Source organism: Saccopteryx bilineata, chromosome 6, assembly GCF_036850765.1.
Source record: "Saccopteryx bilineata isolate mSacBil1 chromosome 6, mSacBil1_pri_phased_curated, whole genome shotgun sequence".
Classification (NCBI taxonomy): domain Eukaryota; kingdom Metazoa; phylum Chordata; class Mammalia; order Chiroptera; family Emballonuridae; genus Saccopteryx; species Saccopteryx bilineata.
Genome location: NC_089495.1, coordinates 208,071,173 through 208,132,120, shown reverse-complemented (window position 1 = coordinate 208,132,120; position 60,948 = coordinate 208,071,173). Strand labels below are relative to the sequence as shown.

At 56.9% G+C, this 60,948-nt stretch overlaps 4 protein-coding genes across 5 annotated transcripts; all 4 read left to right on the top strand.

Moving 5' to 3' along the window:
- The first annotated feature begins 2,528 nt into the window (after nucleotides 1–2,528).
- On the top strand, nucleotides 2,529–6,933 carry LZTS3 (leucine zipper tumor suppressor family member 3). Its single transcript, XM_066237094.1, has 3 exons — nucleotides 2,529–3,025; nucleotides 3,330–4,196; nucleotides 4,512–6,933. The coding sequence occupies exons 1-3, from the start codon at nucleotides 2,567–2,569 to the stop codon at nucleotides 5,208–5,210; spliced, it is 2,025 nt and encodes a 674-aa protein (XP_066093191.1). The 5' UTR covers nucleotides 2,529–2,566; the 3' UTR covers nucleotides 5,211–6,933.
- Nucleotides 6,934–9,524: 2,591 nt separating this feature from the next.
- Nucleotides 9,525–20,343, top strand: FASTKD5 (FAST kinase domains 5). Its single transcript, XM_066237091.1, has 2 exons — nucleotides 9,525–9,659; nucleotides 17,635–20,343. The coding sequence occupies exon 2, from the start codon at nucleotides 17,659–17,661 to the stop codon at nucleotides 20,110–20,112; it is 2,454 nt and encodes an 817-aa protein (XP_066093188.1). The 5' UTR covers nucleotides 9,525–9,659; nucleotides 17,635–17,658; the 3' UTR covers nucleotides 20,113–20,343.
- On the top strand, nucleotides 9,530–39,011 carry UBOX5 (U-box domain containing 5). 2 transcript variants are annotated; one of them, XM_066237096.1, is made up of 5 exons: nucleotides 9,530–9,659; nucleotides 33,458–33,552; nucleotides 34,673–35,807; nucleotides 36,739–36,900; nucleotides 38,366–39,011. In XM_066237096.1, exons 2-5 carry the CDS (start codon nucleotides 33,499–33,501, stop codon nucleotides 38,485–38,487), a joined length of 1,473 nt encoding a protein of 490 aa, XP_066093193.1. In that variant the 5' UTR covers nucleotides 9,530–9,659; nucleotides 33,458–33,498; the 3' UTR covers nucleotides 38,488–39,011. The 2 variants fall into 2 exon arrangements, with proteins under 2 accessions (XP_066093193.1, XP_066093192.1); XM_066237095.1 differs by having other exon boundaries at nucleotides 38,361–39,011.
- Nucleotides 39,012–54,094: 15,083 nt separating this feature from the next.
- On the top strand, nucleotides 54,095–55,965 carry AVP (arginine vasopressin). The gene is made up of 3 exons (XM_066237115.1): nucleotides 54,095–54,214; nucleotides 55,473–55,674; nucleotides 55,796–55,965. Exons 1-3 carry the CDS (start codon nucleotides 54,095–54,097, stop codon nucleotides 55,963–55,965), a joined length of 492 nt encoding a protein of 163 aa, XP_066093212.1.
- The last annotated feature ends 4,983 nt before the right edge of the window (nucleotides 55,966–60,948 follow it).

Sequence of the window (60,948 nt, the reverse complement as noted above, 5' to 3'; positions counted from 1 at the left end):
GCTGAGACCACTCATAGACACCGGCCAAATGCAGGGCATACTCTCCGACCCCAGTTCTGCCCAGTTCCTTTCTAAGGCCAGAATGGCGCCCACATTCTTGAAGGCACCCCCTCACAGCTTGGTCTAGGGGGCCTGCCTTCTCCTGGCCTCCTCCCTGCTCCTACACTGTCTCTAGGGCTTCTGGGGCTCGGTTACCCTCGCTAGTTGCCGGGCCCCACCCACACACACTACCCTGGAATGCTGATGATGCCTGTCTCCCTATCCAGTCACCTGTTCCTCCCCCAAACACTCTCCCCCCATGTCGTGTTAAATGTGTCACACCCACCCTGTTGCCCCAGCCCAGACCCTCTCTTGCCCCCAACCACCTGAAACCCATCTGTATGAAGTTTTATCAGTTCTTCTTCCCAAATCCTGCCCTGGTCTACCTACTGGTTCCCAACCTCAGGCTGCTCAGCCTCCATCCTCTTTTGGCCCGTTCTTGACCCTGGAGAAGGGGGTCATGATTAGAATGGGAGGGGGGTTTCTGAGCCGAGGGGTAGCCAGGCGGGCATATGCTGGGAGTGGAGGCAGAGCAGGGACTCGGGTGAGGCCCAAGAGGCAGGTTCCTAAGCCACCACAATAAGAAGGTCCTCGCTCTCTCTGGGTCTCCCCCTGCTGATCCTGCCTGTCTCCTGGGCCCTAGGTGACAGACTGGCTGAGGGAGGTAGGTGGCACAGTGCTGTTCTCCACGCCTAGAGAGCTGGCTCCGAGACAGAGTGGAATTTCACAAAGGCAGCGCAGACTGGCTTGGTGGCGAACTTTCCAACCACCCAGGGCTGTGATTCCGGGTGTGGTGGTCTGAAGGTGGCCGAAGGGGAGTAGTAGTTAGTGCGTCAGGCTCCCCTGGTCTGGGGCCTGGTAGGACGGACACATTAGAAGAGGTCATCGGGGTAGAAGACCGTCTGAGGCGTGTTCAAGGGGCTGTGGGGTGCCACCTGGATGCCTTCACCTCGGTCAAGCAGGCTTCCCCGCCTGGCTTCTGGTGGGAGTAGGGGATCAGTGTCTGAAGGGCGCCTGCTGCCCCTGCCGGGCTGGACTATTTGGATTTGGATCTCTGGGACAGGTGTTCCCCCAGGTGCGGACTTGAGACAAAGGAACCAGGAAGTAGGGCCTCCCTGAGCACAGGTAACCCGAGGCCCTGCTGGCCCTGTTTCTGTGTGCTGACCTTGGGGGGCGGGGGTGCACGCCCACTGAGGGGCGCCGAGGAATTCACGGTGCACTGAGCAGGGTCAAGGTCCACAGGGAGTAGGAGAGGGGAGTAATCCTGGAAGTCTTCCCGGAGGCAGTGAATTTGTAGCGGGGTTCAGCGGCACGGGATCTACGGGGGCGCCCCAGGGAGCGCAGGCCCCGCCTATCCCCGCCCACCTGTGGGAAAGGCAGGCCCCGGGGGAGGCTCGGCGGCTCCGGCCGCTGGCGGCATTGCGTCCTCCGCCCCGGCCACAGCAGGCTGGGGTTCTCTGCCGAGTGCCAGACGCGGGGGCGGGGGCGCTCTGTGTCAAGCTTCGGTGCGGCCCACTTGGGAAGACCTGTGGGAGCGCTCCTTGGCCACGCGCTGCAGCCGCGGTCCCCCGGCCGGCCGCAGGGGCCGGGGCGTGCCTGTAGTGGCCCAGGGGCGCGCTGCAAAGGCAGCTCCTGCTCCCGCCCGTTCCGCGACCCCGATGCTCTCTGGCGCCTGTAGCCTGGGGGTGTTTGGCACGTGGCAGCTCTGCGAGGTAGGTCCCTCGTTCCTCCCATTTCACAGCGAAGAAAACTGCAGGCCAGGATGGCTCTGTTGGCCCGTCCAAAGTCGCGCAGCTGGTTCGGGCCCAGCCCCGACTGCGAGAGTGAGGCGCCTGGCCCCTGCAGACCGGGCCTCGGAGGGCCCCAAGCTTGAGGACCTGTCCACCCTTTCACCCCCTTGGAAAGACCAGGAGAGGAGCCTGCCTGGCAGTGAGCCGCCGCTTCTGCCTTTGACTGCAACACCCTAGGGTAGGGCGCTGGGAAGGACCCCAACCCCCATCTTTGGGTAGGGGTGGGTTTCTCTCTTTGCTCTGACTTCTGAGGTCCCCTCTTAGATTCAGATACTGCCGTCCCCTTCCAATGCCATCTCCCTGCCCGTGAGGTTGGGGTGTAGGGGCCTAGACCCAGGATAAAGAATGCTTAAGTTCTGGAGGTTGCGGTGAAGAGGGGCAGGGGCCACCGAGTCTGGGAGGCTCATGGAGAAGGGGGGGGGGTTGAGGAGTGAGATACAGAGTTGAGTGACGCTGGGGGGGGGGCGATGTGCATGGTGCCCGGGGCTTCGGCTTTGTCAGGTGGGCTACAGGCAGGCCCTGTGATGGAGGGATCATCACCCTTCCCCCAGCCCCGTCCTGTCACCTTGGGTGTTGGGGAATTCTTGTCTCTGTTGTAGGGAAGGCGACAGTGAGAGGCAGGGTGTGGGTGCTGCTGGGGCTGACTTAGCTGGTGTGGTGTGGTGTGGGGGGTCTGGGGGGGTCTGACCAATCTCTGCTTTCCCACCTTGCCCACAGTGCCCCCCCCCGGCTTAGTCATGGCGAAGCTGGAGACCCTGCCTGTGCGCGCTGACTCAGGGCGGGACCCCCTCCTGGCCTTTGCCCCGCGGCCCTCTGAACTCGGACCCCCAGACCCTCGCCTGGCCATGGGCAGTGTGGGCAGTGGGGCGACCCATGCCCAGGAGTTCGCCATGAAGAGCGTGGGCACCCGCACGGGGGGTGGGGGCAGCCAGGGCAGTTTCCCCGGCCCCCGCGCTGGTGGTAGTGGGCCTGGCAGGGAGAGGCCAGGCCGCTACCCTTCCGAGGACAAAGCTCTCGCCAATTCCCTCTACCTCAATGGCGAGCTGCGGGGCAGTGACCACACAGACGTCTGTGGCAATGTGGTGGGCAGCAGCGGCGGCAGCAGCAGTAGCAGCAGCAGTGACAAGGCCCCACCCCAGTATCGTGAGCCCAGCCACCCACCCAAGCTCCTGGCCACCTCTGGCAAACTAGACCAGGTCAGTCTCCTGGGCCTTTTTCTGGGGGTGAGAGGCAGCCCAGAAGGGAAGATGGAGGCTGGGCTTGGAGGGCGGGTCCTTGCGGGCCAAGTCCAGCTGGTGGGTCCAGGGCAAAAACTCGGCTTGGGTGGGCCATGAGGTCGAGGCCCAGCCCTGAGTGACTCCTGGGATGGAGACCAATGGGAGTGGGAGGGAGGGCTGAAAAGTCTCAGGCAAAGGGCAGAGGCTGGGGTCCGGGCAGAGGCTGGGGTCCAGGCGAAGGCCTGGCCCTGATGCCCACGCCCTCTGCCTTGCTTTTACTCAGTGCTCAGAGCCACTAGTCCGGCCTTCAGCCTTCAAGCCGGTTGTACCCAAGAACTTCCACTCCATGCAGAACTTGTGTCCCCCACAGACCAGCGGGACCCCTGAGGGACGACAGGGTCCCGGTGGCCTCAAGGGTGGACTGGACAAGTCTCGGACCATGACCCCAGCAGGTGGGGGCGGAGGCGGCCTCTCCGACTCAGGCCGGAACTCACTGACGAGCCTGCCCACCTACAGCTCTAGCTATAGCCAGCACCTGGCGCCCCTCAGTGCCTCCACCAGCCACATCAATCGCATCGGCACTGCCAGCTACGGCAGCGGGAGCGGCAGTGCCAGCAGCGGTGGTGGGTCGGGCTACCAGGACCTGGCAGCCTCCGACAGTGGGCGGGCCTCCAGCAAGAGCGGGTCGTCCTCCTCCGTGGGGCGGCCTGGCCACCTGGGATCGGGCGAGGGCGGAGGTGGAGGCCTGCCGTTCGCGGCCTGCTCGCCGCCCTCGCCCAGCGCTCTGATCCAGGATCTGGAGGAGCGGCTGTGGGAGAAGGAGCAGGAGGTGGCCGCCCTGCGGCGGAGCCTGGAGCAGAGCGAGGTGGCGGTGGCCCAGGTGCTGGAGGAGCGGCAGAAGGCCTGGGAGCGCGAGCTGGCCGAGCTGCGGCAGGGCTGCAGCGGGAAGCTGCAGCAGGTGGCCCGCCGCGCCCAGCGCGCCCAGCAGGGCCTGCAGCTGCAGGTGCTGCGGCTGCAGCAGGACAAGAAGCAGCTGCAGGAGGAGGCGGCCCGGCTGATGCGGCAGCGGGAAGAGCTCGAGGACAAGGTGGCCGCCTGCCAGAAGGAGCAGGCCGATTTCCTGCCCCGGATGGAGGAGACTAAGTGGGAGGTGCGGGTCAGGGGGCCTGGCCTTCTCCCCGGGCTCCCCTTACTTCTGTCCCTCTGGAGCCACCGGGATCGCCCCGGGGAGGGAGCGCGGTGAGGGGGGCGGGGCACAAGATGGATGAGGACCAGAGCTGGCCCTGGGCGGGCTGGGATTGGCCCTGTGCGCCTGGAGCCCAGAAGGGACCCTGAGTGTCACTTCTGGTCAGTGCAATGCCCTGGGGAAGCTTGGTGCCCCCGGGAGCTGGGACGAGGGGCGGGGTGGGGGGAGCGGAGCTCCGCCTTTACCCCCCCCCCCCGCTTTCCCCCTCCCCCGCCCCAGGTGTGCCAGAAGGCCGGGGAGATCTCCCTCCTCAAGCAGCAGCTGAAGGACTCGCAGGCCGACGTGTCCCAGAAGCTGAGTGAGATCGTGGGGCTGCGCTCGCAGCTGCGCGAGGGCCGGGCCTCGCTGCGGGAGAAGGAGGAGCAACTGCTCAGCCTGAGGGACTCCTTCGGCAGCAAGCAGGCCAGCCTGGAGCTGGCCGAGGCCGAGCTGCCCGCCGCCTGCCTCAAGCCGGCGCTGACCCCCGTGGACGCCCCCGAGCCGCAGGACGCGCTCGCCACCTGCGAGAGCGACGAGGCCAAGATGCGCCGGCAGGCCGGGGTGGCCGCCGCCGCCTCCTCGGTCTCCTTGGATGGGGAGGTGGAGGCGGGCGGGGAGAGCGGGACCAGGGCCCTGCGACGGGAGGTGGGGCGGCTGCAGGCCGAGCTGGCGGCGGAGCGGCGGGCTCGCGAGCGCCAGGGGGCCAGCTTCGCAGAGGAGCGCCGCGTGTGGCTGGAGGAGAAGGAGAAGGTCATCGAGTACCAGAAGCAGCTGCAGCTGAGCTACGTGGAGATGTACCAGCGCAACCAGCAGCTGGAGCGGCGGCTGCGGGAACGCGGGGCTGCGGGGGGTGCCAGCACACCCACCCCCCAGCACGGCGAGGAGAAGAAAGCCTGGACCCCCTCCCGCCTCGAACGCATCGAGTCCACAGAAATCTGACCCCTGACCTGGGCGTGCGGACTTTTGACAAATGCCCTGTCAAAGGCCAGAGTCCCCAGGGTCCCCCCATTACCACCACCACCATCGTGCTTCCCCACCTTCCCTGTGTCCCCAGACCAAAGAGGTTCTCAAAGCAGCTGTGACCAGGTCCCTCCTCCTTTTCCTGCACTGAGTGCTGTCCTAGCTGGACCACTGCCCCTGCAGGCAGCCCACTCAGAGTCTCCTTCCGTGCGGAGGGCACAGACAGGGGGAGGGCAGGGCGAGTGGGGCCCTCCCTCGTTGGAGATGGAGGCGGCAGGCCTGCAGTGCCGTGAGGTGCCCCAGCCCCGAAGGGTGGCCTGCTACTGTGGCCACCCTGTGTCCAGTGATGCTCTCTCTGTGCTCACCCCCGAGGCTGTGGATCCTGAGGGGTCTGCATGGGGTCTGCTGAAGCGGATAGACCTTGGGCTCCTGGCCTCTCTCCTTCCTGCACTGTTCTCCCTCTCCTGGGCAGATTGGCAGGACGAGTGGGAGCAGATGGCCTGCCTGTGGTTGAGAGGGCTACCTGCCCAGCCCCTCCCCCCAAGGTCTCGTGGGCTCAGGCCTCAGAGCCTGGCTTGGTCCTGAGTGTGTGTCCATTTGTGTGTGTTGGGGGAGGGAAGGGCTGGGGCTGGAGGCTTTAGTGCCCAGGAAAGATTTGCCCTCCTGTTCCTGGGAAGGGTCCCCTGGAGGCTTCTAAGCTCTCCCCCCATCCCCACCTGCACCCCCGCCCCACCCCCTTTCTGGCCAGGATCCAAGGGCAATAGCCTCGTCTGCTTGGCTGACCCCACACCCTGGGCCACTGTCTGGTTCTATCTATAGCTATGAAGTGCTGCCTGCCTCTCAGGCACTCCCTGCACCCAGTTCCTGAGGTCACGAGTGTCTGTGATGTCTTCCCGACTCCATTCCCCCAGCCTCCTCTGCTTTCAGCTCTGAATATCATTGTCCCAGGCCACCTCTTCCCTCAAACCTCACCTTTTCTTCCAGTAGAAAATTCTGCTTGATATTTGGTGCACTGCCCACTTCCAAGTTCCACTGGGCCCAAGCCTGAGCCTGAGGCCCTTGTTTTGGGGGGTTGGGGGAGTGGTTGTGATTGCCCTTGAAGAAGGCTGACCTGAGAGGAACACTGACCCTTGGGTTCCCGAGGCCCCGAGGTAGTCCACTGTTTGCCCGGTGTAGGCCTGGCATGGCCCTCAGTAGGGTTGGGACAGCCGATATGGCTTCCTCCTCTGGGGGCCGTCTCAGAGTCCATCTCCCCAAAGTAGGAAGGGAAAGGCAAATTTCTAATTCACCAGCAATAAAAATTGGAGGAGGCTCGGCCTTTGTATTTCTCTCTTTTCAGCCTCTTCCTCCCACCCCCCAAGACAAGGTTTGGGGGCAGGGTAGAGAGAGCTGGCAACTACTGTGAGCAAGTGCCCTAACCCCTGACCAGCCTCCTCCCATGACTGGTGACTGTTGAACCAAGCTGTGCGTCCCCCATGAAAATAGGAGTGCCCCTCTGTTGTGGCCTCTGTCTCTTTGCACAGCCCCTTCCGGTGGCCCTCACCGAGCTCTGAATTGGGTTAGGGGGCCATCCTGGCCGTCACTGCCCTTTTCCACTCACCCCTCAGTGCACCTGGCCCAGAACTTGGGCCTGGGCCACAGGGGCAGGGGGAAGAAGAGAAGGCATTAGTAGGAAAATAAATAAATAAAAAAGAAAGAAAAATTATTAACAGACTCAGCTTTGGGACTTCCAACCACAAAAGAAATTATATATAAATATATATAAATATATATCTCTACCATATGTGATGGAAAGACTTTGTTTTCTTTTCCCAAAGAAATAAAATGGAGAAAGCCTCTTGAGTGGCATTCTTTGGCCTGTTTGTGTCTTTGCAGGTGAAGGGGGTGTGGAGGGCAAAGCGGGAGTAAACAGATTCCCCAGAGGAGGCACGAGACTGGAGGTGCTCACTGGGCCGTGCCGGAGGTTGGCTCAAAGCCCAAGCTCCTCTGTGGTGCCTGGGAGGAGTGATGGCTCCACATTTCTGTCCAGTGGGGCCTTCTTTTAAGAATGCTGCCCAAAAGTAAAAATCTTAAAAAATAATAGTAACAATAAAAGAATGTTGTCCAAGCCCTGGCCAGATAGCTCAGTTGGTTAGAGCATCATCCTAAAGTACACAGGTTGCTGGTTCAATCCCCAGTCAGGACACATACAGGAACAGATCGATGTTCCTATCTCTCTCATTCTGCCTTTCTCTTGCCCTAAAATTAATAAAATAAACATTGGGGGAGGGGGAAGAATGTCGCCAAAAGGGTTTCCAGTTGGTTTCAGCTCAGAATCTGGACACCAGGCTGCTGGCCAGAGGCAGGTGGTGCAGGACAGCTAGCTTGCAGTGGCCTGGGCCGCCTTCCAGCAGTGGGCTGATGTTTGAGAGCCAAATACGTACACAGGAAGGAAGGCTGAGAACCAGTCTGTAATTAGTGGTGAGCCCAAAGCAAGGGCAGCAGGGATGGACCCAAGCATGTGCACGTTGGGGCCATTATTTGTGGGCAAGTGTTGTCCTTTATGATAATTTCACCTGTCGTCCTTACAAAGACCCTTCAATCAAGAACATATTCCACACTACAAGTAGCACACCCTGACTTATAAGTGGGACTGTAAAGAGTGGTTTATTTTTTCTCACCTGACAAGTCTAGTAGGCATCTTTTTTATTTTTATTTTATTTTTTATTATTATTTATTTTTTTTTTGTATTTTTCTGAAGTTCGAAACAGGGAGGCAGACAGACTCCCGCGTGCACCCGACTGGGATCCACCCGGCATGCCCACCAGGGGGCGATGCACTGCCCATCTGGGGCGTCGCTCCGTTGCAACCAGAGCCATTCTAGCACCTGAGGCAGAGGCCACAGAGCCATCCTCAGCACCCGGGCCAACTTTGCTCCAATGGACCCTCGGCTGTGGGAGGGGAAGAGAGAGACAGAGAGGAAGGAGAAGGGGAGGGGTGGAGAAGCAGATGGGCGCTTCTCCTGTGCGCCCTGGCCGGGAATCGAACCTGGTACTCCTGCACACCAGGCCGACGCTCCACCACTGAGCCAACCGGTCAGGGCCCCCTAGTAGGCATCTTAAGTGTCACCGGGGTTGGTGCACCGAGGACCTAGACTGTTCATCCTCTTACCTTCCTATTTTAGCACTTTGTTCCCACCATGCTACAAAGTGGCTGCCGCAGCTCCATGAAGGCCCTGAGGCAGCACTGTTCTACGAGGACAATAAAAGTTACTAGCACGTTTCCCTTTCAACATTGTTGGCCAGAACTGAGTCACACGTTCTCCCCACCTCAAGGGAGACTGAGATACCGAGTCTTTATTTGGCAAAGAAGAACCAAATTGCCATGGCTGCCTAGGAGCAAGGGGGTCTGTGCCCTGGGGATAGGCCTTCTGCTCTCTCTGGATTCTGCCGGCCAAGGCAGAGCCATAACCCAAAGCTGTGTGCCCTGGTCTGGCCACAGTGAGAGATCCCTCCGTGAGCAGCCGTGTCAGTGGCCTGGGGCCCCAAATGTTCCCACCTAGGCTAACAGTGCCCTCCATAGAACTCAGGAGTTTAGATGCTAGGCTTGTTCCCTCTTGGCCTTGCAGTGGAATATCCTGCCTACACATTGGTTTTGCCTTCCCGACAAGACAGCGCCCCAAAGGGAGTACCAATTCTCATGGCTTCTTTATAGCCCTAAGATAGATGGGCCAGCAGCCAAGGCACCGACAACGTGTGGTGACCCTGGCCAGCAGCTCAGCAGCGCCCCCCCTCCCCAGGGGGAGGGGAGGCAGTCTGGGGCCAGGCCCCCCCTGGAAGATCTCAGTGGAGCCTCTTCCTGGTCCTATGCCGACTCAGGTGTGAGCCCCGCTATTTGGGGAGGTGGAGGGTCCCACTGGCCCACCCATCCTAGCACTGGCCTCCTCCAGCTCCAGCTCCTCACCTCCATTTCTCCTAATGGGCTTTCTATTTGTTACTAACTCTTCTCTTGGGAGCACTTTACGATTACATCTCTATTTTAAATGCATGATTACCCTCCCTTACAGAGGAAAACTGCCCTCTCCCTCCCCCTCCAGGCCATGAAACCCTGAATAGCGGTCGGGATTCGAACCCCGCTTCATCAATTTCTTCCAGGGCGGCGTTTCCCCTCGGCTGTCCTAGATTCCCTCTGACTCCTCAGCATCGTCCTCTATCCAGTAGGAAAAAAACGTCCTTGAAAAAAAAAAAAAACGCTGACAGAGTCTTTTGAGCCTCGGCCGCACCCGTCGTCGTTCGAGCGGCAGCCGGAAGTAGCAATCAGTCGGCCGGAAGTGGGGCAGCCGGGCTGGGGTAGACCTGGAGGAGTTGCCGTGGTGGGGACGGGAGTCAGTCCGCGGGACCCCCCACCCCCGCCGTCTGTGGTCGCGGTGCCCGCGGTGGCCGGGCCCAGGTGAGTGGCGGCTGCCGGGGAGAAGGTCGCGCCGGCCGCTCTGGCCCGACCTGGGCCGTATGACCCGCGTCTCCCGGCCGGCACAGGGCCCGTCCGCCCGCGCGCTCCGAGGCCCCGGCTCTGCGCGGCTCTGCGCGTCCATCCAGGTCCGGGTGGCGGGCGTCTCCCGCAGGCCCGGCTCCGGGGAAAAAGAAGAAGTTCGGTGACGCCCCCCCAGCCACGCCGGAGAATTGCGACCTTGGTCGAGCGGCGGCTGTATCCGAACCTTGATTTTTATTTTTTATGATTTTTGTCCAGCTGTTGAGACAGAGCCGGTAGTCATAATAATACCGGCCGCCCCGCGCCGTCGCGAGAATGTAGCGAGAGGCACCTCTCTCTGCTCACACTGGAATATGCATGCGCATCCCTGAGGGAGCGAGAAGATTCCGGTCCTGGAGGTCCGGGGTGGGTGGGTGGGGGGGGTGTCTAAGATCCCTGGTGTTCTAACCAGCGTCCAGGTGCGGCTCACCGCCGTTCCCGGGCCACACCGAGCCGCGAGGCCCTCCAGTGTTTTGCTTAGTCCTGGGATTGTGGGGTGGGGTGGGGTGTGTGAGCCTTCTGTAAATATCAGTACGGTTTTGTGAACAGTTCCTGGTTGCACAAGCTTAACGAATGGTAGTATTGCTGTCTCCGTGTCCCCCCCCCCCCCCGGTTTTTCTCTCCAGGAATGAGATACATTCTTGCCGGTGCACTTTATGTGCACATCATGACACAGCTCCTTCTGCCCTGACTCAGGAAGCTTTTGGGGCGCTTTTGACAGCAGTTAGGTGAACCTATCTCCTGGGGTGATGATGGCTTCGCTGCTCACTCACTGTAGGACCCCCCCCCAACCCCGTTCCTCCAGCACTGCGTCCTGTGGGGCTGGTAGCCAGGTGCTTTAACACCCACATGGCTCACGTTTTGTGCTTCTGTGATTTGTGGCTGCTGTAACCCAAATTCATGTTTTCTGCACGTTGGGCACACTTCCAGTAGTTATAACAACTGCCTTTCAAGACGAACTAGATCCTGCAACTCACCTCTCCAAATGGTTCCGGGCAAGCTTGGGGGTGCGTTCAGAGCTGCCTGAGAGACCAGGGTAAACCCCGAAAACAGCGCCATATAATGACAACTGAGAAAGTGTGGCCTTTGGCCCTGATGCGGGTCTGATCTGTCAGTCTGGCACTCTTCCCCGTTCGTTGGTTTATTTTTTTCTGTCCTTCATCGTGCAGACAAAGTCAACTTTGATGCCAACGAATTTTGAAGTTCCCCCTTCCCTTGTTGGAAACACTATTTGTATGGCTTTGCAAATCTAAGAAGACAGATTTAAATTTTTTGTTTATTTATTTATTTATTTTACAGAGACAGAGAGTCAGAGAGAGGGATAGATAGGGACAGACAGACAGGAACGGAGAGATGAGAAGCATCAATTATTAGGGTTTTTTTGTTGTTGCGACACCTTAGTTGTTCATTGATTGCTTTCTCATAAGTGCCTTGACAGCGGGCCTTCAGCAGACCGAGCAACCCATTGCTTGAGCCAGCAACCTTGGGTCCAAGCTGGTGAGCTTTGCTCAAACCAGACGAGCCTGCGCTCAAGCTGGAGACCTCGGGGTCTCGAACCTGGGTCCTTCCTAATCCCAGTCCGATGCTCTACCCACTGCGCCACCACCTGGTCAGTGTCTAACACCCAGTGTCTAAGAAGACAGATTTAAAACCAAGTGTTGGATGGAGTTAACAGCGATAGGTACTTGGGACTGTTTATATGAGAACTATTTTCCATGTAGCTGTAGGGGTACAGGTACTTCTCTTCACCTGTCTGGATTTTGTCATTCCTCTAGTCGTCCCGCTTAGAGGGGCAGAGAGAACGTGAGATTCTGCTCTTTGTTCTAGTCAGAGCTTTTCTAACGGCAGAATCTTACCCGAGCCTGTAAGAACGACTCTAACAGAGTTGTCTGTGGGGTCTTGTCAGACTGGATATACCCAGGCCCTTCTTGCCGTTCTGAAGGAAGAACGCAGAGTATTGGAAGGGAAAGAGAGGGCCCCGAAAGCTAAAATAAGTTTCACAGGTGATTGTGAAGCATGGGAACTAGAGCGAAGTGGAGGGAATGGACAGTTAGACTTGATTTTGGTGTGACTTGGCCCTTCGGGCAGGACTTACCTTGACCTGGACACCTTTGCAGCAGTGCTTTGCCCTCCTAGCAGTTGTAGACCCCCATCTTGTAGGCCGTGCCCGTGTGGAAATACGCACAGAAGAGTCCAGCCCAGCTGGCATCTGCATTAACAGCTAAGGGTCCATGCTACTGACCTCTAAGCCCTCTGGGGCTTTAAAGCTTTGTAAACTCTCATCGGTAGACTCCAGCACCTCGAGAAAGTTAGTTTTCTTCTTAAGGTTGCCCAATAACTTATTTGCTGAGATAAAAATGGATTTTGAGCCTGACCATGTGGTGGCTCAGTGTCACCTAGAGTGTCAGCCTCGGATGCTTAGGACCTAGGTTTGAAACCTTGAGGTCACCAGCTTGAGCACAGGGTTGCCGGCTTGAGTGTGGGATCATAGACATGACCCCGTGGTCACTGGCTTGACCCATTGCCCCTGGCTTAAGCAGGGAGTCATTGGCTTGGCCAGAGACCCCTGGTCAAGAGACATAGGAGAAAGCAGTCAATGAACAACCAAGGTGCCGCAACTCTGAATTGATGCTTCTCATCTCTCACTAAAATAGAACAAAACAGGGTTTTGAAGTATCCAGTTATTTTATTTATTTACTTATTTTAGAGAGAGAAAAACATCGATTTGTTGTTCCACTTATTTATGCATTGGTTGATTCTTGTATGTCCCCTGGCTGCGGATTGAACCTGCAACTGTGGTGTATCAGGACGATGCTCTAACCAATTGAGCTACCTGGCTAGAGCCTTGAAGTATCCATTTATTTGTGGCAATTTTATCAGGACAGAAGAGGGTTAAACCTTTCCAGCAGAAACTAGAATTAAGAGAGGTCTACCCTTGCTGGATAGCTTGGTTGGCTGGAGCAGCCTTCCAGAACACAGAGGTTGCTGGTTCGATTCCCCGGTCAGGGCACATACAGGAGCAGCTTGATGTTCCTGTCTCTCAAAAAAGAAATAGATAAATAAATAAATACACTCTGTATGTAAGAGATGAAATCTGGGCAATGGCATATTCTGAGGGTGTTAGTACTTAATCTGCGGTCAGCATGGCTGCCGACTTCCTCCTGGCTCTGCTCTAACTTCTGGACTGTAGTTAAGGAAGCTGTTTTCGACCTTACCCACACCTGTACCTAGGAGGTGGAAAGGTAAGAGTCCTCGCTCGTATGAAATCATATGATTCGGTGTGGTTTGGGCAGCCATGCTTCAGGGGTCTGCGAGGCTCCACTCTGGTTCGTAGGGACTCCTGAGGAGGAGGTGGGGAGCAGGGCATACGTGGGCACTTAAACTAGGAAAGGGGCTTTGTGCCATGATGCCACGGCTGTTTGAGCCTTTGTAGAAGGCATCAGGAGTTGCGGGGCATCTCACAGTGTTCTCAGCGGTCTTCTGGATTCCCTGGGGGTCCTCAGTAAGGAGGAACTATCCCTCTTAGCCGTGTTTTCTCTACGCGGGCAACACATCTTACTGCCTTTTCTCTCCACTCCCCCCCTTTGAAAGAATCATTTGCGGGCCTGGCCGGTTGGCTCAGTGGTAGAGCGTCGGCCTGGCGTGTGGAGGGCCCGGGTTCAATTCCCGGCCAGGGCACACAGGAGAGGCGCCCATCTGCTTCTCCACCCCTCCCCCTCTCCTTCCTCTCTCTCTCTCCCCCTCCCGCAGCTGAGGCTCCAATGGAGCAAAAGATGGCCCGGGCGCTGGGGATGGCTCCGTGGCCTCTGCCCAGGCGCTCGAGTGGCTCTGGTCCCAACAGAGTGACACCCCGGATGGGCAGAGCATCGCCCCCTGGTGGGTGTGCCGGGTGGATCCCGGTCAGGCGCATGTGGGAGTCTATCTGACTGCCTCCCCGTTTACAGCTTCAGAAAAATGCAGAAAAGGAAAGAAAAAAAAAAAAGAATCATTTGCTAGAACATCAGTGTCTGACTGGGATAGGTCCCATGTTTTGAATTAATGTAGCTCTCTATTCACTTGTAAAAATACAGGCTAAGTCCCAAGATGGAAATAACAAGAACTGCAGTTGGCTTAGGGCACCCCTGTGCCAGACCTAGTATGAGCTACTTTATCTGCGGTCATTCCCATCCTTACAGCAGTTCTGTAAGGTAGGTGTTAGCAGCTCCCTGCTGTTGACGAGGAAAAGGACTTTGCAAACTTAGGAAGCCTGCCAGAGGACCCAGCCAAGGCACACAGTAGGGTCTGACATCAGGTACTGATTCATTCTAAAACAAACAGTGCTAGGGACAGGAGAGACAAGAAGGGGCCTCAGATTCCAGATGGGGGGTGGGGAGAACACGGAACAGTCTGGGGGGAGGGTTAGAACCTGAGGAGGTCAGAAGCCCCACCTTCCTCACACAGTCTGGGATCCTAACTACGACCACCGTTAGTCTGTACTACTTACTGAAAGAGCAAAGAGAAAACCTCTGAAACAACCAAAAACCCCACAAAACTTCAGAGGGAAATCTACATAAGAGGGTTTACAAGATGCCCCAGTATCAAGAAAAAAAGATCTATCACATTTGAAGACTTGAAAGTTGGGGAAGAGAGATCCAGGATGCAGGATGTAGGGTTCAGCGTAGGGGAGAAGCCAAGGGAAGCCCCAGGATGATGAGGAAGGAAGGTCCCAGGGCCAGAGCTGTGGACTGATACAGAGTAACAAGTTCCTGCTGGAGGAGATGATGATTACCTGCAACGTTCCAGGTCGATGCTTGATCCGCTGTCCGCAGCACCACCACTGGTCAGGCGTGGTATTTGTTACATTAATCCTTTTACTCTTCTCTATTAATGCCTTTTTTTTTTTCCTCTCTCTTTTTTCTTTCTTTTTTTTTTTCTGAAGCTGGAAATGGGGAGAGACAGTCAGACAGACTCCCGCATGTGCCCGACCGGGATCCACCCAGCACGCCCACCAGGGGCACCGCTCTGCCCACCAGGGGGCGATGCTCTGCCCCTCCGGGGCCTCGCTCTGCTGCGACCAGAGCCACTCCAGTGCCCGGGGCAGAGGCCAAGGAGCCATCCCCAGCGCCCGGGCCATCTTTGCTCCAATGGAGCCCTGGCTGCAGGAGGGGAAAAGAGAGACAGAGAGGAAGGAGGGGTGGGGTGGAGAAGCAAACGGGCGCTTCTCCTATGTGCCCTGGCCGGGAATCGAACCTGGGTCCCCTGCACGTCAGGCCAACGCTCTACCGCTGAGCCAACCAGCCAGGGCCTTTTTTTTTTTTTTTTTTTTTTAACAGAGACAGAGAGAGAGTCAGAGAGAGGGACAGACAGACAGGAACAGAGAGAGATGAGAAGCATCAATTATCAGTTTTTCGTTGCGGTTCCTTAGTTCATTGATTGCTTTCTCATATGTACCTTGACCAGGGGGCTAAAGCAGACCGAGTAACCCCTTGTTCTAGCCAGCGACCTTGGGTCCAAGCTGGTGAGCTTTGCTCAAACCAGATGAGCCCGCACTCAAGCTGGTGACCTTGGGGTTTCGAACCTGGGTCCTCCGCATCCCAGTACGACGCTCTATCCACTGTGCCACCGCGCCTGGTCAGGCTACTAACGCTTTTTAACCCCAGTGGAAAGGGGGAGGCTAATTTATCAAAGATGCAGTGAAGTCTCCCCCACGGAGAAGCTGTAGAGCGTCTTTCCTTTCATGTAAGTGTGGTTTAGGTGCCGGCCCCATCTGAGTTCTGTTTGTCCACTGACATTTGTGTGTGCTGTCTCATGTGTTGATGCCTGCTACACACTTATTTTATAAACCAGCCGCCTCCTCCTGGGTAAACATTTGCTGTCAGTTTGGGGGGATTTTTTCTGTTTTTTGTTTAGATAGCACAGCTATTGTAAAAAAAAAAAATTTTTGTCTTTTATTAAAGTTATTTCTTCAGATCGTTTCCCAAGACGAGATGAAAGACTGGAGGTCTGAGTAGTGTGCGGCTTGAGTTGTGCACGGTGTTGGACTAAGTCTGCAGCCCAGGGTCCGGACCAGGTCTTCTGAAAAGCCCTGTTCTGTCCACGGGGGAGGTCCATTGTGTCTCCACCTGCCTGTATTGCAGTATTAATGGAGATTCCCAGTGACTCTTTTGAGGCATAAATTGCCAATTGTCATCTAAATAGTAAAGAAAAAATATAAAATTTATTATTTTTCTAATTTTTCAGAGCTTGGCCGTCTGCATGCATAGGAGTACACTACTGGTCTATAGTAAACTTCCTGTAAAGGAGAAGACAGTCAATATTTCATAGCTTTGCAGGCCGTATATTTTCTGCCACATTTGCTCAGTTATTTTGCTCCTCTAGCGAGAGAGCAGCTATAAACGATACGTAATGAATGGCCTGCCGATGTTCAGATACTACTCCACTTACAAAAACAGGTGGAGGGCTAGATTTGGGCCGTTTGCTGATACCTGGTCTGTGGCATCTGGACCCTGGATTGATGGTTGGTGTGCAGAGTGGATTCCCCAGGCCGCAGCAGAGATCCAAGTCTGTAATGATTTCATGTGAAAGAATTCTGCTGGTTCACAGAGAAATGGGGGCACACGCTCCTGCCACCCAGAGAAACCCTTCTGGCTGAGTTCTCCGAAGAGAACCCCTCACCTGCCCTGTGGTCCCCGGTCCGTGTGCTGGGGGCTCTGGAAGGAAGAGGCTGCTGGGAGGTGTGCAGGCATTGCAGGAGGCCCCTCTGCTCCCCTCAGAACCCTCAGGATTCTCTGCAGCACCGGCTCTGCCCGGTCCGGGTCTCGGCAGCTCAGGGCTCCATAAGTTTTGCTTGTCAGGCTGTGGCACTTCTGAGTGGAAGGAAGGATGGTGAACATTCAGAGAAAGCAGGAGCACCGCAGCGTTCATTCTGTCACCTCTTGTGCTTTCTGCCACACGGGAGCAGTGGGCTAGTGCTGCTCACAGGCAGGGTCATCGCCTGCCCCTGACCTGCCGGGGGCATCCGGAGGAGAGCTGTGCCCCCCCGCCCCCCCCCCCAGGCAGGGCAGTGAGGTGCGTCGGGGCTTCCTGGACCCCGACCCAGCTCCGAGAGACTGCTTTCCACCAGCAAACTGACCGCAGGGCCTTGGCCTTCTGCCCTCTCCCACCAGAGCGTGTGAGTGTTTGAGTGTACTTCCCAATTGCGTGACTACTCGACAGCGTGGTTCAGACTCTGGTGTATACGCCTTCCGGAGAGGAGGCTGGGCATCTTCTAGTGGGGAGTGGAAAGAGCAACAGAGTCCTGTTATCAGAAGTTTTGTGCTTTGGGGATCTTTTTAAATTGATTTTAGAGAGGGTGGGGGAAGAGGAACATTGATCTGCTCCTGCATGTGTCCTGACCAGGGATCGAACCGGCTACCTCTGTGCTTTGGGAGGAGGCTCTAACCCGCCGAGCTGTCCAGCCAGGGCGAGTGTAATTAATTAAACTTTACACTAAAGCCCACTTTTTACTCTTGGTTTTAGCATGGCATCTTTTAGGCGCTTTCTTATTCTCTCTATGAGTCCTTTAAGCATTGCTGTCACAGAGATGGAATTGGTTGCTAACTTTGTTCCCAGCTTTCTTTCTAAAAAGCTGCCTGCCTTCCTGTTGGAAGTCAGCAGAGCAACCGTCTCTTCTCTAACCATCGCTGCTCTCCTTCTGCTGGGAAGGAGTTCTGGACTGAGTAGCCTTCCCGAGAGCTGTCTGGTAGGACCCCGCAGGTCACATGGAGTCTGTCCTTGATCAGTGCTGTCTTGTTTTGGCATTCACTGGTGTTGAACTCAATTAAGTGGACAGCACAGTTTTAATCCGTTTCTTATAATGTGTGAGTTTCGGTATTGTGATGGGTGGAAACCACTTATTCTTCATCTACCCTTTTTTCAGTGTCTGGCCCAGTCACTTGTGACCATGGCTCTTGTGAAGTGCCGAAGATTCCCAGGCAGTGTGTGTGGAGCGCCGCCCCGTCTGGCTGTCATCAGGCTCCACGTGAACCGGCAGCTGCCTGGTCGGACCTGTGAGGACTGGGCTCCGACAGCCGGAACCAGCAGCACTGACCCCAGAACGGCAGCCCTTCTCGTGTTACGGAAACCGCTAGGACATCGAGCGCTGTGCGGTCCTTCTGCCCACAGCGCAGCCCAGCGTGCGGCGTACTGGAATGTGGAGAGCTGCGCACAGCCCCGGGGACAGGTCCCTCGGGGACACAGCAGTCTCTGCCACCCTGCCTACAGAGTGGAGAGCACTGGCAGCACCTCCTGTTCTCGGAGGGTCCTGACAACCAGCAGCGCCCTCCTGAGTTTGGAATCCAGCCGGGCTCCGGCCTCCAAGGCCAGTCCGCTGAAGCCGGGCTCCCCTGGGGCCCTGAAAGCTGATGAAGAGGGCGTTGAAGTTTTTGATTCCTTTGAAGAGCCCCGAGTTTTCCTGCGGCTCAGGCCGGAGTACCAGCTGCACAGCTACAACAAGGCGGAGCCCTGCCAGCCCCTGTCTGTCTCAGAGAGCAAACTGATCCTGCACAAGGTCAGAGTGCATCGAGAGAGCCTGCAGCCTCGGACCATTGCCGATCACCTCTGCCGGCTGAGCGCCGTGCCCGCCGAGCAGCGCCCTGTGCTGCGCTCCAGCGCCAGCTTCGCCCTGCTCTGCCAGCTGAGCGTGAAGAACATTCAGCTCTTGGACGTCCCAGAGCTGATCCGTATTATGAAGGCCTTTGTCGGTTTGGGAATCCCGCACTCCCACCCCCTGCTGGATGTGTATGAAACCCGGTTCTGCCATAAGGTGTGGGAGATGAGTGTGGATCAGCTGCTCTTGGTAGCGGACCTCTGGCGGTACTTGGGCCGCAGAGCGCCTCGGTTTTTAGAGATCTTCTTCAGTTACCTGAACCTGCACTGGAAAGACCTCTCCTTGTCCCAGCTGATCCACTTGATCTATATCATAGGGGAGAGTCGGCAGGCACCCCCGGACCTGATGCAAAAACTGGAATCCTTGATCCTCAAGTATATAGACTCTATCAATTTAGAGGAGGCCGGCGCCATCTGTCTGGGGTTCTTCAAATCAAGTAGCAGCCTCTCCGAATTTGTCATGCGGAAGATTGGAGACTTGGCGTGTGCTGACATGCAGCATCTGAGCAGTTACGCCCTGGTGAACATTCTAAAAATGTTCCGTTTCACACACGTGGATCATGTCAGTTTCATGAAGCGATTTGGACAGGTTGCTCCTCAGCGGATTCCTTCCCTGGGAGTTCAGGGGGTCATGCACCTGACTCTCACCTGTTCCGCTTTGCGCGTCCTGGACGAAGGGGTGTTGAATGCCGTGGCCGCTTCTCTGCCTCCCAGGGTAGCGTACTGTCGCAGTAAAGATGTCGCCAAGTTCCTGTGGTCGTTCGGAACCCTGAACTATAAGCCGCCCAACGCGGAGGAGCTTTACTCCAGCCTGATCAACGAGATCCACAGGAAGATGCCGGAGTTCAGCCAGCACCCGGAGCACCTGCTGACGTGCCTGCTGGGCCTGGCCTTCGCCGAGCACTTCCCCGGGGAGCTCATCGATCTCGCCTTGAGCCCAGCGTTCGTCAGGCTAGCTCAGGAGAGGAGTCGGTTTGAACTCACCAAGGAGCTGTACACTCTCGACGGGTCGGTGGGCGTCGAGTGTCCGGGTTACACCGGCAGTCGCCTCAGCCCTCACCTGCAGCAGGAGGGGGCGGCGATGCTGTGGAATTCCGCCAGGAAGGACATGACCTCCAAGCCCGAGTTCCTGGAAGCTCTATTTCTACTGGAGACCATGCTGGGTGGGCCTCAGTACGTCAAGCACCACATGGTCCTGCCTCACACCCGCTCTTCCGACCTAGAGGTCCAGCTGGACGCGGACATGAAGCCGTTACCCTTTAACAGAGAGGCCACGCCCACGGAGGGTGGTGCCGCGTTCAAGCTCAAGCACGTGGGAGTCAGTCTTACGGACGATTTGATGAGTCAGCTACTCGGGGGGAGGTCAGGAGGGCGGGGCTACGGGGAAACTGAGTCCCAGACAGGGCAGCAGCCCGTGGAGGTAGAGAGGGTGGGGGCAGCCGGACCCTTGGGGACCTCGCTTCACAGTGTGATGGGCGGGGCGGGGGCCACGGAGGTGGCCGCCCCGGGCCCCCCAGCCTGCGTGCGGGCCCCCCACGTGAAGCTGGCCGTTCAGCTGACGAACAGGAACCAGTACTGCTACGGGTCCCGGCGCCTGCTCGGGCTGCACCACATGAAGCGGAGGCAGCTGGGCCAGCTGGGGTACCGCGTGGTGGAGCTGGCCCCCTGGGAGTGGCTCCCGCTGCTGACGCGCACCCGCCTGGAGAAGCTGGCCTTCCTCCACAAGAAGGTGTTCACCGCGGCCCTCTGACTCCGGCCTTTCCATTCCCCTGTGCCGCGGTCAGGAGCCCTGGGCCGGGTGTGGCGAAAGCAGGCGTCAGAGCTGGAACGTGGGTTTGTAGCAAAGTCACGCTTTGTGGAGACCTGATTGTGCTCTAGCCTGTGGCACATGGACGGTGGTGTGTGTCACTGTGGGTGGATTGTAACCTAGCCCCTCTGTAAAAGTTGCCGAATCGTGCAGGTCAATAATAAACATCGTAAAATTTCCTGTTTTCAAGTAATTTCCATCTCCTCTTTCTTTCTCTGTCTACCAATCTTGTCTCGCTGTTACTTTGAATTTTTAGGATAAAGTGTAGTTAGACATTGTCTGAAGCCAGCTTTTAAAAGTTGGTTTTCATATACTTTGTTACAAAATAAGAATCTTATACAACTTGATTTACTTTTCAGAAACCAGAGAGAAAGGAGAGTATTTTATTTATTTATTTTTAAATATTTTATTGATTGATTTTTAGAGAGAGAAAGGGGTGGGGGATGAACAGGAAGTAGCAGTTCATAGTAGTTTCTTGTATCAGCCTTGACCCGGCAAGCCCAGGGTTTCGAACCAGCGACCTCAGCGTTCCAGGTCGAGGCTTTGTCCACTGTGCCACTGCGGGTCAGGCAAAAGAGTGTTTTAAAAGAGAGGGTTTGTAAGTCAGTTTGTAAGTTAAGACAAAACTGAAAAATCACCAGTAGACCTGGCAACTTGGATATTACTTGATGACCTTGACAGTAGCAGTTTGACGTGAATTCTCAGCAGAAGCCTGCTTGCACACCTGTGGGGATGAGCAAGAGTTAAGGAATGAGTTGGAAATTCCTGGAGAACTCTGGAAGAGCCTGGGAAATGTTAGCAGGGTTTAAGGTAGGGCTGGGATTGCCGGATAGAATCTCGGATGCCGGGTTAAATCTGAGTTTCAGATAAGCAGTAAATTACGTTTTTGTGGTACATTGCGCATCAAACTGGCCATTTTAAACAACGTGTGCAATTCAGTTAAATAGTTTAGTACCTTTATATTGTCGTGCGAAGCCATTCATCACTGGAGTTCCGAACGTTTTCTTTACCACAAAAGGAAACGTCGGACTCTTTAAGTGGTTACTCCCTGTTTTCTCCGTTCCCCTGACCGTTGCCACTCCACTACCCATCTGCTCTCTGTCACTGTGGACTCAGCCTAGTCCAGATGTGCTTTTTAATGGAATTATACAGTAGGTAGCCCTGTTGTCTGGCTTCTTGTGCTCAAGGTTCATCCAGCCGGTGCCTCATTCCTCCTGTGGCTGTGCCTCGGGCCGTCTGGGCTGTTTGGAATGGAGCTGCTGTGCACAGTCCTGTACACGGCTTCTGTTTGAACCCCGGTTCCCGGTCCTCCTGTGGCTGTGCCTCGGGCCGTCGGGCTGTTTGGAACAGTGCTGCTGTGCACAGTCCTGTACACGGCTTCTGTTTGAACCCTGGTTCCTGGTCCTCCTGTGGCTGTGCCTCGGGCCGTCGGGCTGTTTGGAACAGTGCTGCTGTGCACAGTCCTGTACACGGCTTCTGTTTGAACCCCGGTTCCCGGTCCTCCTGTGGCTGTGCCTCGGGCCGTCTGGGCTGTTTGGAATGGAGCTGCTGTGCACAGTCCTGTACACACACCGGTTCCTGGTCTGCTTAGGTGTAGATCCGCAGGAGTGACGCTGCTGGATCTCTGGTGACTTCTCTGTGTAACTTCCTGAGGAGTGGCCACACTGTCCCACGGCGGCTCTGCCATTGAAAACTCCTAGCAGCAGTGTACTAGGGCTCCGTTTTTGCTAACACTGGTTATTTTTGGTGTTTAAAAAAAATTTTTTTTTTGATTTATTGATTGATTTTAAAGAGAGAAAGGAAGGGGTAGAGCAAAAAAACCATTCATTTGTTGTTCCCCTTAATTGTTCCACTTGATTCATTGGTTGCTTTCCATATGTGCCCAGCTGAAGCATCAAATCCGAAACCTTGGTGTGTGAGGACAGCACTGACTGACTGAGCTACTGGCCAGGGCGGGTGTGGTATTTTTTTTAAATAGCCACCTTGGTGCGTATGAAGTGGTTTTGATTTGCATTTCCCTAGTGACTAATGGTATTTAGCGTTTTCCAGGGTTTTTTAAATTGACTTTAGAGAGAAGGGAGACAGAGAGAGAGGAACATCAATCTGTTCCTGTATGTGCCCTGACTGGGAATCAAACCTCCAACCTCTGTGCTTCAGGACGATGCTCTAACCAGTTGAACTCTCTGGGCGGGGCTCAGTTTTAACAATATTAAGCTACCAGTCCATGAACACAGGATGTCTTTTCACTTATTTAGGTCTTCCTTAATTTCTTCTGTTAACATTCTGTAGTTTTCAATGTACAAGTCTTATACCTCCTCAGTTAAATTTATTCCTATTTTATTCTTTGTGATGCTATTGTAATGGGAATTATCTTAATTTCCTTTACAAACTTCTCCTTGTTAATGTGTAGGAATGCCACAGATTTACCCTGTACTTTTACCTAACTCTTTTATCAACTCTCGTAGTTTATTTGTATGTATGCATGTGAATTCTTTAGGATTTTCTCTGTATAGGATCATGTGGTTTGTGGATAGAGATAGTTTTACTTCTGTTTCCTTTGGGTATCCTCTTTATTTATTTTTCTTGCCTGAGTGCTGGCTAGACTTTCCAGTACGGGATGGAATAGACGTGGTGAGAGGGCGTGTCCTCATCTTGTTCCTGATCTTAGCGGGCGTTCCTTCAGCTTCTCACCATTGCGTTATTAGCTGTGGGTTTTTCCTCAACGCCCCTCGTTGTGTTGAGGAAGTTCCTTTCTATTCCTAGTTTACTGAATGTGCAATAAATAATTTGTTTAGTCTGTTTCCCAAATAACACATGGGACATTCTAATAGTAATGGGGAAAATCTGTTGTTTATCATGAGCATTTAAAAATTTTTTTTTTTTTTCATTTTTCTGAAGCTGGAAACAGGGAGAGACAGTCAGACAGACTCCCGCATGCGCCCGACTGGGATCCACCCATCACGCCCACCAGGGGCGAAGCTCTGCCCACCAGGGGGCGATGCTCTGCCCATCCTGGGCGTCGCCATGCTGCGACCAGAGCCACTCTAGCGCCTGGGGCAGAGGCCACAGAGCCATCCCCAGTGCCCGGGCCATCTTTGCTCCAATGGAGCCTTGGCTGCGGGAGGGGAAGAGAGAGACAGAGAAGGAAAGCGCGGCGGAGGGGTGGAGAAGCAAATGGGCGCTTCTCCTGTGTGCCCTGGCCAGGAATCGACATTTAAAATTTTTATTTGCTAAGTGGGCAACCGTAAAAAAGGCACAGTACCAAGGCAGGTTTTTTGTTTTGTTTTTTGGGTTTTTGTTTTTTTTTTTGTATTTTTCTGAAGTTGGAAACGGGGAGGCAGTCAGACAGACTCCCACATGCGCCTGACCGGGATCCACCCGGCATGCCCACCAAGGGGGTGATGCTCTGTCCATCTGGGGCGTCACTGTTGCAACCAGAGCCATTCTAGCGCCTGAGGCAGAGGCCACAGAGCCATCCCCAGTGCCCGGGCCAACTTTGCTCCAATGGAGCCTTGGCTGCGAGAGGGGGAGAGAGAGAGAGAGAGAGGAAGGAGAGGGGGAGGGATGGAGAAGCAGATGGGCGTTTCTCCTGTGCACCCTGGCCGGGAATCAAACCCGGGACTTCCACATGCTGGGCCGACGCTCTACCACTGAGCCAACCGTCCAGGGCCTTCAAGGCAGGGTTTTTTGGCTGGGCTGTTGAGGGCAGAAGAGACTTGAATGTTTCTACGTTGAGGAAAGAAAGGGTCCAGTACTCAGAGATGACTTGAGGATTCAGGAAAGGGGCAAGAACAGAGGGAAGAAGGCCCGAGGGCAGGGGCGGAGTGAGGTCAGGGTTGTATGTGGAGAGCCTGCCTGCCTCACCTGGGTGCCCTAGGGTTTTGCTGACAGGCTATCTAGGCTCTGAGTAAATGGTATTAGACTCTGTCCATGCCCTCATTTTGAGTTCATGGGTCTCTTAAAAAACTGGACCCATCTGTGCCCTGCTTTGAGCCTGTGAGTTTTTAAAATGTGTCTACTTGTGCCCAGCCAGGTGCCTTGCGCATGCTAGGACCTTGGAGAGTGAGTTGGCTCCGAGTGTGTAGGGTTGCAGCTTCTCCGGGGCCCTCGCCTATGTCCTGGTCTCTGTGCCCCTCTTCCTGGCGAGGACTGGGTGGGACAGGCTGGGACAGCCGTCTTTCCTTCTAACCAGCTCTAAGAAGAATGCACGTAAGTCAGACTTTTTTTCATGGATGGGCAAGTAACTCAGTATAGAAATTGTAAGAAGTATTGTACTTCCTTAAAAGCTGAAGGGCCCAATTTATGAAATTGCTCAGTGCATTGGTATTCCACCCACTCCTTGAGGTTAAATGCTTTTCTCTTGTTTGACAGGTAATCTTTTCTTCTTTTTTCTTTTCCTCTGTAACCTGTTTGAGCCTAGTCTTTAAAATACGTGTGACTGCCAGAATTCCTTTCCCTCACAGTTCCGTGAGGCTCAGGATCAGGTTGTGTAACTCAGCCCGGCGGCAGCTTTGTAGCCGAAGGAAGACAGCTGCTCGGGGGCCGAGAAAGGGTCACGGTCACCTTATTCTTGTCTAAATTCTTCTTCTTCCACGCTCCCCCCCCCCCCCCCCCCGTGTCTTCAACAACGAAAGCGATTGCCTGGCTGCTTCAGGTTCCAAAGCAGCACAGACAGCAGCCTTCCAGTTGGGGGGCCCAGCCTGGCCTGGTTTGCCCGGGGCGCTCCCAGCTTCGGCCCTGAGAGCCCCACATTCCAGAATACCTCCATCCTGCGTGGACCTCAGGGGTGGGGACCCCACCTTCAGTCTCTTCTCAACCCTTCCCTTCTCAGCCTTCCCCTCTCTCCGCCCGAGTGCAGGGGGCAGGGAGAAGGGGCTGTCCCGTCCTGTCGGGCTGTCGGCCGCAGGCAGTGCTGTGGGCATGCACCCAGACCCTGTCCCTTTCCCACGTCACCCTGAGGCCTCGGGAGTCCTCAGGGTGTCACTACTTACATCGACTTGAAACGTCGGGCAGGGAAAAAGCAACTCACCCCACGACTGGAATACATTGCGTATTTTAAGTTCCTGCTTGTCCACAGCTCTTCGAGGGCACCTGTTCCTAATACAGAGTTCTGACAGGCGTGTGATCCTGACTCTTCTGCTCTGTGCTCTTTTTCTTTGCGTGTGCCTTTGCATTTTTCTACATAGCCGTATTTATCATTTAAGCGACAGGTGCAGCACGAATAAGTGTGTTACTCAGGATTGCTTCTTCCAGGCTGGGTTGTGGAATTACCAGAAGTGTTCAGTAGAGAGGCTTAGGACTTCAGGACTCCTGCAAGTCAGAGTAGTTGGGTTTATAAAATGCTCCTTCAAGGGCAGTGCAGGTGAGGGGCTGTCCTGTATCTTCACTGTGGTGGGGATGACAGATCTGTGCACAGAGTGAAGTTGCACAGAACTAAGTACACAGGCACAAGTGAGTGCCTGCACGACAGGGAATCTGATGGAAGGACTGGGTCGGAGTCTGTTTCCTGGTCGTGATGTTACACTGTAGCTGTGCATGGTGTTACCACGGAGGTTAAGCTGGTTGAGGTTTCTGAACACTGTGAACCTACAGTGATCTTAAAAAGTTAATTACAAATTTTTTTAAATGAAAGATTTCTTGTGAGGTAGCTTTGAAACCCTTGAGAGATACTCGGTGATGTGTTAAATCCCCCCATGTTCCTCCTCTCCTCATCTTAAGGAATGCCCCTCCCTCCATGAAAAAAATTGAAGGAAGGATATGTCAAGGGAAAAACTGAGACTGCTAGTTTATTTCTAAGTAGTTTGTACTTTGATACTCATTTGATGTCTTCTGGAAGCCATTTGCAAAGATAGCCCCTCATGTAGTGCAAAGAAAGATGGCAGGGACCCGTCAACTCAAGGAAAAAGAAACCCTTTGAAGGGTGAGCTGCCACTGAGTGGTTGGGGACCACTGCTTTTATTCAGGGCGTTAATGGCAGACTTTTTGTTTGTGTCTTTTTTTTTCTTTTAAACTGGTTATAATAAGCCTTCTCTGACTTCTCTCCGACCAGTGGCTTTCAACATTTTTTTTTTTTTGTATTTTTCTGAAACTGGAAATGGGGAGAGACAGACAGACTCCCGCATGCGCCCTACCGGGATCCACCCGGCACGCCCACCAGGGGGCGACGCTCTGCCCACTAGGGGGCGATGCTCTGCCCCTCCGGGGTGTCGCTTCGTCTTGACCAGAGCCACTCTAGCGCCTGGGGCAGAGGCCAAGGGCAGAGGCCAAGGAGCCATCCCCAGCGCCCGGGCCATCTTTGCTCCAATGGAGCCTCGCTGCAGGAGGGGAAGAGAGAGCAGAGAGGAAGGAGAGGGGGAGAGGTGAAAAGGCAGATGGGTGCCTCTCCTGTGTGCCCTGGCTGGGAATCGAACCCGGGACTTCTGCACGCCAGGCTGACGCTCTACCACTGAGCCAACCGGCCAGGGCCTCAACTTTTTTTTTTACTACAACTCAGTAAGAAATACCTTTTACACCCAAACCTAGGGAGGAAAGGGTGGGGTGGGGAAAGAAACATGCAGTTCTCTATCTATATCTGAAACAAGTCTCCCAAAACACTGGTCATCCTCCTGTGTGCCACACTCTGACATTTCCTGTTCTTTTTGTTTTTTTCCCAAAAGTTTATGTCTTGATTTTAGCGAGAGAGGAAGGGAGAGAGATAGGAAACGGGAACATTGATCTGCTCCTGTATGTGCCCTGACCAGGGATCGAACCCGCAGCCTCTGCACTTGGGGACAGAGCTCTAACCCACCGACCCATCCGGCCAGGGCTCCTTTCTATTCCTAACTTTTTTAAATGCTGACGATGGCTCAGTTATTTGAGTTCATGATTCTCGATCTGTGGTCTGAAGAAACAGTCCCCCAGCCCACCAGCGAAGGGGTCTGGAGCCCCAGGGCATAACTCAGAAGGCCCTCCCCGTGGGGTTTCACCTGCCTGTGCCGCTTCCTCCTTCCCCTCCGGCTTCCTCGGGGCGCAGGGACACTCAGCGCAGTCCGGCTCTGGGCCTCGACTCTCCCTGTGCCCTTCCCCTTTCTTCCTCTTCTTTCTTGTACCTTGGCTCCGATAGTCAAACACGGGGTGTCCCTTGTACCGTGACTGTGTAGCATTTGTCACTCTTCAGAACTGCCGTGAGGTCAGCCATGTGTCCTCGTTGTCCCAGTTCAAAGTGGTACAACGGGCAATTCTTCCCTGACTTCTGGGTATACGTTTGGCCAGTGTGTTTTTTTTCAAATTTTTTCATCAAGAGCCACAAAAAACAAAACAAAATCAAACAAACAAAAAAAGATACATGTTTTATTGATTCGTATATAAAGACTGGAGAACAGGACCATGAGGGAGTGAAAATGAATAAACTATACATTTCAACACAGAAAACCTTAAAATATTAGTGGTTAATAGAAAAGCAACTTTCAAAATGATACTCATGGTGTGTTATCATTAAGGTACTTTAAAAAAGTATAACACGGTGTTGTTTATGGATACACACATTCCTAGACTGCTCTGAGTGAGCACCAGCTGCAGGTGCTTCTTGGGAAGAAGGAAGAAGGAATGGGGTTGGTGGTTTTTCTTGTTTATATCAGATAAATTTTGCTCTTAACACTGAAATGAGAAGCAATCCAGGTGGTAGGTGTGTATCTACTATGTTGTGATCTTGACCTTTTTACCTGAAAATTCTTGTAATGAGAAGACACAGTTTCTGGAATGAACATGGACGTATCTGCTGGTGAACCTCGTGTCGTGACCTTGCTGTCTTACGCCAGTATTATCCGGCTCCGGGCCACTTCTCTGAACTGCAGGGCACTGTGCTGTGATCTGGGTTCCCGCCCTCCCCCAGTTTACACTCAGACCTAGTCTTTCCTGTACTTAGACGCCAGGTTTGGAGAGGAGGCTGAAGTCTCCCCTGGACGGTGCTTGTGGACAGTTCAGGTAGCACTCGGCATGGCCCAGACGGGACGGAGGAGGCAGCCCTCCTGGGTGAGGCTGTTTGTCTGCGTTTTCTTGTGGTGAGCTGGGCCAGACTAAGCACCAGGCAGGAGGCACCTGACCTTAAAGTATCCAGGGGTGTTGGACCCAGAAAGGTGATAAAAGCATGCAGAGACCTCGATGGCAAGCTGTCCTGTGGGCACCTACAGTGTTTGGGTATCACTGTCTCCCAGGGAAACAGATGCCATCATTTCTAAGTTGTTTTTAAAAGGGTCTGCCACAGGCCCTGGCCAGTTGGCTCAGCGATAGAGCGTTGGTCTGGCATGTGGAAGTCCCGGGTTCGATTCACGACCAGGGCACACAGGAGAAACGCCCATCTGCTTCTCCACCCCTCCCCCTCTCCTTCCTCTCTGTCTCTCTCTTCCCCTCCCGCAGCCGAGGCTCCATTGGAGCAAAGTTGGCCTGGGCGCTGAGGATGGCTCCATGGCCTCTGCCTCAGGCGCTGCTAGAATGGCTCTGATTGCTGCAGAGCATCGCCCCCTGGTGGGCATGTCGGGTGGATCCCGGTCGGGCACATGCGGGACTCCATCTCTCTGCCTCCCTGCTTCTCACTTCAGAAAAATACAAAAACCCCACAAAAAACAATAAAAGGTTCTGTCACACTTGTCCCGTAAGGGCACAGTCACTGTTTCAATTTGATCTCTAGTCCTAATTTGTTTTTAGTCACCCCCCCACCCCCATCATTCTTTATTATTATTACTACTAGTATTATTATTATTACTACTACTAGTATTATTATTACTACTATTATTATTACTACTACTAGTATTATTATTATTACTACTATTATTATTATTACTACTAGTATTATTATTATCATTACTACTAGTATTGTTTTTTTAGAGTGGTTTTGGCTTTACAGAAAAACTGAGCAGGGTGTTCCATGTGCCTCCTCCCCTTGCCCACAGGTGCTGCTGTTACTGACTTCTTGCATTTCTAGGGTATGTTTTTGTTTGTTTGTTTGTTTTGTGACAGAAACAGAGACAGAGAGAGGGACACATAGGGACAGACAGGAAGGGAGAGAGATGAGAAGCATCAATTATTAGTTGCAGCTCCTTAGTTGTTCATTGATTGCTTTCTCATATGTGCCCTGACTGGGAGTGGGGGGGACTACAGCAGAGCGAGTGACCCCTTGCTCAAACCAGCGACCACGGAGTCATGTCTATGATCCCACGCTCAAGCCAGCGACCTCGGGTTTCGAACCTGGGTCCTCTGCGTCACTGCCTGGTCAGGCTGCGGTACATTTGTTAACACTTGATGAGCCAGTGTTGGTGCATTGTTGTTAACCGAAGTCCACAGGTTACATTAAGGTTCATTTGTTTTGCTGTCCAGCTCTGGGATTTGACAGATGCGTGATGTCACGTGTCTGTCATTGTGGTGTCTTACAGGGTAGCCTCACTGCCTGACCGTTCCGTTTTGATCTCTGTCCTTCACGTGTTTAGCATAAGGGCTTGTGAATATTCCACGTACACAGTATTATCTCAAACTCTGCCGCAGTCAAATAGAAGAGTATCCTAGGGAGAAAAGTAAGTTTTAAAATGAGAAAAAAATGTGTTCTAGCTCATCAGTCTGTTAGAGAAGGAAAATAACAAGAGTCAATACGCAGAGAAAATCAGAATACAAAGTGTAGGGTTTTTTCCCCCAAAAAACCCTATGAAAATTAGAATGCTTTGTGAACATAAAAAGAGAACTTCAATCTATACAATCAACATTATGTTCAAAGATGAGGCCCTAGAGGCGTCTCCTAACGGGAGCAAGCGGAGCAGCTCTGCTGTCATTCCATGTAATTCTGGAAGTTGCAGCTATGTAATAAGGTGGGAGACAGATAAGGGTTACCGTTTTGAGAAAGAGGCTCATTATTATTGAGACTGTAGAAGCCTCCAAAAAAAAAACCCCAAACAAACAAAAAGAAAACAAAACCCACGAAACTAAAATCTGTTAAAATCAACATCGTCAAGGAGACAACTGAGCACAAAATGAAGACACCAGAGTGAGAAGTTTCCTTATACAGGATAACTGGTGAGGAAAATTAACGGGCGAAAGGACCCCATTTATACAGGATAACTGGTGAGGAAAATTAACGGGGTGAAAGGACCCCATTTATACAGGATAACTGGTGAGGAGAATTAACGGGCGAAAGGACCCCGTTTATACAGGATAACTGGTGAGGAAAATTAACGGGCAAAAGGACCCCGTTTATACAGGATAACTGGTGAGGAAAATTAACGGGCGAAAGGACCCCGTTTATACAGGATAACTGGTGAGGAAAATTAACGGGGTGAAAGGACCCCATTTTTTTTTTTTTATTTTTTTTTATTTTTTTTTTTTTTATTTTATAATTTTATTTTTTAAATGGGGTGACATCAATAAATCAGGATACATAGATTCAAAGATAACAAGTCCAGGTTATCTTGTCTTTCAATTATGTTGCATACCCACCACCCAAAGTCAGATTGTCCTCTGTCACCTTCTATCTTGTTTTCTTTGTGCCCCTCCCACCCCCTATCCCTCTCCCATTCCCCCCTCCCCCCCGTAACCACCACACTCTTATCAATGTCTCTTAGTTTCACTATTATGTCCCACCTACGTATGGAATAATACAGTTCCTGTTTTTTTCTGATTTACTTATTTCGCTTCGTATCATGTTATCAAGATCCCACCATTTTGCTGTAAATGTTCCGATGTCATCATTTCTTATGGCTGAGTAGTATTCCATAGTGTATATGTGCCACATCTTCTTTATCCAGTCATCTATTGATGGGCTTTTTGGTTGTTTCCATGTCCTGGCCACTGTGAACAATGCTGCAATAAACATGGGGCTGCATGTGTCTTTACGTATCAATGTTTCTGAGTTTTGGGGATATATACCCAGTAGAGGGATTGCTGGGTCATAAGGTAGTTCTATTTTCAGTTTTTTGAGGAACCACCATACTTTCTTCCATAATGGTTGTACTACTTTACATTCCCACCAACAGTGTATGAGGGTTAAAAGGACCCCATTTATACAGGATAACTGGTGAGGAGAATTAACGGGCGAAAGGACCCCGTTTATACAGGATAACTGGTGAGGAGAATTAATGGGCAAAAGGACCCCATTTATACAGGATAACTGGTGAGGAAAATTAACGGGCGAAAGGACCCCATTTATACAGGATAACTGGTGAGGAAAATTAACGGGGTGAAAGGACCCCATTTATACAGGATAACTGGTGAGGAGAATTAACGGGCGAAAGGACCCCGTTTATACAGGATAACTGGTGAGGAGAATTAACAGGCGAAAGGACCCCATTTAATCAGGATAACTGGTGAGGAAAATTAACGGGCGAAAGGACCCCATTTATACAGGATAACTGGTGAGGAAAATTAACGGGTGAAAGGACCCCATTTATAAGTAGCAAGCAAGTAAAAAGAAACATGTAGGACCCCTTAAGAAAAAAAATGTCAAAATTGTACTAAGACAAAACTCTACTTAAGATTTTTTATCCTAAAGGCCCTGGCCAGTAGCCCAGGTGGTTAGAGCGTCATCCCAATGTGGCAGGGTTGCGGGTACAATCCCCAGTCCACATGGTCAGGGCTGTGGAGCTGTTTTTTGGGGTTTTTTACTAAATTCCTTGCTGGTGGGCCACAGAACCAGTGGACAGTGTGGTAAAGAGCGTTTGCGGCGGGCCGAGGAGCATGTGATGGTTGTGGCCGGGGCGCACAGGAGTGGGGTTGGCACAGTCCTCTGCGGTACCGGGGGAGATGTTTCTACTGGCTTCCCAGCGTCTCTCCAGAGAGAACCAGAGGCTGCTGGACATGGGTCATCTTTTTATTTTCTTCCAATTTTGTTGCCCTGAAATTGCCATACAACATTGTAACAGTTTAAGGTGTACCACATAGTGATTTGATGTGTGTGTGGGTGTGTGTGTGTGTATTACAAAGTGATTGTGTAAAACGTTAGTTAACATCCGTCAGCTCACATAACTATTTTCTGGTGGTGAGAACTTGTCAGATCAACTCTCTCAGCAGCTTTCAAATACAGAGGACAGAATTGTGAGGTGTAGTCTCCATGTTAGACATTGTATCTTTAGAGCTTATGTCTCTTGTGACGGGAAGTTTGTACTGTTTGACCACCTTTAACTGCTTCTCTGTTTTAATGACATTGGTCATTAAAATGTCTGTTTGGATTAGATGTCCTTTTGAGGTGCTTTCCAACCCTAAGATTTTGTATTTCATTTTTTTTTTTTTAAGATTTTATATATTGGTTTTACAGAGGGAAGGGGGGGTAACAAGAAGCATCAACTCATAGCTGCTTCACTTTAGTTGTTGATGGGTTGCTTGTCGTATGTTCCTTGGCCAGGCAATCCCAGGGTTTCGAACCAGCGGCCTCAGCGTTCTAGGTCGACGTTTGTATCCACTGCGCCACCACAGGCCAGGCAGGTTTTTTTTATTTTTTATTTTTTTTTATTTTTTTATTTTTGTATTTTTCTGAAGCTGGAAACGGGGAGGCAGTCAGACTCCCGCATGCTCCGGACCGGGATCCACTCGGCACGCCCACCAGGGGGCGATGCTCTGCCCATCGCTCTGTCGCGACCAGAGCCACTCTAGCGCCTGAGGCAGAGGCCATGGAGCCATCCCCAGCGCCCGGGCCATCTTTGCTCCAATGGAGCCTCGCCTGCAGGAGGGGAAGAGAGAAACAGAGAGGAAGGAGAGGGGAGGGGTGGAGAAGCAGATGGGCGCCTCTCCTGTGTGCCCTGGCCGGAAATCGAACCCGGGACTTCCGCACGCCAGGCCAACGCTCTACCACTGAGCCAACCGGCCAGGGCCAGATTTTTTTATTTCTTAATAATGTTATTCCCTTTTCTTGTTTTTGTTTTAAGAAGAAAATGTAACTGCATTGACAAATGTTAACTAACAAAGATGCTTAGTAATTCTAGGATTGTTTTCTGTGACCCTTTGCACTCTGATCCCTCTGGGTAAGCAGGCCTGTTCTTTCTCTGAACTCCAACACTTGTGGCCTCCCCTTCCGGTGGGGAGCTGCCCGCAGGGCCCCCGGCCCTCGCCTCGGCCGTCCTGCTCAGTCGGCACTGGAGGCCCCCTGCACCGTGCTGCAGTGACTGGCAGTTTTCCCCGCGGCCCGCCACGCGAGACAGAACGTGAACGCAGGCCGCGAGCGGTGTGTGTGGACGTTTCCGTCGTCGCCCTCTGATTCCCTTCTCTTCAGAATCCATTCCCAGAAGTTTCAAATTGACTTTATCTTGTCTAATCCACGTTGTATTTTCTATTTAAGGCTGGTTCTGATGCTCGGAAGCCACCCTGACAGCCGCAGAGATGGTCATAAACCTTTGCCTCCCACAGTTCAGACCAAGAATCTGCTGCAACAAGGTAAACAGCACAGGCCTGCAGACATAAGTGAATTCGTGATCTCTGCTCTTCCTGTTTCCCCACGCTTCCTGCTCGCTTAGCGAGCTCCAGTGCGCTCAGTGTGCCCTCTCACCCTCCTCGTGCTGAACTCCAGCTGGTGGGTATGTGAGTGGGGCTCCGGCTGAGTGTGCTCTCTCACCCTCCTCGTGCTGAACTCCAGCTGGTGGGTGTGTGAGTGGGGCTCTGGCTCAGTGTGCTCTCTCACCCTCCTCGTGCTCAACTCCAGCTGGTGGGTGTGTGAGTGGGGCTCTGGCTCAGTGTGCTCTCTCACCCTCCTCGTGCTGAACTCCAGCTGGTGGGTGTGTGAGTGGGGCTCCAGTTCGCTCAATGTGCCCTCTCACCCTCCTCGTGCTCAACTCCAGCTGGTGGGTGTGTGAGTGGGGCTCCAGTTCGCTCAATGTGCCCTCTCACCCTCCTCGTGCTCAACTCCAGCTGGTGGGTGTGTGAGTGGGGCTCCAGTTCGCTCAATGTGCCCTCTCACCCTCCTCGTGCTCAACTCCAGCTGGTGGGTGTGTGAGTGGGGCTCCAGTTCGCTCAATGTGCCCTCTCACCCTCCTCGTGCTCAACTCCAGCTGGTGGGTGGGTGAGTGGGGCTCCGGCTGCCCCTCGGGAATCAGGCAGCCCCGTTGCAAGGTCAGCCGTGGCTCGTCTCGTGGAAGGCCGCATGCACTGTCCTTTTCTCTCTAGTGATAAATTTTAATTCCTCTCAGAGTCATAGTGAAGGTAGAAATGCTCCCCCACCCTCACCCCTAGTTCTTGTCATTTCCAGTGCCAGAAAGAGTGGCTCTGTTTGTCATCCGAGCTCCTGTGAATCAAGCTGCCTCCCCTTTGTTGAGGGGGTCCTCCCCCGCTGGCCCGGGGCCGGGAGGAAGGGAGCCCCAGCCCAGCGTGGAGTCCCTGCACTCGGCACACTGGGTCAGCTCTCAGATTGTTAGGCTGACTCCTTCGGACAAGGAGACCGCAACGTTTCCACTGGTGTTGGTTATAGCAGCTGTTACAGGTGTTCAAAGGGGAAGAAGTCACTTACAATCTCATCATCTAACACACTGTTTCTCTCTCTCACATCTCTCATTACATCTAGATATCAGCTGATGGCTACGAAGTGGAAAACCTCATCTCTGAGGACCTCGCCAAGCGAAGCCGTGGTTTCAGGACAGAGTACTTTATTAAGCCACCGGTCTATGTGACAGTCTCCTTCCCCCTCAGTGTGGAGATCTGTAGGGTCAACGTCGACCTCGCGGCTGCAGGAGGCCACAGCGTCGCTGGCCTGGAGGTGTACACGTCCAGCAGAGCGGCCCCGAGCCCGGCCGAGCCGGCCGTCCCGGACAAGGAGTTCACCCTGGTGGGCAAGGTCTCCCTGAAAACCCAGAGTCGAGTGGTGTTCAGCCACAGGGGCTTCCGGGCCAGACCGCCCTTCACCCCGGTGGAGGCCACACTGCCCTCCCCTGCTGTCGTGGCCCAGGAGCTCTGGAGTAAAGGGCCACTCTCGCTGAACCACGTGGCCCACCTCAAGCTCTGTATCACCCACGTGACGGGCAGCGGGGTCCCTTGCATCCGGCGGCTGGAGGTGTGGGGCCAGCCGGCCAGAACCTGCTCCCTGGAGGTAATAGACAGCATCCTGCTGGTCGCCTCGGAGAGCCTCCCTCAGGACCTGGCTCCGCCGGCCCCGGCCCTGCCCATGGAGAGCGACTGCGACCCTGGTGGCCAGTCTGCGGGCCCGCAGGGGCCGGCCGAGGTCCTCCCGGACGTGCCTGACGTGCCCGAGGAGTTCCTGGACCCCATCACCCTGGAGATCATGCCGCGCCCCATGCTGCTGCCCTCGGGCAAGGTCGTCGACCAGAGCACGCTGGAGAAGTGCAACCGCAGCGAGGCGGCGTGGGGCCGGGCGCCCAGCGACCCCTTCACGGGGCTGGCCTTCACGCCGCAGGCCCAGCCCCTGCCTCACCCGTCCCTGAAGGCCCGGATCGACCGCTTCCTGCTCCAGCACGCCGTCCCCGGCTGCCACACGCTGGGGAGAGCCCAGGCGGCCCTGGCCGTGACCCCCGCGTCCATCGCCCTGCCCTCGTGGAAGAGGAAGGCGGAGCAGGCCACGCAGGCCCCCTGCTTCCCCGCCACCAGCCTCCGGGCCTCGCCCGCTGCCTCCGAGCACACCCACCCCGCTAAGAAACTGAAGGCCGCCAGCCAGCCCGGCCTGGCGCGCATGGACTGCTCAGCAGGTAACCGTGCCGCCGTCCCTCTCCTCCCGAGGACGCCTGGCTCACTGCCCGTTCTGTGCTCTGCCAGCTCAGATGACCCGGCTCTCGACATAAAGCTCCACACAGTCGCCACCTCGTGGCTGCTCTAGTCAGGGGTCAGGGGTTGCTGGGCTGGGTCATCTGCCCCCGGGTCTTCCGAGGCTGCTGTCCGCTGGTGGGGCTGCGGTTACCGGGACCCACGGGGCAGGATTCTCGCCACGCTCCCTCCCTCGCTGAGCTGCAGCACCGGAGGGTTCACATCCTTGTTGGCTGTCGGCCAGAGCCTGTACTCTGGTCGTTGGGACAGCAGGTAGTGGGTGGGGTGGGGCCCCTGCCCCCCGGCCCACCCTCCTGGGCAGCGGGTGGTGGGTGGGGTGGGCGGACTGAGGTCTCCCGTGTTGCGCTCGGTCGGAGCAGCTGTGTTGTGTCCACAGGCTAGTGCAGGCCAGCGGCGCTGCTGAGAGTGGGGTCTCCAGAAGGAGGGAGGTGGGAAGAGCAGCTCAGGCCGCTGGGGAGGGACAGGGCAGGGAGCAGGGGTACAAGGCTGGACGTTGGGTCCACCCTCAGGGCCCATGGCCTGCAGGAAGGCCTTCAGAAAGTAGGGTGCAGTTCCGCAGGTGAGCCACAAGGTGGCCCCCGCCCGCCCAGCACTTGTCCAGGGGGAGCTCGTGCAGAGCCCAGGAACCCCAAGCAGTGCGGACCCGCAGCAACGGCCAGGTCCCCAGGCCCTGCCTGCCACCCAGCTCCACTGTAGACACTGAGGACAGCTGTCTTCCCGCTTGTGTCTGTTTGAAGTTGCAAGTGCCCCTCTGTGGTCCTCGGCGGACTGTGTGAGCTGGTCTTCGCCTTGACCAAGCCTGTCTCTGGATGTTGTCACCTGTCTGGATATTGTCACCTGGGCATCTCTCGACAGGTCCGCTGTCCCATGAGCAGAAGCTGTCACAAAGCTTGGAGATTGCCTTGACATCGACCCTGGGCTCCCTGCCCTCCTTCACGGCGCGGCTGACCAGGGGCCAGCTCCCGCAGCTCGGCACCAGAGGGACCGGCGCTTCCTGGAGGGCTGGCACCGGCTCGGGTAACGGGGGGCCCCCTCCTTGGAGCACTCGGGTGGATGCGAGGCTGGGCCCCTGGGGCTCGGGGACCCTCGTGCCCAGCTCCTGCGCTCCAGCCCCGGGAACCAGGGGAGAACCTGGTCTCTCCTCCTGCCGGGGGAGCCCGTGAAGTCTGACTCTTCACAGAAAGGTTTCTGTGGTCACTGTGGTCACTGGGGCTGAGGCCTGGCCGCCCTGGGCGTCCCTGTGAGACCTGGAGCTAAGTGTCCTGTCCTGAGGGCTTCTTTGTTCCTCCTCTTCAGTTTATTTTTCTGATCTCACCTGTTTCCCATCTGGGGGATTTTATGGGAGCGTGAAGTTTGAGGGTGTGTATGTTGTCTTCCTTAGCAGTGAACTTTCTCGTTCAGATCTGCTCCAAAGCCCCGCCCCCACCCGCCACACCATTGAGGGTGCCGAGCGTGTGGGCAGGCCTGTCACTGATGTTCTGCTCATCAGGTCTCCTTCCTCCTCCTCCACAGTCGATGGCAGGGTGCCCTCCACCCTGCCGCCCTCCCCCTGCCCTGCCCAGACCCCCGTGGCGGCCACGCTCTCCTTGCCGTAGCCCACCCCCCTCACAGGAGCCAGACCGACCTCAGTGTCAACTAGGTCATGTTCCTCCACTCGGAACTCCTCCCTCGCATCCCATTGAACTTGGAATCAAATCAAACCCCCGCTGCCCGCGAGGTCCTGCACGCTGCAGCCCTGCCCTCCCTGACTCGCTGGCCCAGGGCACACCTCTGCCTTCCTCCTCTAAGGCGCCAGCCTGTTTCTGTGCCGCCTGGCCCCTTCTCGCTCCCAGGGCTCTGCCGCGAGGCCGTCCCTGGCGCCTCCTGCACAGGGACTGGGGGAGGGGGTGGCCACGGTCGGCACCGAGGCAGGGCAGCCCGGGCGGCCTCGTTCGGGAGGCCTTGCGGCAGGCCTGGCAGGCCTGGCAGGAGCGGGAGCCAGCAGGCAGGAAGGGTTGCCGGCTGGGTAGGGAAGGGGGCCCAGGTCAGCCCTGCCCTCCAGGGACCTCCCTGCCCTGTGACCTGCCCAGCCCTGATGCACCAGACGTCTCTGCTCTTCCGTTCCTTGCCGGGTCTCGCCTTCCCTGTGGTTCACCAGGGCTGTCGGCGTGAGCCTGAGCCCGGCTCTGGCCTTAGCACCTGTCCCAGGAAAGGACATCCTGTTGGAGGGCTGGGCAGAAGGGCCCTGGGCTGCCCAGGGGCCTCAGGAGCCACCCCTGTGGGAGCAGCGAGACTTGGTGACTGGGAGGAGGCCGTCCAGCTTCCAGGCTCCCTGCACCTCTGCCCCCAGAGCAGCCAGAGGGGGCCTGAAGGGCGCGGCCAGGCCGCTGGGGGGGGGCAGCTTCCCGTCCCCCGCCAGGCTGTGCCCTGCCTGCAGGACGGAGCCCGGGCTGGGGGCAGCTCTTCCTGACCCTGCTCTGTCCTCCCTGGTTCACCAGAGCAGCCCGGGAGCGGCCTAGGCCCCACGTGTGCCTCCTGCAAAACAGCCTTCTCTCCCTACTTCCACACGGAGCCCGTGTACCAGCTGCCCTGCGGCCACCTGCTGTGCCGGCCCTGCCTGGCTGAGAAGCAGCGCCCCCTGCCCGTCGCGTGCCCCGCCTGCCAGCGGCCCTTTGCCAGCCAGGATGTGCTGCGGGTCCACTGCTGAGCGCCTGAGGCCGGCCCGGAAAAACAGGAGGACCTGCTGTTGGGGGAGCAGAGCCGGGTCACGGTCCCTGCGGTCTGGCCGGGTCCAGGCGCGGAGGGGCCTCTCCTCCCAAGGGCTTTCCCTGCATTGCCTCCCCCGTGCCCCAGGGCCGGTGGGGCGCCTGCCACTCCCCCCCCCCATGGCAATAGGACCACAAAGCCATACTGCAGGCTGGGCGGGATGAGGGACAGGTCCCTGCCCCCCTGCACTGCCCCACCCCGCCCACTGGGCCCCCAGCTCTCTGTCCTGCAGGGCAGGTGTGCATGGAGCACAGTAGAGGCGGCTCCAGGTCAGAGCCTCAGCCTCTGGTGTCCCCGAAAGTGGGCTGTGGGGGCCTGTGGGAGGTGACTCGGCCCCCACCGGCGGGCTGTGCCAGCCGCAATAAAGCTTGACGTCTGCTGTGCGCTTGTCCTGAGGGCCCCTCTGTCTTCACGCCCCTGCCCACCTGCCCACACAGCGTGGGGCTGGCACCAGGCAGAGCAGTCGGGCTGCCCTGAGGGCCCCGGCAGGGAGCCTGGGCGGGGAGGGCTGGGGGCTCTCGCGGGCTGGGTGGGCGCCCTCCGCGGGGCTGGGTGGGGGCTCTCCCGGGCTGGGTGGGCGCCCTCCGCGGGGCTGGGTGGGGGCTCTCCCGGGCTGGGTGGGCGCCCTCCGCGGGGCTGTATGGGAACCTTCTGTGGAGCTGGGCTCCTCCGCTCACTGAGCTTCTATTGGGGGATGGCGCCTTGTCTGCCCAGGGCCCGTTTCAGGAAAACTGCTTGTGTGTAAGGCTGCATTTTGTTTTTCTGTCAAAACTTAGTTTTATGGAGTCTCCAAGGGAAAATATATATTCTTACAATTGTTCACTGTAGAATAGATTCTAGTCGCTAGAGGAACGTCAGTGAGAAACCGCTGCTTTCCCTGACCTACGGGCCTGTCTGGGAGGGCGTGGCCCGGACGGTCTCATACCATACCCTTGAGAGGCCACGCAGGCCCCGTGGACAGCCAGGGCCCGGGCCCCCCGCCCACACCCTGCTGCCCGCCCCTGGGGGCATGCTCGGGGCAGGCTGCCCTGCTCTCCGGTTTTCAAGCTCTGCTCACAGGCACGGGATTTTATTAAAAACCCAGCTCCTTGGGTCCGGACCCGGAAACGTAGAGATCTGTAGTTGGGGTTTGGGAGTCTGTGTTCTAAAAAGCTCCTGGAGAACTGTATGTCCCAAAGCTGCCCCGTCCTCCCCTCTGCCTCCCTGTGGCTCCTCCCTGGACGCCGCCTCACAGGAGACTTCAGGGTCTGCGCTGGCGGGCGCTCCTCCTGGCTAATGGGGCTCCGTGTGCCCGTGACTTCCAGAGTCTGGGCTGCCCCACACTCCCCTTACCCGCCTTACTGAGCTTGTGTTCCAGGGAGAGCCTCAGCATTTGTAGCAGAACGTGTGTGTGTGTGTGTGTGCGCGCGCGCACGTGCACAAGCTGGGTGGGGGACTCCTGTCTTCAGGGTCTCAGGGCCGCAGCCAAGTTTACACCAGCAGGTTGACAGCCTCAGGGAGCCCCTGTCTGTGGGGGTTCTGCCTTGTTCCCCCCGCCCCAGGGAGGCCGCCAGGGTGGGGTCAGCATGGAGCTGCCGCCTCCTGCTCCCTGGATGTCGCTGGTGGGAAATCGGGAGCCACAGGGCGGGGGAGGGGGGCAGTTCCTGTTCTCTGACCAGTGCGGCCACACCTACCTTCTCGGAGATGTGTCCCTTCTCATCTCATTTTAAAGAGCCCCCCAGAAGGAAGTGGTGGTACCACCCTTGCCATAAACACCCTAAGCACAGCTGGGCTGTTTCTCTCCCTAGAAAGTGGGAAAACATTTCTCATGCTGCCAGCCGGGCTCAGAGGCATTCAGTCCTCACTGGGGCCCAGGGCCGCACAGCCCTGCCAGGACACGGGTGCTGTGGGATGCTTGTCTTTCCTCTCCTGCACCACACGCATCGGGAAGCCTGTTCGGGGCGCCCACCCCGGGCCCCCCGAGAGCCCGGGCACCGCGGCCTCCGGAGGCCGGCTTTGCCTGCGTCCAGGCGTCCTCCCTGTGAGCCACAGACCCGGGCCGGGCCTCCCTCCCTCACGCCCCCGCTGCCACCGTCTACCTGGCGCAGGCGGGAAGGAGGCCGGCTCAGAAGCAGTCCTGGAGGCAGAAGACGTAGAAGAACCAAACTGCGAGGAAGAGGATGAGCAGCTGCTCTGAGTGCACAGGGCGTGGCACCTGCGGGCAGTCAGGCTGCGGGACCCTGCAGCACCGGGGCTCAGGAGGAGGAGGCCGTTTCCGCACCCGCCCGCCTGCTTCCTCCTGTGGGTCTCCAGCCTGCAGCCGCTCAGCTGCCAGGTGCCCCTCCATCCCGCTCAGCTGCCAGGTGCCCCTCCATCCCCCGGGAGCCAGAGCCGAGCCCCTGCCGCCTGGGCCACCGTAAGTAGGTCTGCGGACAAAGAGAGCTGCCCTGGGGGAGGCCGCCCGCTGGCCACTGCTCACCTCCTGCCGGGGGCATTGTGACGCTGGGCTGGCTGCCACTGTGCTGGTGGGGCAGGCGGGGCTGCCTGCTCTCGGCCTCCTGCCCGCCCGGCCCCCTCGCTGCCCACCCCGCCCCCTCCCTGGCCGCGGTCTGCTGGCCGAGGCAGGATTTTCCTCCCCATTCTAAGGAGGGGGCGGCCTGGCTGGGAATTAACCGAAGATGCCGACTATCCCGTAGCGTAGTAACCGCTAGCGTGGTGTGGCTATTTAAATTAAAAATAAACTATGGACTCAGTTCCTGAGTCACACCAGCCACCTTTCAAGTCCTTAACAGCCGCAGGTGCTGGCAGCTGTTCTGTCAGACGGCACCGATACAGAACGTCTCCACCATCGAGGATCCTCTGTGGGACAGCGCTGGGCCAGAGTGGGGACTCGGTGCACCGGGCCCTGGCCTTTCCCTCGGCTCTTAGGGACCCGTCTCCTGACAGAGGCCTCACCTGGCCCACCTGCTCTCACACGCTGCCTCTCTCACAGAGGTGCCCAGGCCCAGAGGGGTGACCATCTCCAGAGTGGCCAGGGGCTGAGGGGAAGGAGGAAGAGGCAGGTGACGGGAGGGAGGTGACAGCCTTCTGGTGGTTGGTAGGTATTTTTTCCTTCAAGCTTTGCACCATGAGCAGGAGGATGTCACCCATCACCATATAATCCAGAGACGACCACACAGACACGGGGGTCTTTCCCTTCCCATATCTCACTGTAAGGCAAGGGGGCAGAAGAGGCGTGTGCGCATATGCTCTGTGGTGCCCTTCACATGCCATGGGCGTTTCGTTCAGTGCTGTTATGATAAAGATCATTTTGAAGAACAAGCCAAAATAGTGAGGAAAAACCCTGAAAATGCAGAACACTTCATTGGGGGCGAGGGGAGCAACCCATGGAATACACAGACCACGGAAACAAAAATCCGGAAGCGGGTCCGACTGCACGTGGAACTCCAGTGCTCTGTCTGCCCGTGGTGCGGGCAGGGGTGGGGAAGGGGGCCCCCGGAGGAGTGAGACCCTCTAAGGACTGGAAGAAGTGGAAAGTGAGGGGACCCCTGGAGTGAGGAGAACTTCCCTGATTCAAAAGTCCAGGTACACTAATGGCAAAAGGTTGATGAATCAGACAAGTATGAATTAAAAACAAAAATCTCTATGTTAACAGAAAAAGAAAAGCCACCATTAGCAAAGTTAAACACACAAACGGCCGGCTGGGAAAGTGGAGCTTGCTCGACAGCAGGGTCGTGGCCCTAATACAGAGCTCCTAAAAGTAAGACTGCACAAGGCGTGCACATGGCCTTCTGAGCACATCCAAGGATGCTCAGCCTGGTTCATGGCCGGTGACTAAACACCCCAAAACCCCACTGCTTGTTTGGCAGGTCAGCACACATCTCAGTCTGGCCACAGTCCACTGGAGTGGCCGGGAATGTGACTGCATCTAGCGAGGTCACACATACACGTACCCTCTGAGACCCAGCCTTCCCACTTCTAGGATTCCAGCCCAAAGATTCCCTGGCACAAATACAATGAGAATGATTCCGGTCCTGCCAGCAAGCCCCCTACACAGCCAGGGCTGGTCCCTTGGGGGCCGAGGAGCCCTGCCAGCCCCCCGTGGAGGGGCCCCCTGTAGCAGGTGCTGGCAAGGAGCTCACTCAGACTCCGCCCTACAGTGGTGGTGGCCTGGACGTTGTCACCACAGGGCCTGTAAGGACCCCTCGTGGAACTGGGACTTCCTGCAGGGCACAGGGGCACCGATACCAGACTGGGTGGGAGACCACCCGACTCCACACTCTACAGGAACCTATCCATGGGGGTCCGAGCTCCCACGCGACCCCACCCCCATGGCGCGTGCGTGTGCACACGCGCACACACACACACACACACAAATTGATGATGGAATAACTCGTGATGAAGCCTTTGAAAATTCAATAATATGACACCTCTAGGTGCAAAAATAAAAGATCCTCCCTTAATAAAGGCTCAGCAGAGTTAACTTCATGTAAATGGATAAATGTCTCCTCAGAAATGTCAATGGAAAAGTACCGTCCTGTGCCTGGTACTGAAGGAGGTGGGTGCAGAGCGGGCCTGGGCAGACTTGGGCCACAGGTGATGGGTGCCAGGGTCCTACCAGGCGTGGCTGCCCGGCCGCAGGTAGTGACCCAGCTCTGCGAGGTGGTGGCTGAGGAAGGACACCCAGTTTGAAAGAGATGCTGGGGGTTGGGAAACAGCCACCACATGAGCCCCGCGTGGTCTGGGTGGGACAGGAAGACGGAGTGCGGGGCAGGCAGACGGGGGACAGTCCCAGGGTGGGGTCGGGAAGCAGAGACAAGAGGAGGCAGGAGGGGGTGCTGCTTACACTCCGAGCCCCAGTGGAGAGCTGGGTTTGAGAGAGGAACAGAGAGTTGGGAGGTGGCGTGGGGAGGGGGTGACAGAGACACAGGCTGGGCTTCCCTCTGCCCGCCATTCTCAGACCCTCCTCCCCTCGGGCCCAGGGCCCAACACCAACTGTGACTCAGCTGATGAAATGCAACCTCATGGCTCATTAATCAGGAAGCCTGTAATTAGCCTGTCTCAGCAACCAGGATCCTCCAGAGAGCGCCCCTCTCACCTGCCTTCCTCTCCCTCCCACCCAGAGGATGAGCTCAGGCTGCCCCGGGGTGCCGGCCCCCGGGAACGCGAAGGGGCCCCCGGAGCACGAACACCCGCGCCAATGAGATGCGGGGGCACGCGTGTGTGCGTGAGACAGGCTCAGCAAATTGACCTTCCGTGATGAGACGGCGGAAATGGTGGAGAGCGCCTCAAACCTTTCAAGTTTCCTCATTTGAGAACCCTAGGGGGTGGGGGGCAGGGGGCGGGCGGGTAGCAGCCGGGGGCGCAGCGCGCCTGCACCTGCTGGAGCGTGGACCCTTATGAGGCCGTGCGGGCCGGCCCCGCGGGGGTCCTGGGCAAGAGAGACAGGACCCACCGGGCCGTTTCACATGTGCCGTGACTCCGCGAAGCTCCTTAAGAGGCCCCCTCGGTCCTCCCTTCCACCTGCCCAGCGACCTTCCTGCGGATTTCTCATTCCCCTCGCAAAGCTCCTTGGGAAAAGCTCTACCCCAAGCTTAGCCTTCTTAGCCCTTCCTCCCTGACTTCACACCACTGCGACTATTTTATTTATTTATTTATTTATTTTTATTTTATTTTATTTTTTTGTATTTTTCTGAAGCTGGAAACGGGGAGAGATGTCAGACAGACTCCCGCATGCGCTAGACCGGGATCCACCCGGCACACCCACCAGGGGGCGACGCTCTGCCCACCAGGGGGCGATGCTCTGCCCCTCCGGGGCGTCGCTCTGCCGCGACCAGAGCCACTCTAGTGCCTGAGGCAGAGGCCAAGGAGCCATCCCCAGCGCCCGGGCCATCTTTGCTCCAATGGAGCCTTGGCTGCGAGAGGGGAAGAGAGAGATAGAGAGGAAGGAGGGGAGGGGGTGGAGAAGCAGATGGGCGCTTCTCCTGTGTGCCCTGGACGGAGTTCGAAACCGGGTCCCCCGCACGCCAGGCCGACGCTCTACCGCTGAGCCAACCGGCCAGGGCTACTGGGACTATTTTAAATGATCGGTCACTCATTACTTGACATCCGTTCCACCCGAGGGGGCCCTCTGTTCCTTCTCTAGACTCCGATGGGCTTGTGGTGGCTTAGACTCACGGGGTGACCCCATGTGATGTTCCAGGGCTGTCATGAAACGCCACACGTCTTCTGACTCATTTCCTGGAACTTGCAAAGAAGTGCCGCTCTCCCAAAGCCCCCCAGCTGTGAAGAGCCACACAGAGAGGCCGCAGGTGGGCAGGAGCCCCAGGGGACAGTTCCAGCTGAGCCCCACCCAGCCCTTGGGGTCATCCCATCCCAGGTGCCTGGGCTTGTGAGTGGAGACGGCTCTGGGTGACTCCGGCCCCTAGCCATTCACGCTTCCCTGCGGAGGAGGCCCCAGGCGGCGTGGGGCAGAGAAAAGGTGTCCTGCCTGGACTCCTGACCTCCAGAACCCACACACACGCAGAGTGGTGGTTATTTTGCGGAGCTGTTACACAGCGTGCAGTAACTAGAACAGCCACAATGGCCGCAGAGGGGCCTGGAGAGAGGAACCGGGAGGACAAAGCCAGCGTCCTCTTCGCAGAGAGGAGGCCGACTGCCCTGTCACGTCCTGACCAGCGTCTGGCTGCGGGATGGAGAGACGAAGGCTCGCCGGGAACAGCCAGCGAACTCGTTTACCGAAGACCCAGCGTGGGGTCCATGGCAGGGTCCCGGGGACATTCTGAGGGAAGCTCTGTCTAGCAGGGCAGAGAGGCAGGGACACGTGTGACTAACGTATTTCTAGGTCAACCGCATTAACCCGCAGGAGGATGGAGGTGGAAGAGGAAAAACAGGACTCTCGATCTCAGAAAAGTGTACTAGGGGGTTGGGGGCAGGGGGCTGAGCTCCACAGCAACCCCTTATAATAGCACCCTGATTGTTATTATTATTATTATTATTTGTATTTTTCTGAAGCTGGAAACGGGGAGAGACAGTCAGACAGACTCCCGCATGCGCTTGACGGGGATCCACCCGGCACGCCCACTAGGGGCGACGCTCTGCCCACCAGGGGGCGATGCTCTGCCCATCCTGGGTGTCGCCATGTTGCGACCAGAGCCACTCTAGCGCCTGGGGCAGAGGCCAAGGAGCCATCCCCAGAGCCCGGGTCATCTTTGCTCCAATGGAGCCTTGTCTGCGGGAGGGGAAGAGAGAGACAGAGAGGAAGGGAGGGGGGGGTGGAGAAGCAGATGGGCGCTTCTCCTGTGTGCCCTGGCCAGGAATCGAACCCGGGTCCCCCGCACGCCAGGCCGATGCTCTACCACTGAGCCAACCGGCCAGTGTTATTTTTTTAAGGTATCACTTTTTCTCTGCTGGGTACCATCAGACACTTAAGCGATGGCATCTGAGCCAAGCTAAGCCCCCCTCGGAAGGGGAACCCGGGCACAGGGGCAAGGCTGCCAGCTCTTGAAGCCATCCGCGGAACGGACCCTTGATGGTGTGTCCTTCATGCCCCAGATGCTGAGGGTGTTGGTGGCTGATGGCTTATTGCTGGCCTGTCGCCACAGACTTGCCCTCAGCCTGTGGGAGCCACCTCACCAAGCAGAGGCCCGGGAAGCCTGGCCAGGCGGTGGCGCAGTGGATAGGGCATCAGCCCGGGAAGCAGGGGACCCAGGTTCAAAACCTCTGAGGTCCCCGGCGTGAACGCTGAGTCACTGTCAGCGGGCGTGGTGGGCTTTGAGCCAGGGGCGCAGGAAAGAGGTCTGACTCCGCGGGACCTGGTCTGCACCCAGCTCTGTCTGTCACCTCTGTGTCCTTGAGCAGGTCCCCGTCTCTGTCCCTCCTTTCCTGTCTGCGAGTGGGGTAGCAAATCCCCCCTTCTTCTGGGTGTTTTGTGCTGACTCCAGGAGGAAATGTCCCTAAGTGGGTTAGTGCACGTGGAGACAGATACAAAGCTGGGGGGGGGGGGTCCTTGTTGTTGCCTGTGGTTCAACATGTGCCACCACCTGGTTGTCCTAGGTTGTGTCACACGCACGCACGCATGCACACACGCTGGGATCCTGACCCTTCACACCTTGACACACACACGTGATTCAGCCAAATGAGCGCCCCCCCAGCTCCCCGTTCAACCTTCACTCCCCAAGGCCTCCACGTCCCACCCGCCGTCGCAAGGCCCCCGCACTCTGGTCTGCTGACCTTGAGGCCGAGGTGGAGTCCCCGGGCAGGGCCCAGGAGGCTCACAGGGCCCGAAGACCCCGGCACCCAGGACCAGGGCCCGGCCCGCCGCATTCAGGACGGAGGGATGGGGACGCTGTGCTCCGGCACTCGGCGATCAGGGCACAGCGGGGCGGCCGCGGGTGGGGGTCGTGTCCCCTGGCAGTGCCCTCTGACTTGTGTGCCAGCTGCAGCCCGCCCTGCGCTTGCCCAGGGCCACCCCCCTCCTGCCGCTCCTCTGGCTTGCGCTCTGCTCCCCCAGCCCACTGGCTTCTCTCGCCTCTTTGTCCCGTTGGTGAGGAGGCTGTGGACACCCCCTGGCTGCCCCACAGCCCGGAGGAGAGGGACACCGCCGAATCCGTGGTCAGCAGACGTTGTCCACAGGGGCACAGCAGGCCGGCTCCCCGGGACCCGAGAGTCCCCAGATGTGGACGCCCCCACCCCCAGATGGCTGCCGTTAGGGCTTTTAGTATAGAACCCTCTCTCAAAGATATTTCCAGTTTATTTTGCTTCTTATTCAGTTCTTTAGCAGTGAGAATTTTTATGAGGTCTTTTCATTTGTGATTTCCTTAACGCTTCATGTAACTCTGTCTAGAGAGCCTTAAAGATTCCCGTTTAACTCCTCTATTTGATTACAATCCAAGAACATCTCCCTTTCTTTCTTCCCTTTCCTTCCTTCCCTCCCTCCCTCCCTCCCTTTTTCTGTCCTTCCTTCCCTTTTCTTTCCTTCCTTCCTTCCTTCCTTCCTCTCTCTCTCCCTCCCCCCCTCTCCCTCCCTCTCTCCCTCCCCCCTCTCCCTCCTTCTCTCTCCCTCCCTTCCCTCCCTTTTTCTTTCCTTCCTTCCCTTTTCTCTTTCCTTCTTTCCTTCCTTCCTCTCTCTCTCTCTCCCTCCCATCCTCCCTCCTTCTCTCTCCCTCTCCCTCCCTCCCTCCCTCCCTCCCCCCTCTCCCTCCTTCTCTCTCCCTCCCTCCCTCCCTTTTTCTTTCCTTCCTTCCCTTTTCTTTCTTTCCTTCCTTCCTTCCTTCCTCTCTCTCTCTCTCTCCCTCCCATCCTCCCTCCTTCTCTCTCCCTCCCTCCTTCTCTCTCCCTCCCTCCCTCCTTTTTTCTTTCCTTCCTTCCCTTTCCTTCCTTCCCTCCCTCCCTCCCTCCCTCCCTTTTTCTTTCCTTCCTTCCCTTTTCTTTCCTTCCTTCCTTCCTTCCTTCCTCTCTCTCTCTCTCTCTCTCCCTCCCCCCCTCTCCCTCCTTCTTTCTCCCTCCCTCTCCCTCTCTCTCTCTCTCTCTCTCTCTTTCTCCCGGCATGGATCCATCTGAGCTTCATGCCTGTCCCCCACGGCCCAGCACATTTCTCAGGTTTGCTACCCCTGCTGTGTGCGCCCTCTCTGGTTCAACCCTGTATGCAGCTATGGGGCTCCCGTAATGTGTGCCCACTCTGTTCACCTCCCCATAGTGTCCGGGGCATTTCTGTGTCTCCACCAGCGAGGGCCCTGAGTCAGAACAATGGGAAACAGGCGAGGAGAGAAGCTATACGGGCGGCTGTCAGGAGAGTCTCTTTGAAAGCGAGACCCACACCCACCCCACTTTGGGTCGGTGGCAGAGGTGTCGTGTGGCGCAGACACTGGATTCGTCCTGAGAAAAAGGGAATGAGAAACGGGTTGGGGGGGCTGGCAGCGAGGGCAGTGAACTGTTCCTGTTCTCTGAAAAGATGGTCTAAGAGTAAGGAAGGGCTTTCAAGAATTCTGAGCCCTGGCTGGGTAGCTCACGGGGTTAGAGCATTCTCCTGACACGCTAAGTTTGCAGGTTCAATCCCCGGCCAGGGCCCATACAGGAACAGATCTATGTTCCTCTCTCTCTCTCTCTCTCTCTCTCTCTCTCTTTCCCCCCACTTCCTCTCTTGCTAAAGTCCATAAATAAAAATTTGAAAAGGCCAAGTGTTCCCCCATGAGGGATGATGCAAGCGGGCTGTTGTCAGAAAACGGCCGGAGATCGGGACGCTGCCCTGAGACAAGCCTTGGGCGCCAACTGTGGAAGGCCAAGCCCCGCGGGGGCAGAACTACCGTCGAGCACTGGTCAGACTGTTTGCTGGGAGCTTCGGAACCTTACAGCCATTTCCTGCATACCGGCCAGGTGGTAGGTGATCCTCCTTCTCTGCTCCCGCGCCTATGCTCTGCTCGCTTGCTTGCTGATTACAGAAACAAATAAATACGACGAGGCTGCAGAAACCTGGGCGCTCCGTCCCGGAGGCTGGGGGTCCCCTGGACCCAGCTGTTCTCTACGTGGTGTCTTGTGTGTGTTTTCTTACGTCCTGCAGCGCCCTCCTCTCGTGCACGCCCAGGGCTGAGCTGGTCTCTGCGGACCGTGTAAAATGAGCACACAGACAGGACCTCTGACTGTGGCAGCAGAGAGGTCATTTACGACCGTGATTGCAGGAGGGTCAGGGGGACTGGTTTGCCCAGAAGCCTGAATGGAGGGAATCGAAAGGTGAAAGTTGACTCTTAAAATGTTGGCTTCTAAAAACAACAGATGGACCACAGTGGATAAACAAGGCAATCCTCAACTCCAGGGAACACAGACAGTCGTGGCCGTGATGAAGAGGTCGTCAGAATGTACCGCATGACTTCACTTGGAGGGCGTATGCACAGTGTAACTCATAGCGCTGATCTAACCACCATGACATCCTTTTTCTTTTCTTTTTTTATATTTTTCTGAGAAGTGAGAAGCAGGGAGGCAGTCAGACAGACTCCTGTGTGCACCCAACCAGGATCCACCCAGCATGCCCGCCAGGGGGCGATGCTCTGCCCATCTGGGGCGTCGCTCTGCTGCAACTGGAGCCATTCTAGCACCTGAGGCAGAGGCCATGGAGCCATCCTCAGCGCCCGGGCCAACTTTGCTCCAATGGAGCCTTGGCTGCGGGAGGGGAAGAGAGAGTCAGAGAGGAAGGAGAGGGGGAGGGGTGGAGAAGCAGATGGGCGCTTCTCCTGTGTGCCCTGGCCGAGAATCAAATCCAGGACTTCACACGCCACCAGACCGATGCTCTACTGCTGAGCCAGCCGGCCAGGGCCTCCACCATGACATCCTTATAGCAAGAAAATGGTGGGTGGAGAGGGGTTTGTGGGGGGAGGGGAAGGAAAGAATGGAAAGAACTAAATCCTCCTTTTCAAAAGGATGTGTGACTCAAGACCCTGAGCCGCATGAGGTGCAGGGGACGTAAGGCTGGAGCTGTGAAAAAGCAGTCTGGGGAAGAGGACACAAGGGAGTTTTGCAGGTGGCGGAGGGTGGATATCCAGCCAGTTCGTGGGACATGGATGGACCCAGAAGGTATTGCGTTAAGTGAAATAAGTCAGAAAAGAAAGGCAAATACCATGTGATTTCACTTCTTGGTGGATCCTAAAAAGCAAAAAGAGACAACGAAATAGAAACAGATCACAGAAAGTGTGAGGAGACATATTCGCAATGCAGGCAGACAGCGCAGCAGGGAGACACCCTCCAGCCCGTGCAGCTTCCCCAGAAGGTGGTCTTGGGGTTCGCTGGTCCCCTGGCCCCCGAGCGGAGGTGGGGGTCTGTGTTCTCCGAGGGGCTCTAGCACGGGAGGCGTGACGCAGGAGGTCCAGACCCGAATACTGGTCTGGCGCTGTTACAGGATCCCAAGGAAACCGTGAGGGGGGCCAGACGGAGCGGGCGGAGCCTTCATTCCTCACAGACAGGGGCAGCACCAATAGCTGCCCGCCGGCTGGTCGGCGGAAGCTCCACGCCCCGCTGAAGGGGCCAAAGCCCTGGGCAGCTGCTCAGAAGAAACTGTCTACAGGCAGCAGGGAGGGAGGGGGTCAGGGGAAAGTGCCCTCCCACCCCCACCCCGTTCAGCACTCTTTCCTCTTGATAACATCAGGTGACTCCGGTCCTTTGTCCTTAGTGAATCCTCAGCCCACCTGGACCACTGACTGCTCCGCTGCTGTTGTATCACCCTCTCTTCTATAGCCCCTGGCCGGGATCCACGACCTCAGCGCAGGGACTGGGGCGGGGGAAGGGCCACACGTCCAGCATCGACCACAGGGCAGGGACTGGGGCGGGGGAAGGGCCACACGTCCAGCATCGACCACAGGGCAGGGACTGGGGTGGGGGAAGGGCCACACGTCCAGCATGGACCACAGCGCAGGGACTGGGGCGGGGGAAGGGCCACACGTCCAGCATGGACCACAGGGCAGGGACTGGGGCGGGGGAAGGGCCACACGTCCAGCATGGACCACAGCGCAGGGACTGGGGCGGGGGAAGGGCCACACGTCCAGCATGGACCACAGCGCAGGGACTGGGGCGGGGGAAGGACCACACGTCCAGCATTGACCACAGCGCAGGGACTGGGGCGGGGGAAGGGCCACACGTCCAGCATGGACCACAGCGCAGGGACTGGGGCGGGGGAAGGGCCACACGTCCAGCATGGACCACAGGGCAGGGACTGGGGCGGGGGAAGGGCCACACGTCCAGCATGGACCACAGCGCAGGGACTGGGGCGGGGGAAGGGCCACACGTCCAGCATCGATCCTATAGGAGGCAAGTGTTAGAATGAGGATTCCGGCAGGCACCGCTGGTCAGGAACTGGACGTCCGGTCTGTTGTGGGGCCTGAGCCCTTCCCTTAGCACAGCCCCCTCCATTTTGAGATGGTCACTCGGACCTGAGTGCGGAAGGGGAGAGGTGCTGGGCGTAGGCCCCCCAGCTGGCCTAAGCCAGACCCCTGGCCCCTGGCCGCCTCCCTTGGCCTGGCCTCCTGCCCACAGAGTCTCAGGAAGGCAACCGTTCAGACCAAGCTTCTTTCTAGGTCCTGAGTGGAATGGGTGATACTCTCCCTGGGAAAACCTCTTCATTGGTTAATAAGAATAATGGCATTAATAATACAGTCCTACTCCCGGTTAACCTTACACTGGTGCGGACAATTCTAAAGCTCTTCTATAATCCACGGTTTCGGTCCTCACAACAGCCCCAGGAGCTGGGTGCTAGGATGTCCCCTACTCCACACGGGGGGTAAAGGGGGGCACAGAGAGGCCAAGTGACCAGGCCATTGGGCTCCAGTGTCCTCACAGTCCCCAAGGGGACGTTTTGGAAAGTTCGACATCAGATTCTGAGTGTGGGAGAGGCCCCCTTCCCTGACACACTGGACCCCTTATGGCCTGAGAAGAGAAGGAGGCAGCCCTGTCCCCCAGAGCTTCCTTGCAGGACCCTAGAAAGGAGGCCAAGAGCCTAGGGGGGTAGAGGAGCTGGGGCCAGGGGGTGCTCTGGTGGCCCCGGTAGGGAGGGGGCTGCCGCCCCTTCCAGCCACCGGCCTGGGGTCATGAACCAAAGGCTGTCACTTCCTGGGGCTGGGCCTCCTTGGCTCAGGGCAACCCTCATCCTCTAGCCCCAAGTCCCTGTGCGCCCACCCAAACCCAGTCCTGAGATGGCACCCGCCCCCTGCCCTGACGGACCAGAGTCCTGGTGGGAGGAGCTTTGGGGCAGGCTGGCTGTCAGTTTCCACGAAGCAATCAATCCCCACACCTTTGAACCTCACGGGGTCCCTGTCCCCATTTTCCTTCCTGGGAGGGAGAGATGGGAACATGCCCCCCAGCCTCTGAGATGGACCCTGGAGCCAGCCCTGGGTGTGTGCCTGCGATGGGAGCATCCCCCAATTCCCCAGGAGCCACCCCCCCGCCATGGGCACGGACCCCAGGGCCTAGTCCCCGGCCTCTATGACTGCGGGGGGGGGGGGCTGCCTCCATGACTGTGGGGGGGCTGCCTCCATGACTGCGGGGGGGGGGGCTGCCTCCATGACTGCGGGGGGGGGGGCTGCCTCCATGACTGCGGGGGGGGGGCTGCCTCCATGACTGTGGGGGGGGCTGCCTCCATGGCTGCGGGGAGGGGCTGCCTCCATGACTGCGGGGGGGGGGCTGCCTCCATGACTGCGGGGGGGGGGCTGCCTCCATGACTGTGGGGGGGGCTGCCTCCATGACTGCGGGGAGGGGCTGCCTCCATGACTGCGGGGGGGGCTGCCTCCATGACTGCGGGGGGGGCTGCCTCCATGGCTGCGGGGAGGGGGCTGCCTCCATGACTGCGGGGGGGGGCTGCCTCCATGACTGCGGGGGGGGGGCTGCCTCCATGACTGTGGGGGGGCTGCCTCCATGACTGCGGGGGGGGGGCTGCCTCCATGACTGTGGGGGGGCTGCCTCCATGACTGCGGGGGGGGGGCTGCCTCCATGACTGCGGGGAGGGGCTGCCTCCATGACTGCGGGGGGGCTGCCTCCATGACTGTGGGGGGGGCTGCCTCCATGACTGCGGGGGGGGGGCTGCCTCCATGACTGTGGGGGGGGCTGCCTCCATGACTGCGGGGGGGCTGCCTCCATGACTGCGGGGGGGGGCTGCCTCCATGACTGCGGGGGGGGGGCTGCCTCCATGACTGTGGGGGGGGGCTGCCTCCATGACTGTGGGGGGGGGCTGCCTCCATGACTGCGGGGGGGGGGCTGCCTCCATGACTGTGGGGGGGGGCTGCCTCCATGACTGCGGGGAGGGGGCTGCCTCCATGACTGTGGGGGGGGGCTGCCTCCATGACTGCGGGGGGGCTGCCTCCATGACTGCGGGGGGGGCTGCCTCCATGACTGCGGGGGGGCTGCCTCCTTCAGCGCAAAGACCTCCCTTCACGCCCCCGTGGGTGCGTCCTGGCCTCCCAAGGACACGTGTCCTCTCGCAGGGCCAACCCCCCGACGGGGTCCTGATGGGGTCCTGCACACGGGCAGCCGCCTCCCTGCCCCTCCCGGGCCGGGCGGAACCCTGCTCCTACCCACCAGCCCCTTGGGCCTCTCCACCCCCTTCTCAGGGGGCTCTGTAGGGAGATAGGGTCCAGAGACCCCCTCAGAAAGTGTGAAGATAGCCAGCCCCAAGTGACCCCTGTCTGTCCCTCTCTGAGTCCTGGGAGCTGGACTGACAGCAGAGCAGCTCCTGCCACATCGTGGCCACACCCCTGCCGGCGACAGCCGTCAGTCCACACCCCCCCCCCTCCCCTGCACAGCCAGGTCCACGTGCGTCCCCAGGCGCTGGCTTGAATCACTGCTGACGGCTTGGGACCTGGTGGCTGTGGGCTCCTGGGGCGCCACTGGGGAAGGGGGGGTGGTGGCCACGTCACCTCAGAGGAAACACCTGCGGCCATAAAGAGGCAGCCGGCGAGGGCAGCAGCGCACGGCCTCCGGAGCAGCTCTGCACGCTGTGCCCGCCTGCACCAGGATGCCCACCATCATGCTGCCCGCCTGCTTCCTCGGCCTGCTGGCCTTCACCTCCGCGTGCTACTTCCAGAACTGCCCAAGGGGTGGCAAGAGGTCTCTATCCGACCTGGACCTGAGACAGGTACGGCCACAGCCCGTCTCAGAGCTGCCGGGGGAGGCAGAGCCCCGGGGCTGGCTGGCACCACAGGGCAGGGCCCGCGGAAGAGCGGGGTCTGGGGACAAGCAGGCTCTAGGGGACAGTGCCCAGCAGAGGAGGCGAGGCTTGGCGTGGATGGGCAGAGGGTCCGGGCGCTGGGCCCGGACGGGCTGCGAGCCTTCCTGGACACTGTCCCCATCCACGCAGGGACGCAGGAAGGAGAGGTTTCCACAGTGACCAGGCTTGGGCCGGATCAGGGAGAACTGGGCGGCGAGGCCTTCTCTGTGCCCATGGGGCTTTCTCAGCCAGTGGTGGCAAGACAGCGGAGGCTCCGTCCTGCCCGGAGTTTGAGGTCCTCCCCGTCCAGATCCCCGCCTCTGCTAGCCTGGGCCCTGGCCGCCACACGGACGCTGGCCATGGTCTGCAGCAGGCGCTTGCTTGAGCAGCAAGTGCCACCCGAGCATCCTGTAAGGAAGTTCTGCTAGGTACCTAGCCCGCTTCTCTCCTGCTGCATGTCCATTCGATAGTCTTTCATTCCATTTTCAGTAGAGCTGAAGGAAATCCAACCACCCAGCTCAGTCTCAATCCTGCCCAGGCCTCAGGAAGCTCAATTTTGAGCTACTGAACAAACTAGAGTGGGTAGGTAGTGAAGGCAGACACCCCTTCAGTCTATTTGGTGCCTTCGGAAGCCTGAGTCACCGGGGGGCCACGTGTCCTCCTTGGGGCTCAGGCCCCTGCCAGTCTCCTGGTTAGTAAGGCAGCCATCTGTGGAGGAGGGGAGGGTGTGTGTGGGGAGAGATGGCAAGGCCAGTGAGGGACAGAAAATGGAGTAAAGGATGGTGCCACATGGGGTGGGGACAGGGCTGTCACTGCACAGGGGTCCTGGAAATCAAGCTTGAGTAATGAGGGCAGGAAAGAAAGGTCTGCATTAGGGAGAAGGTGGTGGGCAGCTGAGAGAGGAGTGCATGCTGGGGGGGCCCAGAGCCAAGGAGGAAGGTCTCCCCCTGGCTGTAGCTTCAGCGTGGGTGGGCTGGGTGTGTGGGGGGGTGATGCTGGAGACTGTCACTGAGAGCAGGTCACCTGTAAATCAAGGGGGGTTAGTAGATGTTAGCTCCCCTCTTTGGACCCCCTTTTGGAACCAAAGCTGCTCCAGGGCGGCTCCGAACCGGTCCCCGCCGGCTCCTGCCGGTCCAGATGGGCCCTGACCCGCCATGACCCCCGCTCACCCCTGCTGTCCCGCCAGTGTCTGTCCTGCGGCCCCGGGGGCAAAGGACGCTGCTTCGGGCCCAACATCTGCTGCGGGGACGAGCTGGGCTGCTTCGTGGGCACGGCCGAGGCGCTGCGCTGCCGCGAGGAGACCTACCTGCCGTCGCCCTGCCGGTCGGGCCTCGCTCCGTGCCCGGACAACGGCCGCTGCGCCGCCAAGGGCATCTGCTGCAACGAAAGTGCGCGGCGGGGCGGCGGGGCGGGCGGGGAGGCCCGGGGGCCGGCGGGGGGCGAGCCGGGCGGGCAGGGCTGGTCCCCGACGCCGCGAGCGCGCGCGCACTCAGACCCCACTCTCCGCAGAGAGCTGCGTGTCCGAGCCCGCGTGCCCGGGCAGAGACGACTTCCACCGCCACGCGCGCGCCAGCGACCGGAGCAACGGCACCGAGCTGGACGGGCCGACCGGGGCCTTGCTGCAGCGGCTGTTGCAGCTGGCCGGGCCGCCCGAGCCCGCCCAGCCCGGCGTCTACTGAGCCCCGGCCCGCCCCGCCCTCCAAGCGCGGAAATAAACCTTTTAAAACGCACTGGCCAGTGTCTCTGTCTCTGGGACTGGGCGCACCGGAGAGGACAGGTGGGCGGGCTGCGCGCGCTCCCTGCCCCCGGGGGCAGATCTACCCCAGAGAAGGGTTACTTCCCTTAAAGGACCAGATCCTGAGCCAGCGGGATTGTAGATAAAACTGGGAACTGGCCGCCCTGGCCAGATGGCTGGAGAGCTCGGTTGGTTAGCACTGGCCTGGAGCGTGGAGGCAGCCAGTTTGATCACCGGGGTTAGGACACATTCAGGAACAGATATTCTCCCTCTCGCTCTCTCTCTCTCTCCCTCTCTCTCTCTGGCTATGTGTGTGTGTGTGTGTGGGGGGGTGCCAAGGTCAAGAGTGGCCTTGCGGGGGGTGAGTGGGGAAACCTTGGGCAGAGGGATGGAAGTAAAGGGTGGGAAGACATCGTGGACAACGTAGCAAGAGAAAGAGAGAGAGGGAAACAGAGAGAGGTGACAGCGAGAAGAGGGAGAGAGAAGGGCAGAAGGGACAAGCCAAGAAGTGATCTGGAGTTCTTGTCCCATTGACACCCCAGGAACCTGAGGGACAAACCACTGCAGGGACCCATCCGAACGCCCAGATTCCCAGTCCAATGTCCGTTTCATCCAAGGCTGTGTGGCGTGGGGTAGGGGTGGGGGGCGGAGCAAGTGTGCAATGGCAGGGCAGTCAGATGACCACGCCTCAGACGCCCAGAGAGGGCCAGTGCTCTTTGTGCAGGCAGAAATGAGGCACCCCCACTGGGCTTCTGAGCCGGACTGAGGGATAGACCTGGCTGAGACCCTGGCCACGTGCCTCCACCAGGTACAGCCATGCAACCCCCCTCCCACATACAAACACAAACAAGAAAATAATTGTTAAGGACATGCCCCGTGATTCTGGGCCTGTCACAGATATACACCCTGAGATACACATTAAGACCCACAAACAGCCTGACCTGTGGTGGCGCAGTGGATAAAGCATCAACCTGGAAACACTGGGCTTGCCTGGTCAAGGCGCATATGGGAGTTGATGCTTCCTGCTCCTCCCCCTTCTCTCTCTCTCTATCTCATCTCTCTATAATGAATAAATAAAATCTAAAAAAAAAAAAAGACCCACAAACACACTCAGAGAAACAGACACAACACACTCGAGTATAGACAGGTCCGTGCACACACACCACAAACACAAACACACTCACATTGGCTCCTGGACACAAGGCCTTTCCAGCCTTTGGCTCAGGCAGCTTCAGGGCAAAGATGTCCACTGACATCAGGCTAAGGTTCTTCTCTGTCCCTCTGTCCTCGCTGCCCCCTTCCCTTCACCCCCAACCCCCTGGACCCTCTCTTCTTTCTCCTCCTGCCCCCCTCCAGCCCTCCCTTTCTCTTCTGCCCCCTCCACCCCTCAGTTACCTCCCATCCTGCCCTCTCTACCAGCTCTATTCTTGCAGCCTCTCCTCAGAGAGGCTGGGTCCAGGTCTTGGGGCCACAAGAGGCCCCGTCCCCTCCTGAATCCTCTGCTGACTTGGAGGTCAGCACAGCGCGCAGGCCGGGAGAAGTCCCTCTGAGCCCTGACCCCAACAACCTGCCTTGGGGCACAGTCTCGGGGCAGCCTCAGGAGCCCAGGGGCGAGGGTGGGGGTCAGGTCCAGGCACCAGCCAAGGTCAAGCTCTCTTCCGGCCTCAGAGCTCTGCTTCGCGGCCACCCCTGACCCAGATGGGCTGGAGGATGCAGACCAGGGTCCTGGGAGCATCTGTTCCTCGTCAGCACAGGCTGAGGGGACCTCTCTCCTCGTCTGTGTCCTTTGTCTTTTGTGGTCAATTCTGTGGTCTTGGTCTTTCAAGAACACCTGTCCTGCAGGGTCCCCAGCATTGACAGGGTGACAGAAAAAGTAAATCATTAATGACCAGGTGATGGCGCAGTGGATAGAGCATCGGACTGGGATGCGGAAGGACCCAAGTTTGAGACCTCGAGGTCGCCAGCTTGAGCGCGGGCTCATCTGGTTTGAGCAAAAGCTCACCAGCTTGGACCCAAGGTCGCTGCTCGAGCAAGGGGTCACTCGGTCTGCTGAAGGCCCACGGTCAAGGCACATATGAGAAAGCAATCAATGAACAACTAAGGTGTCGCAACAAAAAACCGATGATTGATGCTTCTCATCTCTCTGTTCGTGTCTGTCTGTCCCTATCTATCCCTCTCTCTGACTCTCTCTCTGTCCCTGTAAAAAAAAAAAGTAAATCACAACGGTGAATGTTCAACAATGTCGTCGATGTTCCTAGTTTCCGACTGGAACGCTCTGTCCTAACGGTTCCCACCGCCGGGCCGGGTGGAGCTCGCCTCTGCCGCCCACGGCCCTCTGGAATGCCCCTGTGAGCATCTTCATCTTACAAACTAGTGTTGTTTCATAACCCATACGCGCTAATTTGCACTGTTTTGAAGTGAAATAAATTTGGGACAACTTTTCATATCAGCACATGTGCCTCCACCTCCATCGTATTGTTTTGTAGCTTTTATTACGAGAAATTGCAAATATACCATAAAGTAGAGCCAATAAACCAAAGCCCCTCAGGTACCGCCCCCTGACACCCCCAGCTGTGAGAATTGTCATTTTGTGGTGGCTTGTTTCACCTCTCCCTTGACCCCTTTCACCACCCCTACATGACTGACCTTGAAGTCAACCCCAGCTGTCATACCCTGTCACCTGTAAGTGTCCCAGGGCGCACACCTCAGAAGATATGGACTCTTCCTATAAACATGGCTGCAGGCTGTTCTTACCCCCAGGCAACCCCCGAAACAAATCTCAACCACACAGGAACACAGGCACACCGTGGAGACATGGTGGGTTTGGGTCCAGACCACCGCAGTAAAGCGAGTTATAATCTTTTTGCTGGTGGTGGTGTGGTTTTCTGTTGGGGCGTGGGGGGGGGTGCCTTCAATTTGTAAAAAAACCCACAACATATGTGAAGCGTAATGAAGCAAAACACAATAAATAGAGATACTCCTGCACCAGCTCCTCTTCGGGCATTACTCGGATTTCTCCAAGTGCCGCGGGAGCACAGCTTTGCGGCTCATCGACAGCTGAGGCACAAAAAGAGCATGACCCTCCTGTCCTCCTGTGGTCTTGAACTTCTTGTAGAGAATGGCTTCTGGTCCCTCCACTGTATTCATTACAAGCAGGTGCTATCCGATGGCATTACAGCCTGCATGCCACTGAGAGTCACCTCGCCTGTTTTGTTACATCTTAAAATAATATCGTTGTGTAATATGTTACTCTCCTTTTCTGTACATCACCGTGAGGATAAATTATACACACACACACACACACACACACACACACACACACCCTACATATTGCATAGGTAGGCATATTATCTGGGGATTTCATTTGGGGGCAGGAAAGTGGGTTCACTGAGTGCTACTGGTTAAACAAAGAGAAAGGCGGCAACCCTGCCCGGGACAAGCCCCCAGCACTTTGGAGGTTTGAAGGGCTCATTCTGGCGAGCACCAGGGGCCAGGGGACCGAGTCAGGAGACAGGAGGAGTGACAGCAGGCTCGCTCTGGGCCAGTTGCTCTGGCCTCTCTCAAGTTTAGTTGGGGCCCTGGCCGGTTAGCTCAGTGGTAGAGCGTTGACCTGGTGTGCGGGAGTCCCGGGTTCAATTCCCGGCCAGGGCACACAGGAGAAGCGCCCATCTGCTTCTCCACCCCTTCCCCTCTCCTTCCTCTCTGTCTCTCTCTTCCCCTCCTGAGCCAAGGCTCCATTGGAGTAGGGGTCCCCAAACTTTTTACACAGGGGGCCAGTTCACTGTCCTTCAGACCGTTGAAGGGCTGCCACATACAGTGCTCCTCTCACTGACCACCAATGAAAGAGGTGCCCCTTCTGGAAATGCGGCGGGGGCCAGATAAATGGCCTCAGGGTGGACGCATGCGGCCTGCAGGCTGTAGTTTGGGGACGCCTGCATTGGAGCAAAGTTTTCCTGGGCGCTGAGGATGGCTCTGTGGCCTCTGCCTCAGGTGCTAGAATGGCTCTGGTTGCAACAGAGCAACGCCCCAGATGGGCAGAGCATTGCCCCCTGGTGGGCATGCCGGGTGGATCCCGGTTGGCACATGCAGGAGTCTGACTTGCTTCCCCATTTCCAACTTTGGAAAAATACAAAAAAACAAATAAATAAATAAATAAATAAAAATAAAAAAAATAAAGTTTAGTCGGTGCCTGACCTGTGGCAGTGCAGTGGGATAAAGCGTCGACCTGGAAAACTGAGGTTGCCGGTTCGAAACCTTGGGCTTGCGTGGTCAAGGCACATATGGGAGTTGATGCTTCCTGCTCCTCCCCCTTCTCTCTCTCTCTCTCTCTCTCTCTCTCTCACTCACTCCTCTCTCTCTAAAAATCAATAAATATAATAAATAAATAAATAAAAAAGTTTAGTCAGGCCTGACCAAGCGGTGGCACAGTGGATAGAGCGTCCGACTGGGATGCGGAACACCCAGGTCCGAGACCCCGAGGTCACCAGCTTGAGTGCAGGCTCATCAGCTTGGACCCAAGGTCGCTGGCTCAAGTAAGGGGTCACTCAGTCTGCTGTAGCCCCACGGTCAAGGCACATATGAGAAAGCAATGAATGAACAACTAAAGTGTTGCAATGAAAAACTGATGATTGATGCTTCTCATCTCTCTTTGTTCCTGTCTGTCTGTCCCTATCTACCCCTCTCTCTGACTATCTCTCTGTCTCTGTAAAAAAATAAAAAAAATAGTTTAGTTGGCGTGCGTTTCCATAGCAACCCTCCCAGCTCGCCTGTGGGGCTGAGTCTCAGGCCGGCCCGGGCGTCCTCAGGAAAAGAGGTGTCCATGGGACCCTGTGTTGTGACTCCAGGGAATAAAGCACTGCCGGCCTTTGGATTTAGGGGGAGAGGGGGACGGTGGATGAGTGGCATGTCTAAAGGGGTGAGGGGACCC

Coding starts and splice junctions, on each gene's coding strand:
- LZTS3 (XM_066237094.1), top strand. CDS start 2,567: ATGGCGAAGCTGGAGACCCTGCCTGTGCGCGCTGACTCAGGGCGGGAC. Junction 3,026..3,329: donor CCTCTGGCAAACTAGACCAG/GTCAGTCTCCTG, acceptor GCTTTTACTCAG/TGCTCAGAGCCACTAGTCCG. Junction 4,197..4,511: donor TGGAGGAGACTAAGTGGGAG/GTGCGGGTCAGG, acceptor CCCCCGCCCCAG/GTGTGCCAGAAGGCCGGGGA.
- FASTKD5 (XM_066237091.1), top strand. CDS start 17,659: ATGGCTCTTGTGAAGTGCCGAAGATTCCCAGGCAGTGTGTGTGGAGCG.
- UBOX5 (XM_066237095.1), top strand. CDS start 33,499: ATGGTCATAAACCTTTGCCTCCCACAGTTCAGACCAAGAATCTGCTGC. Junction 35,808..36,738: donor GCGCATGGACTGCTCAGCAG/GTAACCGTGCCG, acceptor ATCTCTCGACAG/GTCCGCTGTCCCATGAGCAG. Junction 36,901..38,360: donor GAGGGCTGGCACCGGCTCGG/GTAACGGGGGGC, acceptor CTGGTTCACCAG/AGCAGCCCGGGAGCGGCCTA.
- AVP (XM_066237115.1), top strand. CDS start 54,095: ATGCCCACCATCATGCTGCCCGCCTGCTTCCTCGGCCTGCTGGCCTTC. Junction 54,215..55,472: donor CCGACCTGGACCTGAGACAG/GTACGGCCACAG, acceptor CTGTCCCGCCAG/TGTCTGTCCTGCGGCCCCGG. Junction 55,675..55,795: donor GGGCATCTGCTGCAACGAAA/GTGCGCGGCGGG, acceptor CACTCTCCGCAG/AGAGCTGCGTGTCCGAGCCC.